Consider the following 72,089-nt stretch of genomic DNA (forward strand, 5'->3'; position numbering starts at 1 on the left):
TGACATGACACTTTTTATCTGATAGAGATATTCATCAGGGAAATCATCTCGTATACCGATAGTTTCACCTGCAGGACCGTTTTCATCTTCGAGTCTTGATAGATGATCGGCGACAAGGTTTCTACTCCCTTTTTGTCTTTAATTATATATCAAATTCTTGTAATAACAAAACTCATCTAATCAGACGCGGTTTTGCATATTTCTTAGCAAATAGATACCTTAAAGCTGTGTGATCGGTATATATAATAACTTTAGATCCTAGCAGATACGATCTAAACTTATCACGTGCAAAAACTACCAATAGCATTTCTTTTTCGGTTGTGGTGTAATTCAATTGAGCACCGGACAATGTGTGACTGACATAATAAATAACATAAAGCTTCTTATCCTTCCTTTGACCTAAAACACATCCTACGGCTAAGTCACTTGAATCATACATGATTTCAAAAGGTAAATCCCAATCGGGTTTAGCAATTATGTGTGGACTGACTAAAGCTGCTTTCAATGTTTCGAAAGCTTTAACACAATCTTCATTAAAATCAAAGGTTGAATCTTTCATAAGTAAATTAGTAAGTGGTTTGGAGATTACAAAAAAGTTTTTTATAAATCGTCTGTAAAAACCTGCATGTCCTAAAAATGACCGTACTCCCTTAACAGTAGTTGGAGGGGGTAATTTTTCTATCACTGAAGTTTTTGCTCTATCCACTTCTAATCCTTTTTTAGATATTTTATGACCTAAAACAATTCCTTCGTCAACCATAAAATGATATTTTTCCCAATTTAAAACTAAATTCGTTTCCTCACACCTAGACAAAACTTTATCTAAATTTCCCAAACATGCATCAAAAGAATCTCCATAAACTGAAAAATCATCCATAAAAACTTCCACGATATCTTCAATGAAATCGTTAAACATTGCAGTCATACAACGTTGAAATGTTGTTGGTGCATTACATAGACCAAAAAGCATTCTCTTATATGCAAAGGTTCCATAAGGACATGTGAAGGTTGTTTTATCTTGGTCATCCGGGTAAATATAAATTTGAAAGAATCCAGAATAACCATCTAGAAATCAATAAAAAGCATGACTGGCTATCCTTTCGATCATTTGATCAATGAAAGGTAGATGAAAATGATCTTTCCTGGTTGCTTTGTTTAGGTTCCTATAATCTATACAAACCCTCCAACCGGTGGTGGTTCGCGTAGGTATTAGTTCACCTTCGTCATTCCTTACAACAGTTATGCCTCCCTTTTTAGGTACACAATGGATTGGACTAACCCATTCACAATCCGAGATAGGATAAATGATTCCATTGTCTAAAAGTTTAGTAATCTCATTTTTTACTACTTCTTTCATATTCGGATTTAAGTGTCTTTGCCTATCCGCTTTAGGTGGCTTATCTTCTTCTAAGTGAATTATGTGCATACAATACTAGGATTGATTCCTTTTAAGTCTGAAATTTGCCATCCCATACTTCCTATCCTATTTCTAACAACTTCTTTCAATTTTTCTTCTTGAACTCTTGTTAACTTGTTAGAGATAATTATAGGTAGAGAATCGCCTTCGCCTAAGAAAGCGTACCTCAAATGGTTTGGTAACTCTTTAAGTTCTAATTTAGGGGGTACTACAATTGAAGGCGGAACTGGTCCATCTTCTCGAATCAAAGGCTTTGGGTCCTTATCTTCTAATTCTTCTCCCATTATAGGTTCTATTATTTCTTCTTTTTGAACAATGTCATTGACACATTCTTCAACTAAGTCAAGTTTCATACAAGCGAATTCCTCCATAGGATATTTCATCGCTTTGTTCATATTAAACTCGATCTTATCTTCTCCTATCCTTAAAACTACTTTTCCTTCCGACACATCAACTAAAGCACGTCCCGTGTTCATAAACGGTCTACCAAAAATTAGTGGACAATTAACGTCATATGCAAAATCTAATATAACGAAATCGGTAGAAAAAATAAATTTGTCAACTTTAACTAAAACGTCCTCAATTATACCATATGGTCTTTTAGTGGTTTGATCCACTAATTGCAAAACCATAGTGGTACGTTTGATATCTTCTTCTAAACCTAACTTATTAAAAATAGACAACGACATTAAGTTTATACTTGCTTCTAAATCACAAAGACAACTTGGGAATTCAATATCTCCCAATTTACACGGAATGGTAAAACATCCGGGATCTTTGAGTTTAGTAGGCAAATTGCTTGACACTATTGAACTATAGTCCTCAATTAGTGAAATTGATGAAATTCCTTCCCAACTAATTTTCTTTGAAATTAAATCCTTTAAGAACTTACCATAATTAGGAATTTGCGTAATCGCATCCATAAACGTCAAATTAATGTGCAAATTTTTAAGTTTGTCTAAAAATGTTAAAAGTTGTTTGTCATAGTCCTTATTTCTGACTTTATGTGGAAAAGGTGGTTTGGGTACAAATGTTTTTGTACTTGAGTCAATTGATGAATTTTTTTGTATTTAATGTATCTTCTTTGGATTTTGGTAAATCAGTTCCTGGTAAAGTTGAATCTCCAGGCATTTCCGGACCAAAGTAATTTTGCCCTGAATGAAGAGTGATAGCCTTTACATGCTCTTTCGGATTTTCTTCCGTATGGCTGGGAAGACTTCCCTCTTTTCGGGATGGAATTGATTTAGCAATTTGGCCAATTTGAACCTCCAAATTATGGATGCTAGATGAGTGGTTTTTAATAAGCTGGTCGAATTTATTCTCGATCCGTTTAAAACCATCGTCGTGATTACTTATTTTTCCACCGATAACATCTATGAATTTGTTGATTTTAGAAGATAAAGTGCTAATCGTATCTCTTGATTGATTTTGATAATTATTGGTACGATTTTAATTAGCAATTGCATTATTATTATTATCTTTCCAGTTAAAGTTAGGATGATTCCTCCATCCAGGATTATAAGTATTAGAATAAGGATTATTAGTTTGGTTTTGCCCTTGGACAAAATTTACCTGTTCAATCTCGCTCATACCTTTATAATCCACATCCGTTTGGATTGGATTACCATTAGCATCGCACGGTGCCATAAACCTATCAATTTTGTGCGATAAGGCAGAAAATTGGGCTTGTAACATCGTGATTGGATCAAGATTCACTATACCTTTAACGGATGATGTGGTCGAGGATGATGGTTTCGCCACTGGTATATGTCCACGTTCTGCGGGCCACATACTGCTGTTGATTGCCATTTCCTCCAAAAGTTCTCTTGCTTGGGCTGATGTCTTCTTCATAAATAACCCTCCCGACATAGCATCTACTGAACCTCTAGTTGTAGGGTTTAATCCATTATAAAATGTTTGCATTAAAAGTGCATCGGGCAATTGGTGGTGTGGACATAAACGTTGAAGTTCTTTAAAACGTTCCCAAGCCTCATAAAGAGTTTCATTATCATTTTGAGAAAAAGATGTTAACTCTTTTATGACTCTTGCGGTTTTTGCTAAAGGAAAATATTTTGATAAAAATGCTTGGGCAAGTTGGTCCCAAGTTTCAAATGTTGCGCTTGGCATAGAAGTTAACCACTCTTTGGCTCTATCCTTCAAAGTGAAAGGAAAAAGGCGAAGTTTGATTGCTTCGGCAGTCACATCTGTTATTTTAAAAGTATCGCAAATTTCTAAGAAATTTGTCAAATGGGAATTAGGATTTTCGTTAGGCAACCCATAAAATGTTACATTATTTTGCAACATATTAAGCAAAGCGGGCTTAATTTCAAATTGGTGTGCGTTTATTTGGGGTCTAACTATGCTATTTGTTACACCGGCTACTCCTGGCCTAGCGTAATCCATAAGTGTTGCCATATTTTCTGGCTGTGGTTCTTAATTTTGTTTTTCTTATCTTTCTTTTTCTTTTTAATTGTCTTTTCAATTTCTGGGTCTAAGGGGTTTGGTGGAATGCTTGAACTTCGAGAACTGCGCATGAACTTGAAATCTTACATGAACCGAAACTACCTTCAAAACAGAATTTGAAAAATAAATATGTTAGTAAATTAAAATTAATAAATCACAAAAGTTGAAATAAATATGTATAAACCTAGATTCGAAATAAAACACAAAAAATCTAAATTTTTGTTAAAAATTTTGGCGTTCCCCGACAACGGCGCCAAAAACTTGTTGAGCGATTTCCGCAAGTGCACGGTTTCGCTTATAGTAATAAAAAGATATCGATCTCATAGGGAACATTTTTCAACAAAAACTTATTTATGTGTAGATTAAATACGACTTAAGGTTTATATAAATAGATAATCGTTATTTGAAATTGGTTTTGAGATCGATAGAATAAGAATTAGGTTAGAATATGTAGAATGTTAGAAATCAATTTTGTTTTGAGTATGAATTACAAAACAGAAACGTTTAGTGTTTAAAATAAGAGAATAATTGTGTTTGTTTGCACTAAGCAAAGAAAACAACTTTAAACTTTGTATAAATTATAAAAATGTAATAACGTAAACTCCTTCAATTAAAGGGCTTTGAACCGTAGACAATCCTCCTACGGTCGGGTTAGATTGCTACCTTAACCAAATTGATACTTATTTCCGATAAGCCAACTTAACGATCATATCGTCCTTAAGAATGAATTTGCTTAAGTGTTCAACAAAGTTTCCTTGTAAAGATATTGAATTTAACTACGTTTTAATGAAAACACCAGAACTCACTTCCGATTATTTACAGAAGTGCTACATAAAAATTTATTGAATTGCATGAACTTTATTAGATGAAGTATGAATTTGATACAAGTTTATAGAGAATAAAAAGCATGGAAGCATTCGAACGACATTAGAGTTCGGGGTCGTCAATCCTTTCCTCAAACCTCGTCAAAGAGTTTGTCAGGCTCTAGGGTCGAATCCGCTACTTAATCTTCTCGCTGAATATTTGGAATAGAGATGGTTCGTCAACTACCAGAATGTAAACTAATATAAAAAGATCTTAATCTAAATCTAAATGCTACTGTGTATGTAAGTAATCTAAGAACAATTTGTGTACATCAGATTGCTTTTACAAAATTTGAAATCTAAACTCTGAATCGTTTGACTCAGAATTTCTGCATTAATTATGTACTAAATCTTAACTCTAAAAAATCATATCTCAACTCTGAAATCAACTCTCTATTTATAGATGTTGAAGAGTCGAGTTTAAGGAACGTGTCTGCTGCGAAAATATGTTCTTATCCAATCGAACGGACGCGCTTCTTTGAAAACGAACATGTGTAAGTTGTGCTGCCAGAATTTCTGAACTTACCGAGAATGGAAATTCTCGGCCGAGAATGGGGAAACAGTTTTAAGTGCTCAGAACGCAAAGGAGGAAGAGGTGGCCGACGCATGTCACGACCGAGAATGGGGAATCTCGGTTGCGACACGGGTAATTTTTTCCCGGATCAGACTTCGTTCCTCGTCTTCGTTTCAGTGCGTTAGATTTTCGTCGTCTTTGACTCCTTTTGTAGGGGTTTTCCTTCGTTTTTGACCTCTTTTCGTTCCTATTTGGATTTTACCAAATATTTAGGTACCTTGCATGAAAGAAACATATTCAGACGTAAAAGTACGCTAAATAGATATAAACAGCACAATTTCGTTGTAAAACTGATGTAAATATTGATGATATTTTAGGTATATTTTGGGCTTAACAATGCACATGAAATGGACCACCTTGTTGACCAAGAAAAAGGATAGTTATAAGGGGTTCAAGATGAAGTGGTTCCTAGTTGGCCCTAACAAAGGTGATCTAGATAACGCTTATTCTGGTGGCTTTCCTTTTTGCGCGGATTGGAACCTAGTTCTTACAGATCATTGCGGGTGGAGAGAGGAGAGGGCATTGAATGTAACCGAGAAAAAGGCTATGGATCAACTCATAGAGTTTGATCATGCATGAGATTATATGGATATGATCCAGATGATGAGAAATTATATGTCATGTGGTATAAGGGGCTCGAATAGGGCGTTTTACACCACATGCATGAATGATTATGCTAAGCTTCTCCGAGGTGAATTTTATGTGTTTTGTTTTGATTTTCTTGTTTTGTATCATAGGAATTTTGTTGGAAATTGGTGCATGTATGTTTTTATGTGCATAATAAATGAAGCATTTAATATCAAGAAGATGGAGGATTATGCTTTGAACCTAGTCAAGAAGTTAAAAGGTTACTTTGATCTCTACAACACATTAATTGAAGATGGAGATTACGAAGCATCACATTCTATTTATAGGGTTCTTTGTTTCCTATAAATAAAGGCTCCATATTTCTGGAGAATTAAGAGAGAAGAGTTGTAAAAGGCTGAGAGTGTTTGCTTAGAAGTATTGTAGGAATTCTCACTCTACACATTTGTGTAAATTGTGTGTGTGATCAAAACTGAGTAGGGTGTACTTGGATTTTGGGTAGTGAGTGAGTGATTGAGTGTTGTAATACTTGTACTCCATTCTCCTATAGTGCAAAGAGCTTCTTACAGTAGCTCCAAGGATTAGCCACTGTTTTGTGGCGAACCTTGTAAAAATTCTTGTGTTCTTTCTTGTTTGTTCATTTTTATATTCCGTATTTTATTTCCGCGTTTTGTCGTTGTGTCCTGGAAGAGGAATTTGGTATTATGATCGTTTATTTTATAAATTTCTAACAACTTTATTATGTCCAACTCGAATATTCGTGCTCGTATGTTAGCAGGGAGAGATAGAGAGGTTACTACTAAGGCTGTTGTTGCGCCTGAGGGCATTCCTGGTCCGAGGGAAAGTGAGGCATTAGAGGATGCATCGACTCCTATTAGGACGGAACTAGGGGTCTCCCTAGGATCGATCCTCTTTTCTATAATACTGCTCAGACTAGTATGTTGTTGTGGGCATGTGTGTCAAGGTAAGGTTTAGACTTGACGTAACCTTATCCATTCGTGAGGTGACTTCTCTAGCTGTTGAGCCTTTAGCCTCCGAACCTTATCTCCCAGAGTTGGAGGGGGTTCCTGTTGAGCTTGAGATTGTTTGTTATGAACTTAAGGAGGATTGTGTATTTAGAGCAAACACTCATGCTAGTCGACATGTAGTGGGGCCAAGTATTGAGGCTTTGGCTGAAGATGGTGGGGCAAACACTGATGAAGTTCCTATCGCTATGTTATCTGATTTAGATACGACTCTGTAGGATGTTGCTGTAGAAGTTCTGTTGGAAATAAAATCTAATCCTCAAGCTTCTTCGAGGGAGGATAAGCTACTTACTCTTAGAAAGGTTTATACGGAGAGTGGGTCCAAAGCTCAAATTCTTCTAGAGGGGGGAGAGGGAGGTTTCTAAGGGGAACACTTCTGAAGATATTGAGGTTCATGTTTAGGCTCGAGCTCGTGAGTTTAAGGTTCATATGCGTAGGAAGAAGTCGTTAGCTCTGGATGATGTTTCTTTCAGCCTCTCAAGGAAGAATGATCGATTAGGTAAGGTGCCTCATAAAGAGGGAGCAAGAGGCTCTAGGCCAGATGATGTGTCTTTTATAACTAAAGAGGAGGCTCAGTTTGCACAACTGGATATTTCTCGAATGAGTTATTTTTCCTTTGCTTTCTTTTTATATACTTTTGATGCTTCCTTCATATTTCTATCTTTTTCCATTTAGCTTTAGGCCTAACGTCAAAGGTGGGGGATAATGTTTCGCAGAGTGATCCCAAGGTCTCACATGCTCTTGGTCGTCTTGTCCTCATCCCTGTTGAGCGTAAGGAGTTCCATAAGATGGCAGTTTGCTTGCTGACTGATGTACATGCCACCTAAATGGAGAAGGTGAGATTTTAACCTACATATTATATCCTAGTATGTTATGCAACCATATCTAATGGATGTTCGTACGGGCATTGGCTTTGGTGGAGGAAGTTAACTAGTAGTACAACTTCCTTGCCGAGAAGTATGCGCAACTTGAGGTAGTGCGAAATGGTGAAGATCTATTACTGCTTTAATCGTATTTAGACTCTGGTCCTGCGGGCTCTTTGCCAAAGGTACCCTGATCCCGATTTCCAGTTTTGGGTGAACCTTTATCCCCCTTCTCGATAAGGAGCTTGTTGATGAGTTTCCTAACTTGGTTGAATTCCCTTCTCCGGATCGTGAGCCTTTGCACAATGATGAGTCGGGCAATGATGGTCCTTCCATAGAGTAACTTTTGACATGTTGTCTTTATTTTTATAAAGAAATATTATATTTTGAATAGAGGAATTTTCTTTTTTATTAGGTTATTTCTCTTGTCACTTTTTTACTGAATCGTTTTTTAGTTTTTACTTCGACATGTCTGCTATGATTTTGTTTTAATCGAATAGGCGTAGATGTGAACCTCAGAGAGTTTGAAGTCGTTCTAGTTCAAGAGGGTATTGTTAAAGTTATTCCGACTAGAGGTTGTGCTCCAAATCCTTGTAGCATGCATATGATTGACCTTTAATATAATCTAAAGGAAATTTAACAAACACACTATAAAGTCAAAGCGAAGATAAAGAAATGGTGTAATTTTATTATTTGTTTTGTCGACTATCCGTATAAATAAGGAATGGGCATATTAATTACAATCGTGGTGCCCGCTATGGTTACTTTGTTTTTTACAAAGTACCGTTACTTGGTGTGTTTTCACCATTGGATGATGGAGCATAAAATTAATCCAATGGTGAATATGAGCATAAAGTAACGGTACTTTGTAAAAAACAAAGTAACTATAGCGGACACCTTACAATCGAAAGTCTTTATTTGAGAAATGTGTCGATTATGATTATGGGTCTCTAAAATCATTTTTAGGGTTACTGTAGTGCCACGTGGCGAATATGGGTCTCTAAGATCATTTTTTAGCTTAACGTCTCTGATTACTCCTATAGGTAATGACATTGATAGGAGTATCGCTTTTCCACGGAGAAAGAATATTTTGAAACCAACAAGATATAAGTGTTTTATAGCGGATCAAACCCGATTTCAGAGGCACTAGAATGTCTTATATATATCCAAGTTAAAATTCATTCATTCATGCATTTTTATTTACAGACTAATTCGTTTGCCTCGTATATTCCCCTATGAGTTCTATACCCCATTATCCCAGGACTCAGATGACTGTAATAGCTTAAGTAATTACTTTTCAGTATTGTTTTAAACTCTGCGAGCATTATCGCTAATAAAAGAACTAAAAAATGGACAAAGGACTGAACAACGTTTTAAAAGATTAATATGTCGAGACTAATAAGTTGTATCCATAATTTCTGTTTTAACGGTCAACCCTGGTTGGCCTATTCTCCCGATTAGTCAAGTGACGACTCTATGAAATCCAAATCTACCAATTGAAAAGAGTCCACTTTTGAGCATTTTCTATAAAAGCAAGTCCAACATTCGTGTTTATCTGCCCGTGTTTTCCAACAATAGATCTGTACATATAAGGACACCTCTCCCTAAAAATCATAAATCTCTATTTAGTGAAGAGTTGGGAAATTATGAGTGTGAAATCTAACAACAAATAACAACCAATAAACAAATACAGTTGAATCAAACAGAATATAATAATACGCGTGAAACTAAACAATATTACAATTTATCTATCCATATAAGGACATCTCTCCCTATTACTAAGGTCTTGAAATCTTCTTAACAACATACCATAAAATTACATATAAATTCATACAAAAGAGACTTAATATATAATTACAAATTGTCCGTCACTTTTTTCCGTTTAGCACTTTGAACTCATACTTAGAATTGGATCTACGATACACCTAAACTTGTCAATGTTGAACCTCTGACACCTAAAGTCCGCCAAGAGTCCCGCATGTCCAAATTTGACAAGTTTAAGCGTGTTGTAGATATACGTATAAGTTCAGAGTACTAAACGATAAAAAATGATAAGTTCAGATATGTAATTATATATTAAACCGAAAAAATAACTAAAAAAATGACTAGTAATTAATGAGAAAGAAATTAAGACTAGGTTTTTGGAGGAGGAGGAGGACTAAGGATAGTGCAAAAGAAGTAATGAGGGTAATGGTGTAACTAAAGAGACCAATGAAGCCAACAATCAAAGCTGCTCTAACTTGGTTGCAATATCTAGGGACCATCCCACAAATTGGTCTCCATCCAGCAAGTGGATTTCCTTTCTTCCCTACTTCTGAAACTGCCAAAGCTGCTGATATGCTTGAACTAAGCAACATTATGAATACCTATACAAGTGGAAAATTTGTTATCAAATGTGTTTTATTCCGTTAGCAAAATTAAAGGGTAATTACATGGAACGGTTACTAAAGTTTGGATTATGTTTCAGAAAGTTTATAATGATTTCACTTTCTTTTTATAAGGTCTCGTTTGTTTGCGGAAAAATATTGGGTAATGAAAATATTTTTGTTGAAAAGTAAATTATTTTTCGGTGTTTGGCTACGTACAATTCTGGAAAACATAAAAAATTTGTGAGTGGCTGTTGTTTTTAAAAGGTTAAGAAGGAATATAGCAGGGTTCTAAATGGTCTAGGAAAATGTTTTACTATTTTCAAGAGGGTAAAACATTTTCCTCACTTTTTTCATTGGTAAATTACATACGTGGTTTACAACCTTTGTCATCTTTCAAACTTTGGTGTATAGCTTTCAATTTTGCACACAAAAGTGTATAACTTTTTGGTGACCTCCCACTAAAATGTACAGCCGGTAATTTTGACCGATCAAACGTGAGGTCAACGCGGCACGTTAGCAAATTGACCTCCTTAAAAGTCAAAAGTCGACCGGTCAATGCAAAATCAACGTGCCACATCATCACGTTTGACTTTTATGGAGGTTAAATTGCTGAAGTGACACGTTGATTTCGCGTTGACCGGTCATAATTACCGGCTATACACTTTAGTGGGAGGTCACCAAAAGGTTGTACAGTTTTGTATGCACAATTGAAGATTGTACACCAAAGTGTGAAAAAAAGACTATGGTTGTACACCACATATGTAAGTTACCCATTTCTTCATATATTTGTCTGCTGACTAGTTTAAAATTCTCCATTGAAAAACACCGGAAAATCAAAAAAATATTTTTATGCACAATATTTTTCGGTAAACAAAAACGGACTTAAATGATTGAACAAGTTCGGAAAACTAACGAGATTCTCCATAAATTTAAAATTGCAAAATGGTTAAATCATTATCTTATTATTGTTTAAAATTGCAAAAGTGGTTAGGTAGTCTTATTCATTACTGAGATTTTCCTAAGTTGATACATGCTTATATAATATAGTTTTAATAATCCGTGAAAAATGCATACAAAAAAAATTGTGTTGCGTGTTGTTCAATTAATTAATTAAATTTTTGGTTTGCTGTAATTTTATTATTCATAATTATAGTTTAATTTATTTTTTAATATGTTTTTTAAATATAAATATATTAGCTGAAATAGCAGGTTGGGAATAAGTTTAGAAATTAACTGTTTTTTTTAACTTGATTCCGCTCAACCCGAGCCTAATATGTATAAAATACGGATTGGATTAAACTTAATTAAAATAATTAAGCGTTAAGTTCGATTAAGATCGGTTCGATATCTTTGAATCTATTAGTTACTAGAAAAATTGCTTCTTATTAGTAACATGAAGACATTGTAATACTTAATTTGTTCTTTTATTCACTAATATAACTTGTAAAATACATGAATTAATGGCAAGAATTATGCATTAGAAATCAAGAAAAAAGGGTAAATTACACTCATGGTTCTTGAACTTTATTACTCTTATTTTTTTTTTTTTTATGGCTCATGAATTTCAAAATCGGATATTATAGCCCTTGAACTTTACACTTTACTAACATAATGACCATTTATAACGTTGACCATACCAAAAAGAGTAATAGTAATCTTAAAATGAAAACAATATATATATATATATATATATATATATATAAAAGAATTAAAGTTATTTAGAATCATATTTCCTATAAAACCACCATTTTTTATTTTCCAAATCACAATTTTTGAATATTTCTCTCTAAAAAACCATTTTGTTTCTATTAACCAAAAAATACTCAAATGACCTCAAAAGCAAAAAAAAAAAAAAAAAATCGAAAAATTAAGGTTGCTCAGGATATCATTTCTACCAGTTCTACAATGAAGGGTTATCTGTTATTGGAGTGATCATATTGATCAATGTTAAAAGGAAATACTATGTTAGTAAAGTGTAAAGTTTTGGGACCATAATGTTTGGTTTTCAAATTCGGGGACCATGGATGTAATGAGGCCAGCTCTGGGCGCATAGTCCAAGAATACAGCCGCCCAGGGCCCAAAAGAAAATTTTATAGTAATTTTTTTTATTATAATTGTAATTATATTACCCATTCATGCCTAAAAGGAGAACAAAATAATATGATATTTTAAACCTAAAATGGACTCAAATTTCTATTTTAAAATTTTAAATACAATTTTTTTTTATTAAAAACCTCTTCTTTTAGGGCCCATAAAATGTCGGGATCGGCCTGTAGAAAAAGAGAGTTGAGGAATTACCATATCAGAGGCCAAAACGGACCGGCGTAGCAAACCCTCGAAAGGTACAAAAAGAACCAGAAAGCCATAAAGACTCACAATTGAGTTTGCAATCACAAAATACCTACATTAAACATAACTATATTAATTATTTTATTTTTACTAAAAAAAACAGCAAAAACATAAATAAAAATAAGGAAGAACACATTATTTGCCCTTTTATCAACTGCATTGACATTATAAAAAAACTTTAAGATTACCTTTTACGTATTATAATAAACAAAGAACAAAAAGAATCATTACCGACGAATATTTTAGTTGTTAATGTATAGTTTTCGTCGGTAATTTCAATCTATTCAAAATCTATAACAAATTTGAAATTACTAACGGAATCCACAGAGGAAATTAGTTGTTATGTTAACTTTTGATCATTTTTCATCTATTAACCCTCTCAATTATTTTATCTCCGACAACTGTAAAAAAAAGTACAAGTTCTGGGCCAAATACGAGGGGTAAATTACTTACGTAGTGTACAATCTTTGTCATTTTTCACTCTTTGATGTATAACATTTAATTTTGCACATAAAAATATACAATATTTTAGTAACCTCTCACTAAAGTGTATAGCCGGTAATTATAACTGGTCAAAGTCAATGTGTCACATCAGCAATTTGACCTTTATAAAAGTCAAAATTGTTGATGTGGATAGTTAATTTTGCGTTGACCGGTCAACTTTGACTTTTAACGAGGTCAATTTGCTGATGTGGCGTCTTGACTTCACGTTGAATAATCATAATTACCGGCGGTATACTTTAGTGAGAGGTCACCAAAATGTTATATCATTTTGTGTGCAAAATTGAAGGTTGTACACCAAAATGTCAAATACGACAAAGATTGTACACCAAAGTCTGAAATAAAACAAAGATTGTACACCAAAGTATGAAATAAGACAAAGGTTATACACCACGTATGTAATTTACCCCAAATATGAGAACCAAATAATTTTTTTTCCCAAAAAATAACCGAAAGAAATTACTTGAACTATAATTAATGACAGCAATTATCGCCGTTAAAGGTAAAACATCTATCACTAATTTCAATCTATTCAGCGACTGCAACAGATTTTAAATTAGCGACGAAATCTGCAGATGGAAATAGTTCTTAATTAAATCTATAACTTGTTAAACAAATTTCGGTCCATTAATCCGCAAATATTTTCTTATAGCTCGGCTTCTGAGCCAAATACGAGAACCAAATAACGTGTTAGAGTAGAACTTACTTGAGTGCAGGTGCATCACTGAACTTAACTTGAACAGAGATACCAGGAGCCACTGCAACAGTTTGATTGCTAGTAGCCATTACAACTGCAGCTGCTACCGTTGAACCAAAGGCAATCATTCTCAACAAAATTCCAATTATTTTCTTGGCTTTGCACTTTGAAATTAATTCCATCTTAATCCCAATTTTAATTCAAATTAGATAATAAAAAGGGTAGATGAAATTATTAATTAGAGAAGTTCAAAAATGGTGGAAGTTGAAGTTGTGATGCAGAATTTAATTTATGAGCATATATATATATATATATATATAGAGAGAGAGAGAGAGGGAGAAGATGCAAAGGGTTGATGAAAAATGGTTGTATATTTGTTGTTATTTGTTGAATTATTCAACTGCCTATCACAACCGTCAAATAACAACTTTTTCTACTAGTTTAAGATTTCATATGTGTATCATTATGATAAAAGAAAGGGTTAAGGTGCAAAAATATAATTTTACCCCTAACGTCTAAAATGGTGTAATTTTACCCTCTAATGTTGGAAGCCAAGAACAATTTTACCCCTAACGTTAATAAATTGGGTCAATTTAAGAAATAATTCATCAAACTGTCTTCTCGGTCATGAATCTTGTCATCTACACTTCATACGTGTGTCATTTTATCAGTAACAAATCATAAACATAAGTTGGGATGTGAAAAATAAATAAAAAAATATATTGTCTTTTTCGTACGAATTAGACCAAATAAATTCAAAAAATTCACTAAATTTATAAATATTAATCTCAAATTCTATCATTAAATTATAAAAAAACATGAAATCTTTTTTTTAGAACTAATTGTTATGCAATTGGTGCAGAATAAGCAACAAAAATATCTGTATTTTATAATAGTGTCTGAAATTAACCCAATTTATTAACATTAGGGGTAAAATTGCTCTTGACTTCCAACGTTAGGGGCAAAATTGCACCATTTTAGACGTTAGGGGTAAAATTACTCCTGACCCGAAATATTAGGGGTATTTTTGCACCTTAACCCTAAAAGTAATTATTGGGTCTTTTTAAGTTTTTGATTTAATTGATTTATTTACATGGAATCCGAGCTTGATAATCTCATTTATTGGTGGAATATTCGACACGTGGTAGTATGAGTTTGTGTTGTACAAGCTTCAGCTTACTAGATAGTGTATCAGATATTATAAGACAAGCTATTATTATGCTTTAACTATCGGTTTAAACTTTTGGGTCAATTGGTTTATTGACATGGTAACATAGGTTTGGTAGACCAAGTGGTTGAAAGTTCGAATCATAGAATTTCAACACACATGGTAGGATGAACTTTTGTTGTGCATGCTTCCATTCGGAAAGTCATTCGTGTGCGGATATTATAATAAAAACTATTATTGAATCTTAACTATCAGCTTAATTTCTTGGTTGAATTTGTCTTTGCACATTATCAAAACTATAAAATGTTTGTGTAGTTTTTTTATAGTTTAATTTTTCGATTTTTTTATTAAGTTGTTGATCTTCTAGTTTGATATATTGAGTTTTCGATCAATTATAATTGGCAGAAGCCAACTACTCGTTATATTAAGTATAACGTTGATGCGACTGTATTTCAATCAGAGAATAGTTTCGGTATGCGAGCAATTCTTCGGGGTCGTACCGATAATTTTATTGCATGTTGTAGCTCTTTCACTACAAGTAGTATTCATGTTTCGCTAGACGAGGTGTTGGCTCTCCGTAACACGATACTCTGGGTAGTTTCACTTTACTTTCAGAATGTTCAGTTCGAAACTAATGCCAATGGGGGTGATGAATCACATTTCAATAAAGGTCCATGATATTACTGAGTTTGGGATTGTTATAGAAGAAATTTGAGATTTTTTACTTATCCGCCCAGATTGTTCTGTGACATTTGTCCCTAGATTAGTGAACGGTATGGTCCTGATAACATTGTGATATTATCCCAATGCTCAAAAAGGATGTTCACCTATGACGCCACGTGTTGATCACCTGATACCGGAGTATCACGGCGTATTGAGCAAAGAGATCCGGCAGGCAGATCACCAACACCTCACCACAAGAGATCTGCGGGCGAACCTGTGAGACGAATCTCCATAACCATTCAATCCGCTATTGAAACAGCTGAGCTAATCCCGCAATAAAGACCCTTAATAAGCTATCAATAAGCTAACTGGCATACTTAAAGGAAACCAGTAACCGCCATTAATGGAGCATTAATGGAGACTTTCTAGTTACTAATGGTTACAACTTCACTACTATATATAGCTTGCATCTTAAGCTATCAAGGTACACATTCACTTACCATTTGTCAATTCAGTTTGCTCTCTTGTTCTTCTATACTGACTTTGGCATCGGAGCTTCCCCCCGTCGAACCCAACGACGCCCCCACAGAGACGGAAACCTACCGGAAATTCTCCACTAGTCATCAATTGGTGCGGTGATCGTGGACCTCGATGAAATGCTCCGCTTATGCTGGTTGTTCTCAATCCACATTAGCACTTCGCTTTTAGAGGCATTGAGTGGTGTAAAGGACGACACAAATGCCGATTTGTTCTTAGAGCCCCTTCGCCGATTTCTAGTGGACGAATCCTGGTGCTTGTACTTCTCTCTATCTCGATGGCGAGATTCGCCTTTGTCTTTCCTAGGCGGAGACAGTGACTCTCGGCGAATGTCATCTACCTCCATAAAGTCCTTGCATCTTTCGATTAATTCTGCCATATCTCGGGGCTTCTTTCGAATTAAATCTTCTTGCAAGCTTTTACACGTGGTGTTTTTCACGAGAGCTTCTACTGCCATGGAGACATCCACATCGACAATTCGTATACACAATTTGTTGAAATTGTCTACATATTCTCGGAGGGTTTCATTCGTCTTTTGTTTCAACTCAAAAAGCTTTCGTGATTTGACCATTGGAGGAATACATCCGGGAAAAATCCCAAAAATTATTGCAAATACCACCAACACCGGGAAAAATCCCAAAAATTATTGCAAATACCACAGGAAAAATGGCCATGACACAGACGCATGCTGGGAGTTAGCCAGAGAGATAGAAAGGCTTGTCGAGAGAGGAAAATTGGACCGGTTCGTCCAAAATGATGGCAAGAAGGGAGATGGTGATAGATCCAGAGATGATCAGAAGAAGAAGGCAAAAGGGACCATCAATGTCATAGCAGGCGGACCTGGATATCAACCTGTGTTGAAAAAGGCAAAAACCACTGCTTTAGACAGGGCATCACTTAATTGCCCTTTTTGCAGATGTCGGTCCGGAGATCTCTCCTCATGCGGACACCCTGGTCATTACTATGATGGTGGAAGGTTGGGAGATGAAAAGAGTGATGATTGACACTGGGAGTTCATGCAATGTCATCACAAGAGGAGCATTTGCCAAACTCATGGTCGATCCAATCCAAGTGGAAACCACCATAGTGGACATTCTGGGAGTAACAGGACACACCATCCAAACAAAGGGCCAGGTAACATTAGATTGTGAGTTAGCGGATGAAGATCAAATTTGGAAAGGCGATCTGGAATTCTCTATCCTGGATGACCAGTTAGCCTACAATATCATCCTTGGGCGACCCTTTATCTCCGAAGCTGCAGCCCTTATCTCCATACGCCACTTAACTCTTTACATCCCCACGGCCAAGGGAGGTGTAATGATCAGAGGAAGCCAAAAAGTGGCTCAGGTGACGTATTCAGCATTGTTAATGATTCGCCCACAGTCTAAAAATGAGGACGAAGAAGAGCTTGTCACAATGGCCATGGGTGAAACAGAGATGTACCTCATGGCGGATGAAAAGCAGGTACGGATGGCTAAAGGGCTAAAGGGAGAAATCAAGGAAGCTATCACTAAGGTTCTCCATGAGTCAGAAGATGTCTTTGCATGGAAAGATGAGATTCTCCCTGGGATTAGTCCAGATGTGATCACTCACAAACTCAACATCGACAAAGACGCGGTACCGGTGGCCCAAACACGAAGAAACCATGGCCCTGAGAGGCAGAAGGTGATAGAAGAAGAGATCACCAAGCTCAAACGGGCGGATGCCATCGAAGAGGTACTTTACACACAATGGCTGGCGAATGTGGTTCTAGTCAAGAAAGCAGGCGGGTCATATCGCATGTGTATTGACTTTACAGATCTCAACAAAGCTTGTCCCAAAGACAATTACCCCTTGCCATGTATTGATATCCTAGTAGATGGAACCGCGGGACACGCTATGTACTCTATCACTGATGTGAAGTCGAGTTATCACTAGATACCAATGGAGCCTTCTGATAGAATCAAAACTTCATTCGTGACTCACCAAGCCACCTATTGCTTCAAAGTCATGCCCTTTGGACTCAAGAACGCGGGTGCAACATATCAACGGATGATGAATAAAATATTTGGGGAAAGCAAAGGTCATAACTTCTCCGTCTATGTAGATGATATGATCATCAAGAGTACCACTGTGGAAAAACATGCAGATGATATAAGGGAGGTACTGGGCGTACTCCGGCGTTACAACATCAAACTGAACCCGGAAAAATGTACCTTTAGTGCAACGTATGGAAAGTTCTTGGGATTCATGATTAGCCAGAAGGGAGTGAGCCCAAACCCTGACAAGATCAAGGCAGTCCTGGAGATGAAAGCGCCACAGAATATTAGGGAAGTGCAACGTCTTAACGGGCAGATCGTGGCCTTGGGCAGGTTTATCTCTTGTACAGCCCATAGATGTCAACCCTTTTATGAAGTGATCAAGAAGCAAAAGGCGTTTGAATGGAACGAGGATTGCGAAAAGGCCTTCGAGGGAATCAAATGGTTTCTCACAGAACCACCCCTTATGAGTCGTCCCTTGAAAGGTGAGAATCTCTACATGTATGTTTCAATTACAGATAAGGCTGTTTGCATGGTCATGATAAGGGAAGAGGATGGCCAGCAATATCCAATTTATTACGTGAGCAAAGTATTAAAAGATGCTGAAACCAGATATTCCAAACTTGATAAAATGGCGTTGGCCGTTGTCACCACAGCAATCCGCCTTAGGCCCTACTTTCAGGCTCATACTGTAATAGTTCGAACAAGTATACGCATGAGGAAAGTATTGCAAAAACCAGAAACTTCAGGGAGATTAATGGAGTGGGCAATCCGCCTTGGAGAATTTGATGTGCGATATGAGAGCAGACCAGCCTTGAAGAGTCAAGTCTTGGCAAACTTTGTGAATGAATTCACTGAAGAGGGAATGAATCTCCCCAAATCTAAAGTCGAGGAATGGACGATGCACACGGATGGAGCCTCCTCGGCAGAAGGCACAGGTATAAGTATCGTGATCAAAAGGTCCCCAATATATAAAGCTACGGTACGCAGCAAAATTAGATTTCCTTGCAACCAACAATGCAGCTGAATATGAGGCCTTAATATTGGGGTTGCGCCTGCTAAAGGAAATCACTCCCGGGCGGATTTTGATCTATAGTGATTCAAAGTTAATGGTCAACCAGGTGATCAAAAATTTCGAGGTAAAAGATGATGTTCTGGCCAAATACGTTGCTGAGGTCAAAAAATTGCTGGACCACCTTGAAGCCAAAGAAACTAAGTGGGAACTGATCCATGTACCTCGAGGATCAAACACAGAGGCAGATCACCTAGCTAAAATGGCTTCCAGCAAGGAGAACTGGGTGGATCCACAGTGTCCATTTGAAGTCAAGCAGCCCCGGCATTCGCCTTGGAGGAGGTATCGATACTCACGACGGTAGAAAGTGATTGGAGATCATCAATCCGCCAGTATCTGATAAATGGAACTCTACCTATGGACAAGGAAGAAGCTCGACGGATAGTCAGGAAGGCGGCCTATTTCTCTATGATAAATGGTTGCCTCTACAGAAAGTCTTTTAGCCACCCCTGGTTAAAATGTATTTTGCCAGAAGAGGGACAACAGGTCCTCAGGGAGCTGCACGAAGGAACATGTGGAGCCCATGAGGCATCTACCTCCATCTTGAAGAAATCCAGGTTAGCAGGATTTTATTGGCCCACAGCGGAACTTGATGCACAAAAATTAGTGGAATCTTGCCATAATTGTCAGATTCATGCAAATGAATCACATACCACCAAACATCTCCAGAGGCCTATCCTCGAAGGACGACCCTTTGCTATCTGGGGAATTGACATTGTTGGACCATTTCCTCCTACTCGTAAACAAAGGAAGTACGTGATAGTGGGAGTAGATCATTTCACCAAATGGGTAGAGGCTGAAGCTGTCTCCTCCATCAATGTTGAACGAATGGTGGAGTTTGTCAAAGATAATATCGTGGGAAGATATGGAGTTCCTCACACGATTATCACTGACAATGGAACGCAATTCAACTGTGGAGAGTTCAAAACTTTCTGTGAACAATTGGGCATTTAGAACAGATTCGCCTCCGTTTACTATCCTCAATCCAACGGTATGACCGAAGTCACAAATCGGACGATCGTAAAAGGAATAAAGAAAAGATTAGGGGAGCATGACAAGAAATGGGCAGATCAATTAATGAGCGTCGTATGGGCGTATCACACTACTCCTAGAACGGCCACAGGCGAAACACCGTTCGCCCTCTCATATGGCGTGGAAGCTGTAATCCCAGTCGAAATACAGGTCCCGAGTGACAGAGTTGCATTCTATTGCGAAGATGAAAACGGTCAAAGACTGAAAGAAAGTCTTGATCAAGTGGAAGAAAGGAGAGAAAGGGCATATGTACGCATGGCGGCATACAAGCAGCGGATCGCAGCTTATCACGACAAAAATGCCAAGCTTATAGACTTGCATGTGGGAGACCTCGTGCTCCGCAAGGCAGACAAAATCCAATCTAAAGAAGGGAAGGGAAAGCTAGGGCTCACCTGGACAGGTCCGTATCGAATTATGGACAAGATTGGGTTCGCCACATTTAAAATTCAAGACATGGAGGGAAATACACTGCCGCGTACATGGAATCTCCAAAATCTCCGCAAATATTTCACTAGAAAATAGAATGTAAACAAGGTCTTGAGTACTCTTTTCCCTTTAGTAAGCTTTTTTCCCATGAGGTTTTTCTTATTAAAGGTTTTAATGAGGCTCACATATAAGACCCGTTGGCTGTAATAAAGCGTATCTCCAACCAATAAAAAGCAATTGTTCAATTGTCCATAGTCTTTTTAAGTATTTTCTTGCAGCAATATAAATATTCCAGTCTAAAAAAGAAGGGGGGAACCCAACGCACGCTCCCCACACCAAAAAAGTACTGCTATCACATAGTGCTATCACATAGCTACTTTTTCTCCTCAAAGATAGGAGATCAATCTCACGGGCGGATCAATCCTTAATTGATCACCATTAGGGATAGAGTTAAAACATTTCTCGGACGCGAGATCTTTACACTCTCTTACATCCTTCCCAAAGAAGGGTTCACAAGTCCTGAAGGCGGATCGATTCACCTCAAAGATAGGTAGCAAGACGATCCCTAAGGCAGCTTAACTTCCTCTAAAGGAATAAAACAGCTTCAAACCTTCACAAAGGTTCGCACAATGGAGTATGGCTGGCCACCTACTTCAAAACCTATCCTGAAAGCCTATAAATTTACTTACGCAAACGTAAAAGTAAAATAAATAATAGCAAGGATTAAACAACTGTACTTAAGTTTTACAAACAAAACTACACATTAATAGGAGCATCCTCCTTAACATTTGTTTTCCCCCATGCGCCCTCTAAAGGGGCTTCCTTCTCTCCAACACCAGATACGCCCTCCAGTGGGGCTTCCTGCTCAACAGAGATAATTCCTCCTGGAGGAATAGCGCTATTGGTTACTAGCTCTTCACTCTGGTCACCTGTCTTTGAGGGCATTTCATCGAGGTCCACGGATTTAAGGTTAGCGAGAGGTTTGCTTTCTTCGGCGGATCCCTTCATCCATTTCCGAACTTGATCACGGATGTAATCCTTAACGTCCGGGATTTTGCGATATTTAAGGACAACATCCGGGTCAGGAACGGCGAACTCCGGATCATTAAAATCAATCTCGGGATACGCCAGTTGGACATACGCCATGATCCATTCGCCGTAAAAGAAAGCTTGCTCCCCTGCCATAAATTCAGCGTCTGCTAAGGCATCCTCATGCTCCTTAGCATCTTCTTCGATCTTTTCCTCCAGCTTCTGGATCTCGGCATCCTTGAGGGCAATGGCGGACCCGGCATTCGCGTTAGCATCAGCAACTTCTTTTTCCAACTTTTCTATAGTGGCCTTATCCGCCACACCTTGAAGGAGCTCCGCCTCTATGGCACGCAAACGAGTATACATCTGTCAATGCAAACAATCCATTCAAACGAAAGAACAATAATAAAACTCTCCCCAAAGGAGATCACTTATTCATCCAAACAATAGCAAAAGGACAGGGAACTTACCGTTAGAAGCTCCGTCTTTCCCATTTGGACATGGGCTGATCCTGGGATCTAGTTCTGGCTCTTCTGTACCTCACCCAACTGACCAAGAGCCTCGTCCAGGTCATTGATGACAGACTCATTTTCCAAAGACCCTTTGATACCATGTTTGGCGGACCAGTAACCGCCCAGGTCAGGCTTCGCCATCTGCACAAAGATGAGAAGATCAGAACTTAGATTCAAAATATGGCAAAAGGAAAAGGTAAAAACAGTTTACTTGTTCCTTCTCCACCAAGGGCACTGCGGATTTCATAGCATCCGCCATAAACTTTTGACCGCCGGAAGCTGCAGGCTTCCTCTTCTTCAGAGGCGGGTCGGCCATTATATCCGCAGGACGTTTCCCTGCACCCTTTTGGGGATCCGTTGCCTGCCCTTTCTTTCGAGCCTCATCCTCCTTCATTCTCTTGCGCATCTCTACAAGAGCGTGATTGGCCTTAGATAAACCCCTGACAAAAAGAACAATAAAGTAATCAAGGTTCAAAGAAAAAACAAAGTTACCTTGATCAAATTGTGCAAACTTTGAGTAAATGAACTTGTCCCCTTCTCGGCGAATCAAAGGAATGTCATTCATCATGAAGTCCAAGGCGTCAGCGTATGTCCAAGCATCCGCTTTGACATTCTTCATGAGTTCCGCCACTACCTCATCGCTATCTGTCAATATGCGCATGTCTCCCGCCATATGCAGAGGTTTGGCATTCCAGACCGATGGAAAGCCTAAGGACTCGCCTCTTTTATCTTTACATAGAAGAATTTTTCGTCCCAAAGATGGACGTTGGACATCTTGCAGTTAAACGACGAATATACTCCAAACTTCGCAAAAGTAAGGAAAGACTCAGACTTTCGCTTTGACGGTTTATGAAACGATCAAAAGACACGAGGGGTGCACACTACCCCTAAGTTTGAAGCTAAGTAACAATCTAAAGCCAGATCTAACCAGCCATTTGGATGTAATTGGCTGGCAGTGATGTCAAAGTAAGCAAGGATGTCCGCCATCATCTTTGGAAGAGGAAGCCGGAACCCTCTTTCTACATGACTACAATATACGGACAAATATCCGCTTGGCGGACAGGCGGGTCGTTGATGAGGGGCCGCCAACTGAGTCTCATAGTCATTTATCCACGGAAAGTGATTCGCCAGATCCGTTAAATCCGCGGCGCTCATGCGAGATGGAGTAGACTCCGCACGAGGCGCCTTTTTCCTAGACGGGGCAGAAGAAGAAGCCACCATCCCGGAAAATCGCCTAAAATCTATTACCGGAGCAGTACCAGTAATGGAGACGGAAAGGTTTTGAATTCTACTTGAACGAGTTCGACCACTATTTTGCACCGAGTTACGCGACTCAGCTAAATTAGAGCTAACTGTATCTTCGGGGGAATAAGAATTTTCCGATGAAGAAGTAGTCCAGCTAACTACGACTTCAGAGGAAGAGGTCAAATTAAAAAGTTCGAAGGTCGATTCGGAGGAAGAAGAAGAACTCCTAAACATTCAGAAAAAATAGAATGAGGAAGATGAACTTACATGAAAGTAAAAGCTTGGAGGAATCTGAAACTCCGGGAAAAAGCTCTGGGCAAAGAAAGCGTAAAGAAAATGGAAGAGAAGAACAAATGAGGAAGAAAGAGAATGAGGGGAAGGAAGAAGGCGTTTTCTCTTTCCTCGAGCGACGCGCCCACAACACGTGTCACCCATCGATTGGCATCGAACAGAGTGACCATTAATGCAGGTAATCACAACGGCGCGCGAAGAAGCTCAAAAGCCCTAAAGGACTTTAAAGGAACTTTAGGGGGGCTTCTGATAACATTGTGATATTATCCCAAGGATCAAAAAGGATATTCACCTATGACGCCACGTGTTGATCACCTGATACCGGAGTATCACGGCGGATCACCAACACCTCACCACAAGAGATCCGCGGGCGAACCTGTGAGGCGAATCTCCATAACCATTCAATCCGCTATTGAAACAACTGAGCTAATCCCGCAATAAAGACCCTTAATAAGCTATCAATAAGCTAACCGGCATACTTAAAAGAAACCAGTAACCGCCATTAATGGAGCATTAATGGAGACTTTCTAGTTACTAATGGTTACAACTTCACTACTATATATAGCTTGCATCTCAAGCTATCAAGGTACACATTCACTTACCATTTGTCAATTCAGTTTGCTCTCTTGTTCTTCTATACTGACTTTGGCATCGGAGCTTCCCCCCGTCGAACCCAACGACGCCCCCACAGAGACGGAAACCTACCGGAAATTCTCCACTAGTCATCAGGTCCATTTAATGACTCATCAAACCCGTTCTAATGCTAATTTCTTTAATGATGTTGCTCCTAGTTATTTAGATAATGCTTTTTGTATTGACAATGTTTCCATTTCTTAATAATAGTCGGTTTTTTCTATAAAAAAAGGGTGTAACAGTCTGGTCCAATGTGATGTAGATATTATTCGCTTTGACTCAAACTTCATCTCTTGGTGTTACGATTTTCAAATGCATTTGCATGTATCGAAGTACAGTACATATTGTTAATATAGTTCAATCACTCTCTATCTTCATTTCTCATCATCCTTCTGGGCTACTCCTAACCTCAATGCGATCATCTTAAAAGGGAATCATTTCATTAAACTCCCACTTATGAAGTTGATTAATTTTAAACAACAAATTCAATTAACAGAATATTACTTGTTTTATTTTATATCCGCATCCGAAATGTTGACTTTTACAATTCGAAAAGAGGTTTATAATTTTTTTTATAGTAACGTTACATATATAAAATGTTTTGTTTTAATTGTTAGAAATGCAAATTGTATATATTGACAATGATTTGAATTCAAGAAAGAGTATTATAAGGTAAAACAAAATCCAAGTCTTCACTAAATAATGCATCTTTAGGTGACCTATCATTGCTTGATTTATGCATATATAGACCAAGTCTTCTTTCAAAACATTATCAAAATTTAGAAGAATATATATGTATATAGCCCTTGTAATTGACCAATAATGTCAATTGTTTGAAGAATTAATTATATGTCAAGGTTTCATTAACTAATAGTGTTTGTATTCACACCTCCACCTTTTGCTCTAAGAATCTAATACTATATGTAAAAAGGACTATTCACTTCAAAATTTTAATTTGACAAATAAGATTCAGAAATAATATTTATTATCTCTAACTATATATATTATATGTTCAATTAAAATATTAGGTAATTTCCAAAAAAAAAAATTGAATGTAAAATGTATGTCGCTATTAACTTCATCTGTATTCAAAATTTATGTATTTAAGAGTTTGAAATAAGTTTTTTTTTTTTTTTGTAAGTATTTGATGTAAGAGATCATGTAAAAACCTTATTTTAAATCGTAAAATATACAATTTTAGATAGATAAAATAAGTAATGCTTGTTTAATTGAATTATATGTTTATAAATAAGTAGAAATTTAATATGCCTGTGTATTTATAATTGATTGAAGGTCAATATGTTAAATTAAAAAAATTAAGGACTCAATTGACAAGCTTCCAAAAGTTTAGAAACTTAAAAAATGCTCTGTTTTCAAAAAATAAAAAATAAAAAACTACAAGGACATACTTGTTGTACTTGCTACTAATGTCAAACAAAAAAAAATACATGAATAGTAATAATTTGACTATATTTCTAATTGATCATATTCAATGAATTTCTAATTTTTCTATGCAGTGAAACATGGATAAGTTATAGCAATACTCTAATATTTGACAGTCAAAAACAATTTTATCTTTAACGTTGGTTGTTAAGAGCAATTTATATCTTGAAAAGTTTGATCAGTTTCAGATATTATTATAAAACACAGATATTGTTTTCTTTATTCTGCATCTGTTGCATATCATTTGGTTTGAAATTTTTTTATATATTTTTTATGATTTAATAATAGAATTAGAAATTAATATTTTTTAATTTGGACAAATATTTTGATTTTTTTCCAACTCATACAAAATAATGATAATTTTAAATTTTTTTTTCACGTTTATTTATATATTTTGAATCTGTTGCTAATAATTGATAAAACGATAAACGTTTAAAGTGTAAATGATAAGATTCATGAATAAGAAGACAGTTTGACGAATTATTTTTTAAATTACCTTACTTGTTAATATTATGGGTAAAATTATACAATTTTAAATATTAAAGATAAAATTTCTCATGACGGCGAATATTGAAAGTTTTTTTTACACCTTATGTGTTCAAATAATTATATTTAAATGTTTGTATATAAAGAATTATATTTATTTGTTTGGTCGTACATTAAATCAAGGCTTTTTGCGTGTATGTATTGGGAAAAGATATGCAAGTTATATATACAATTAAGTAAAACTTGTAATAAGAAATTAAAAATATTTCCTAAAGAAATTGAAATTAAATTAAGGTATGTGAATAGACGCCGTCGTGAAACCAACTTTTTCTTTAGACGTCGGTGAAACCAACTTGATTAATGGAAATTGACTTCTATCTATTGTATCTTTCGGGTAATCATTTAAATTATTAAAACGAAATTGCTGCGGTGATTATTTCTGGGTGTAAATGAGGCGGAGATTCCTCGTCTCCTCATAGTAGAGAAAAAGAGCTATTCAAAATCGAATGAATATTAAATTTTTAAATAAAAAATAGAAATAAAGGGTCAGGAAGTCCAACCAAACTACGGCTACGGCTTCAAGTGAGGAGGGCATCTTTTTCTTCTGATTAGCAGTTATCTGATGGAGATAGAGAATCCCCGATAAGAATTTCTATGGGACAGAGATGGGAATAGTGTTGTCCCCGTGATGGAGATGGGGCGGGGATGGGAAAGGTCGCCCCGTCCCGTGGGGATCCCTGTCCCCACCCCTTTAATCCTCGATCAGGGATTTCCAACTATTTCCCATGATAATTGATTTTTTGGATGATTTAAGTATATTTTAATTAGGTGATTTATTGTTTTCAATTTTTAGTCTTTTATGGTTTAGAAAATTTGAGAATGATTGCTGATATTTGGTATTATTAACTACTAATTTCAACAAGTTTTAGGTATTACTATCTTTTTAAACATAAATGGTCATTCCCCGTAGGGAATGGAGAATTTTTTTTTTGAAACATATATAAACGGGGAATGTGGATCTCCGTGGGGATAGAGATTCCCCGCGGGACAAGGATGGGGAATCCCGACTAGTTGGGGAACGGGGGTAGGAAATGATGTGGATTAAGTTGATATGAACGGTTTTAATCTTAATCCGACAAAGAATGCAATCTTCTCAAGCTAAACTTGAAGGTTGAATAAACCCAAGAGGATAAAATCCAAGCTCCAATGTAGGCTAAAGTTTGATATTCATAAAAAGTTGTGTGTTCATCCAAAAAGAGAGGTTTTTATACCTATCTCTAATTTGGAACAAAAAACCTAAAAGGTAGACTAGGGTTATAAATAATAATAGTAGTCTAAGAGATAATTAGGGAACAAAAACAAGTTAAGACAGTAGTGTAATTAGTGGGCAGTGGCAATACACTAATTAGGTGAAGATTAGCCTTTGTTTCCTTCATCAGATACTTGCGGAAGAAATTGATTTGCAACATCCACGCTCCGCGTTCCCTGAGGCACGCTCCGCGTGGATGACCTCCTGAGATTGGCCCTCTTTGAACAGGTCTCCTTCTCTCCCTCGAACTAGGCAGTCACGCTCTGCGTGTTCTAATCCACGCTCTGTGTGGATGAGGTCCTGGACTTGGCCCTCCCTAGTTGGGTCTCTTCTCCCTTCACGTACATTGAACCCACGCTCCGCGTGACTTGGCTCCTGGCCACTCGAGCTAGAGATGCCCTCATCAGGAATCTCATCTTGCCCTGTCTCGTTTACATCCCTACTCTGACGTCAGGTTTCCTCCAGAGCAGATCAATTGTTGGTACTGGTTTAAACCATACATCGTAGTCCATTATAAATTAGGAGAGCCGGTATTCGGCCTTCGTGATGAATGGAGGCATATATATTGATAGGGTGGTATCCTATTGACATTTTACTCCGAAGATAAATTTATATTTAAAAATAAATATTAATATAAATATTAATATACGGGCCGGACCAGACTAGGCCCGTGCTATTTTTATAAATCTCAAGTCCGTCCAAAAAAGAGCCAGACTTTAGCGGGCCTGGGTCTAAAGATAAATTTTCACGTCCAAACCTGGCCAAAGAGATACGGGTCTGGGCGGGTCGAGACGGTACCTGGACCCGTAAACAGGTCTAAATAAAATACGAGATATATTAAAAATTTCATGTTAAAAAAATAAAACTTACTTAATCATTTTAAAATGTAAAATTTAAGCTAATAAATAATTTATGAGTTTTTATTTATTAAAGTACTCAATTATTTTATTTCCAACAACGTATTATAGAGTTGATAAAATTTAGGGTAAAGTTCAAATAAAACCCCTGTGGTTTCACTAATTTTCAGATAAAGGACTGTGGTTTACTTTTTGTCAAAACGATGACTGAGGTTTTCAAATTTAGCAAAATAAAGATTTTTTCGATTGATACTATTAAAATCACCATTGACGACTTCAAAAATGACATATTTTAAAAACTACTAATATTTTAAGCAACTTTAATTCTTCAACTTTTTATTTTGAGATTATTTAGATGATATTTGGTAAAGAGAGAGAAAGTTAATGTTTAGAAAGAGAAAGTTCCAAAAAAGATGATTTTCTAAAATCAAAAATGTAGTTCCATAGAAAATATGGCATTGAACAACTTTAAATCTTGAAAATTTTCATTTTCAGGTCGTTAAAGATAGTTTTAAAAGCATTATTAAAAAAGTGAAACCTCAATCCTCGTTTTAACAAAAAATAAACCATAGTCCTTTATCTGAAAATTAGTGAAACCACAGGGGTTTTATTTGAACTTTACCCTAAAATTTATTTCCATTAATTGTATAGTCATTTCATGAAAAGTCCATTCAATAATTTGCTAGTCAATCCCAACAGAACATATCATATACATATAATAAATTTTCTATCATTATCAATTATTAGCAAAATTATTTTGTTAGAGAGACAAAAATTACTAATGTATAGGAGGATTGGGAATAATATTAAAGGGTATTATTTCATTAACATAATAAGTTAAAGAATACATAATTATGTTAAAAAAAATACATAATTATTATTTACAAAAAAAACTAAATATTTGTTTTTGTTTTTGAAGCTGAAAAAAATAGAGTTTAGAACTCCCAACCAAAAAAAAAAAAAGTATTGTTTGTCAAATAGCTGTTAACTGATTATATTAGCTGTTAGCTGAATGTAAACTTATTTGGTAAAACCTAGATAATGATTAATAACTGTTTGTATAAAATGACAAATAAAGACATGATAAAATCTTTATATGGGGTTTTAAAAGAGATGGAGTAATAAGCTAATTGAAAAAACTCATAAAATCACTTTTTTCAAAATTAGCTTTTTGGACCCAATAAACTCTTTCAAACATCTCTTCACCAAACACCACTATTAGAGGTTTGACTAGTGGTTCAAACTTCTAATTTTTCTTTAAAAAAACTATTTACCAAACAGGACCTAAATAATTATTACTAAATAATTTATTAATTTTTATATTTTTGCCTAACACATTATTTAGTCCTTAACTTTTAATCCATTCAACAGTTCAGCTCTTCAAATATTTAAATTATTAAATAATTTAGTTCCTCAGAGACTAAAGTGGTGAATAAATACTAAATAATATGTTATTAAAATATAAGTTTAGTAAGTAAAAATGTAAGAAATAATAAATTATTTACCTAATAATTATTTACTCAAATCAACAGTGTAAATGAATATAAACAGTAGCCCTTTGAATTTCCGTCAGAAAAGGTTATTTATATTTAACTTGGATCCAATTAGAGTTTAGAAGTCAATCCCAATTGATCCAATTTTCAAAACGACGCCGTTAGATCAGTAGTATGTTCATAGGCAGAAGTTTAATGAAATCTAGACCTATTCTGGCTCGCCAAAGCCCATCCTTGTGGATTGGGCTTGAACAAATGAATTTGTTTATTTAAAAGGACACGTATTTATTTATTTCTGATATCTTGTCCGATTTCTCAGTTCGAGACTCGTTATACACTTTTTAAGCGATAGAAAACAAATATTTATTAGTCTTTATTAGAAAATATTTTAATGTTTTATAAAATATTAAAAAAAACACATCAAAATGGTATTTAGTTTTGAGATTGACATTAATATGGCCTAATATATGTTTTTGAATATTTCATAGCTTTTTTTTTGAAAAAAAAAAATTTGCGCACAATGCGCTTTTTTTTAAAAAAAATTTGCGCAATGCGCTTACATTAAAGAAGAAAGAAAAATCCCCACCAGACCCGGATATGATTCGAACCCATGACCTCCCAAGACATAGGTAAGCTCTCAACCACTAGGCTAAGAGCTTCACCACAAATATTCATAGCCTAACATTATGGGATTGTGTATTCCATATTTATCAATTAAGGTTGGGTTGCGTGATAAATGCTTTTAATAGCTTATATGTCATGTCAGTCCTATTACTGACGTGACATCATCTGAGTAGGGGAACCAGTAATAATTCCAAACCATAGTAAAACTTCTCCAATTTTGTAAAGTATCTACAATGATAAACCAATACTGATTTTGTTCCACTAAGATGATGTCATGTCAGCCTCATTACTAATATGACATTATCTGAGTGGGACCAGTGCTAATCCCAAATCATAGTAAAACATTTTTATTTTTGGAAAGTTTTTGCAATGGGATGAACCAATATTGGTTCTGTCTACTATGATAATAAAACTTCTCAATTTTTTTATCAATTCATCGAGTTTATAATGTGTATTTGATAATTAGGTCATAGTATTCTAAGTACAAATAGAGGGGCACTTCTCCATCCATTAATTTTACACTTCGTTTTCTTTATAAAGTGAGGCTACAAGAAATTGTTTGTGAAAATTATAGGGGTGGAAATTACCGCGGCATTTATCGAATTAGAGTTAAATAAGTTAATTTCAACCCAATTTAAATAATGTCATATTATAAGTGTCAACTTATCTAACAATCCAGACTTATACAATGTATATATTTTCTGCTTTAGTCTAAATCTAACACTTTGAAACTTATGGCTTTAAAACACATATACATATATTAAAATCCATTTTATTAATAAGCGTGATCACTCATTCACCAGTTTCAATGTGAGATTTAGTTAGCGTAATCCCTTACTGCCTTTTCTTACTCATGTCTTCTATTCGGACGCTACCCACTCTAAACCGGGTTGTAACAAACACATCTACTTTCTCCTGTTTAATCTTATTATCTTCAATGAGCAAACTCATTTTCCATATTTTACTTTTCTCATATAGTGTTTGTTGATATAAAGAGAGAAAAAAAGTTGTATAATGGGTTTATTTTCATTAGTAAAGATAATAGACTAGTTTACTTTTTCTGAATTTTCTGTTTATTTTTCTTAATGATAATTTTCTGCTTCTTTTTCTTAATGACAATTTAATAAGTATTTAAATTATTCAAGTCTTATCGTATTGACAAGTTTTGTTTATCTTATCGAATTGGCAAGTTTTGTTTGGTTTCTCTTATGAGCCTAATGGCTTGGAACTGTCGCGGGCTGCACATCCCACATGTAGTAGGAGTTGTTATTAGTCCCGTCCATCAACATAAGCCTGATATCGTTTTTCTTTCTGAAACTTGCATCTGTCTGAGTCGTTTAAATACACTTGAAAGAAGAATTAAGTTTGTTGAGTGTATGAGTATTGACTGGAGGAAGGAGTGGAGGGTTGGGTCTGTTCTGGCCTCTGCTAGGGATGGTTAAAATTTTAAAATCTGATGTACATTTTATGGACGCGAAAGTCAATTGGGAGGGTAGTATGCCCTGACAGTTTAATAGTTTTTATGGGATTCCTGAGCGTGCTCGTAGGTCTGCTTCTTAGGATCTACGACGTAGTCTTTTAAGTGACATGCTTAAACTGAAGTTGAATGTGGATACTTCGGTGTTTGCGGGTTTTGGTATCCTAGGGATTGGTGGTATTGTGCGAAATGACAAGGGTGAGTTTTTTGTGGCGTTTTCTCATCACCTTTCTAGGGAGTTTCAACCTCGTGATGGGAAAGTCATATGTATTCAAGAGACCTTGAGATGATAAAAGGCTAAAAATTTGGATGGGATTGTGGTTGAGTAAGATGTTGCGACAGTTGTTGCTCATTTAGTTGAGCCAAGTTTCCGATCCTCCTATGATGTTTTGATTATTGATTGTTTTTTATAGAAACCCAAAGAGATCTAAAAGGCAGAAGTTGAGTAATTATTTGGTTAAAGATAGAGAGGCTACGAGGATTATGGAGACTATTAGTTGGCTTAAAAAATATGGTTTCAATAATTGTTTGATAAGTTTGATACATCAATAGTGGTTGAGCATCTTAAATAGTATCATTTTCAGTCACATATGACCTTATTTTAAAAGACTATAATTCTTTACTTTCTTCTTTTAATGATGTTAGTGTCAAGTTCGTTAATCGTTCTACAAAAAGTGTGGCTCACGAACTAACTAGTGCTGCCTATTGTATATCACCAGTGGCGAATATATGATTAGTTGGGGGGGAGCGATTTTACACATGTATACACAAAAAAAATTTGCTTTCAATTTTTTCCGTATATATACGTGTTATAATCTGAATGGTTAAGATCCAATTTTTAAGTACCAATATAAAACTTCTCAAAATTAAGCTAGATTGTGTTTAAGATTCTTAACAAGTAAAAAAAAGTTTGTCTAATAAAAAAATTGAATTTAGAGGAGGGTCTAATAGGCGAAAAAAATTAGAAATTTGGATTTAAGAAAGACCTAACATGCCAAAAAATTTAGAAATTTGGATTTAAGAAGGACCTAACAGAACAAAAAAATTAGAAATTTGGATTTACGGAGAACCTAATAGGAAGTGCCTAACTTTTGACACTTCTTGGATCAATTTTGGGGTTATTAATTCATCATCCCATCAAAATTCTTTGGAAACAATGGGTCTGAGTAATTAAATACAATCTGAATGAGTTAATTTTGTATTAATTATATAACAATCTCCAATTTATCAAATAATCAATCAAAGTTTTAGATCAAATGTCCAATTTATCAAATACAGAGTTAAACTTTAATCAAATCACCAATTTACCACCCTATAAAATCAAATTTTGTGGAGACACAGAGTCAGAACTACCCCTATCATAGTGGTTCCAGTGACTGGAGGGACTCTGGCTCCCGGACCTCTCTCTACATCCATCCCAGTATATCATGACTTATAGAATGATCGGATAGCTACCGTATTTTATTTTTCCAATTTTATAGTTTGAGTTGCATTAGTATATCTTCTTTCTTTAAAAAAAACATTGGAAATGAAGAAACTCAAAATAAAATATAGTTTGACCTATGAAGTATAGAGGTGGCCAAAGTCATTCCTTATCGAGTGAATGTCGGTTAGGGATAGTATTGAAGTTAGCAACAACATATGCTTTTTAATGTATTCTTCCCCAATAATTAGTCCATATCCCTAAGTACAACAAAACCATTTCCTTGTACGTTTACACAATGGTCAATTCATTTTTTAATGAATAATTTTTTATATATTATTCTATAGAATTAAAGTTGAATGAGGATAGGAACAGTAAATCAAAATCAATTTAGAAATCCATGTAAATTACCAAATTCTGCTGCCACTATAAATTAGCTTGGCTTTACAGTCATTTTGTGTGTGACCAGTTGCAATTCATTACTAGGAATGCAAAATCTCATTCCAAAACGATGCCGTGTTTTATGTTCTAAATGGTAATTACATACTTTTCATTTTTCAATAGGGTAAATCCACTAAACTGTATTCATTTAACATTGTGGTCATTGGATTTCAATTCTTAACAGTAAAGTCATCGAACACTACACTTTTTAATACCAGTGGCCACTTAATGTCTCAAAACAACCGTTGACAGCCTCAAAATAAAAAAATTCGAAGAGTTAATGATATTTTAAAGAACTTTAGTTTTTAAAAATTTTCGTTTTGAGATCATTTATGTGTTTTTTGGTTAGGAAATAGAGTGAATTTGTAGAGAGAAAAAACTCCAAAAAATGTGATTTTGAAAAATAAAAAATATATTATCATGATAAATGTGGTTCTGAACAACTTTAATTCTTGAATATTTTCATTTTGAGGAATTAGTTAAAATTCAATTGTCACCGGTGTTAAAAAGAATAAAGTTTAGTGGTCATACCGTTAAGAAGTCATAATGTTAAAATGAATAAAGTTCAGTGACCATGGATGTAATTTACCCCTTTTCAATACCCATCTCTCTTCCATGCTCCATCTTCTCTCTGGGCAATGTTTTCACTTTCCTTATTCTCTGAAAAGGTAGATTTTCTTTTTTTCCTTTTTTTCTTCTTCATGGTTTATAATGGCTGTCTTGCATCGGTAGGGCTTTTGCGTGATTTCTACTCAAAAGAGAAGATGAAAATAGTTCTAATTTTGATTGCATTTCAAGTATAGAATAGTAACAATTCATATTATTCTTTTTTTTTTCTTTTGCTCATACCAAGGACTTCAGCTGCAATAATAGTGAAGAAGCTCAGTGTTTTTACATATTAGTGTTACTACTTCAGCCTTATATTTCTTTCTATTTATTTAAGAGTAAATGTTACCATATTATTTCTCCATTGGGATAGGATGCTACAACTTATAAATGGTCATAACTTTTTTTTTTTTTTTTTAAAGTAGCAATTTGCATGTTTGGGATTAAAATTGGTTTAAATTTTATTTTTATTTACTATTTTAAAACCAAATTTCGTTTTTTTTTTTTTGTTTGGGATTAAAAATCATGTGTGCGATTAGAACTTTCAGACTGGATTGCTTGAAAATACATGGTTGATAATTCAGTTGTGCTATTAGTTGTGTTGGAAGAGCTAAAAACGAGAATTTGTTGTTCATAATAGTTTCAAGCTGTGTTGTTTGCATCAAATTTGTCTGGAAAATCTTTGATTTCTTTTGATAAATTGCAAACGATTGTTTTTTTTTTTTGTGTTGTCATTTGGGTGATAGTACTTTGCAAAACAAACGAAACTTTTTTTAATTATATTATTTTCTATTCAAAAAAACCTCTTCCAAACATTTTGGTTATAGGAATTAGGAGTTATGAGGGGCATTTTACATTATGGGAATTGGGTTCAACGTTTATATTTTTTTGTTTTATAGTTGTGGCTTTTTGTTGATTTTATTACAACTAATTAGTTTCAGTTGCTGCTATTAGGAGGAATCATAGTTCATCTGCAAAGGTTGGTGTTAAAAAATGAATGAGCATAATGATCCAACAACAGATTTAATCACAGATGATATTGACAAGAGTTTTAGTCTAATTGATTTATTTGTCATATTTGTTCTGATTGGATCAATTGGGTTAAAATAAGTTTACAATGAGTTAAAGATGAGATGAAAATATGGAAGATTAGTTTATCACTGATTGTTATTCAAATTTGAAGTTTACCTACTCTATGGCCATATTACGAATTTAATTTTCTTCTCTATTAAATTATGTTTGTAGTTTAAAAGAGATTTCTAAAGCATCACTCATATTGTGCAAAGATGCATGGACTACTACTAACTTCTTTTAATTCATTTTATCTATGGATTTCTAAGGACTTAGGAGGAGAGTTAATTGAAGCAATTTTAATGTTAAACTTTCCATATACTTCAAAACCATTTTATTAGATAATTAATTCTTTCCTTACACCAACTATACTAACTCATTAATATGCAAGACACAACTATACTAATCTACCACATACACTTCAATTTTTTTTAATTGTGTGCAAGGAGCTTAGGAACAATTACAAAACTAGCCCTATTTTAAAATTCATTTACGTTTTTAGCATAGTTCTCCAACTTTTTACAAATCTACGCAGTTTCATTGTATTTGGACAAAAATACCCTTGTCTTCCTTATTCCCCATTTGCCTGTCGTACCTGTCGTATTTTTTAAAATACGACAAGCAACAGATTATATATTGTGTCGTACCTGTCGTATTTTCATGTACTAAATCTACTACCCATGTCGCACTTGTCGTATTTTAAATATCAATGTACTAAACTACATACTAGTTTTAACATCAATGTACCAAATAACATATTACATATCTGTACAACAAATGTACTAAATTACAATGTCTAACTATCAGACAAAAGCAAACTTGTTTCTAGATTATCTACTAATAACTTCTGATGATACAACTCGGCTGCAAAACGCAATCTAAAATGGACGTCATACGATCCGTCAAAGTTGCACACAAACTGATCATGTCGGGTTTCACACCTTTTAGTTATAACTTGGGCAAAAGCACAAGTGAATACGCCATAGTCATTTGAACCACTTAGTTGTTGTGGACAACCAGGAACTCTGCTCCAGGTTATGTCTTGTTTCACTTGTGCCTCCGACCAATGACCATTCTTATCCATGACTCTTCTAATGATATCCAGACATAAACTTAAAAAAATTTCTAGTGATTCCTCGCAGCAATTTGACACCAGACTGTCATATATGTATAAATGCATTTCCTGCAGCATAAGAACCCCTAGGAACCAGTGCTCGTTTTTATAGTTTATCGGAATAAGTACCATCTGAACTTCACTCCACATCCGGATGAACTGCGTTGGCATCCCATTCACTCGGTCAAGAAATAATGATCCATCCCAGCCTTCCTCCTTGTAGCCCTTCACAAAACAGTCTTGAGACATGCAACCAATGAAATCCGAGTCGACGGTAGTCCATATATTAGTCTATGTGTAAGAACGACGTCGGAGTAAAGTAAACCACCCACTGACATGTTGTTTCAATATTTAGAATAGAAGTATGTAAAAACATGAAGCCATATATATAAGAATAAATACAATGCGACATCAATACACTTACATCATTGTCGACGATTTCACCAGATGTTTGTAACTGTTCAAACCAAGCTTTACTTGGCAAGTGATATTGCACCCCAATGATACGCCTCTGTTCTTTTGACGATTTCACCATGAATAAGACATATAGATCAAGTTTGCGAAGTAAACAGCGAAAATGTAGGTCAAAAGTATCATATTTTAATTCATTCTCGATTGAAAGTAGGCGAGTACAGTACATAATTGGAGGTATATAAAATGTAAAACCATATGCAATCAACCAAAGTAGTAGATGAGACTGCAGTAACTTACATGCCTTAGACATTAAATTTATTAAAACATCAGTATAACCACATCAACACCCGTTCCAAGGGAAATTTTGAAAACAATATCAAATTCTAAGGTCAAATTGCGACCAAGTCAAAGCTTCAGAGGCCCTCAAGGAAGACTATTGAAAGGTGTTAGCACAGTTGCCCATCGCAAAAGGTTTGGTATTTGATTTAGGGAAATAACTAACGTACCTTTCGTTTGCTCCGAGATTCGTTCTTACCCTTACCCATGGTGGAACGAGATTGCCGAAACGAGGTTCGTCGTTCTCCATTCGTCGTTCGCCGTCTCTGTTCGCAGTCGCCGTCTCTGTTCACAGTCGACGTCTTCCTTCCTTCCTATCGCAATCGAACCGTTTGATAGTTTAGGGTGAAAAACAGGGTTGGGAAAGAAAGGGTAAATTTGTCCAAATTCCCTAAAATTGCCTATATTTGTAAAAAGTTGGAGAACTACACTAAAAACGTAAATGGGTTTTAAAATAGGGCCAGTTTTGTAATTATCCCGGAGCGCTTAGGTAGAAGTTCTCAAAATTAAAAGGACCCTAAAATTTAAGATGTGCTTAGTCAAATATAGATATTAGCTTAAATAAAAAAAATAATATAATGTAATAAGTTTTATTTATATTTTTTCATTATATTGAGTGCGTATGTGATTTAGATATTCAACCGTTCAAAATTTACAACCTTAATACAAAATTCTATTAATTATTAAGGGTTTAAGAAAAACTTAGCACAGGGCCCCAAAAAGTTTTAAACGGTCATAGGTTAAACATATAATAATGGGACTGGAATCTGGCTAACTCTCTATGATGCCTAGTCAGTTTTGAGAGAAAACTTGAGGATAGTAAAAAATGTGATGTAAGCTTAATAGTGTACATTGAGTTTTGCTTACTCTAATTATACTGTGATTTAGCTGTAGAAGATGATTATAAGCTTAGAAACGGGACGTGTTACGTGTCACTTGTAAGCACACTAGGTCTGTGATTTATAAGATCAAACGTGATTGTTGTAATGGGTGGATCCTTGATGGTTTTTGGAGACTTTCCGAATCCAAAGCGTTTAAGACGATGTCATATTGTGCGAGTATATATTTGTGTGATATCACGTTGTTAAGTAATTCCTTTATTATTATTAATTTTTAGTTATATTTTATTTATTTTTTATCATTTTACCGTTTAGTATTAACGTTGACATCGTAGCGTTTTTTCCAAAAATTCTTCTTCTTTCTATTTTTCCATTATATAATGGAAATTCGAGAATTCTTAGAATTTGTAGATTTTTAGAATTTCAACATCGGTGGCCACTGTGACCATTAACTAGCAGTTCTGACTTTTGACTCTCCTTTTTTTACCGGTTCTTTCTCATTCTAAAACATATAATACTCATTTTACCATTCTCTTCCATCTTCATGTATCAATTCCTCTCTCTAAAACCAGTCTCTCTAACTCTCTATTAGAGAGAGTTATGTACCTTTATGGAGGATGAGGAAGAGGATGACTCGTTATGCTCCTCTATTAGAGAGAGTGGTTTTATAGAGAGGAATTGATCTATATGGAGATGGAGGAGCAGGGTAAAATGGATATTGTAGGTTTTAGAAGGAGATAGAGAACCGGTGAAAAGAGAGGGTCAAAAGTAAGAAACGCTGGTTAACGGTCACAGTAGCTATCGATGTTAAAAAGTTTAAAATTCAGTGCGCATAACATTAAGAATTGAAGTTCAGTGGCGATAATGTTAAAAAAATGTAAAGTTTGGTGGCCATGTGTATAATTTACCCTTTGTTTCTTAAAAAAAAAAATTTAAATAATTTGTTTCTTGAAAAAATCTTATCATTTAAATATCTTTTCTAAAGATTGGAATGAAAAGCATTTGTTCCAAAAATAACAATAATTTGGATTCACACTCAATTCTATTATTTAAAAGTTCAATTTTATATTATAGAAAATGTTAATTGAGGGTTCAATGTTTGAAAAAATAAAACACCAAGACAAGCTAATTTGAGATTAGTTTAGGAAAGCTAACCTCCACATTATCTTCAGACAGCAAGGACATAAGGAACTCAGGTGGGATTTGAACCCTAGCCACTTCACACATACTCAATGCTACTTACCACTAAGCTAATTGTTTCCCTTGTTTATTATGGAGCGCGCTGATTAATATACCATTATCCATGTAGCTTCTATTGTTTAATATTTGACATATGCACTTATTAATATCGATTAAATGTGCATAATAATAAATTATGAATAGAAAAAAAAAATGTGTATAATAATGAATTATTAATAGAACAAAAAATCCAAAAACATGCTCCAATTTTTTATTTATTTAATTCCTCTATATTTTTTGTAATTTATGTTTTTAAATGTTAAGGACGATGTTCTAAATATTGTTACATACGTTCTAACCTTTATAATTTGTGTTCTAAAAATTAAGTATAATGTTTTAAAAAAATCAGTAAATATATGGACCATTTTTACATTTGTTCTATAATATAATTTATAACTCATATTCTAAATAACATAACGTATGTTCTAAAGTTTATAGTTTGTGTTCTAAAAATTAAGTATAATGTTCTAAAAAAATTAGTAGATATCTGGATCATTTTTGCATTTGTTCTATAATATAATTTATAACTAATGTTCGAAAACACATGACGCATGTTCTAAAAAATATAACGTATGTTCTAAAAAATATGTCGTATGTTCTAAACTTCATAGTTCGTGTTTTAAAAGTTAAAATATATGTTCTAACGTATGTTTAAAAAAATATATTTTCTTATATAAATAAAATATTAACATGAAATTTTATTAAAATATATAATATATTTTTACTTAAAAAATATTATATGGACCATTTTTGCATTTGTTCTATAATATAATTTATAACTCATATTCTAAATAACATAGCGTATGTTCTAAAGTTTATAGTTTGTGTTCTAAAAATTAAGTATAATGTTCTAAAAAAAATTAGTAGATAGCTGGATCATTTTTGCATTTGTTCTATAATATAATTTATAACTCATGTTCGAAAAAACATAACGCATGTTCTAAAAAACATAACGTATGTTCTAAAAAATATGTCGTATGTTCTAAACTTCATAGTTCGTGTATTAAAAGTTAAAATATATGTTCTAACGTATGTTTAAAAAAATATATTTTCTTATATAAATAAAATATTAATATTAAATTTTATTAAAATATATAATATATTTTTATTTAAAAAATATAGTATTGGATTTTTTTTAGCATCAGATGCACTTAATAATATATAAATAAAAATTGTATAACGAACAAACTAAAGCAAACGTATTTTTATTTAAAAATTATAGTATTAGATTTTTTTTAGCATCAAAAGCATTTAATAATATATAAATAAAAGAATTGTATAATGAACAAACTAAAGCAAGTGTATTTTTATTTAAAAAATATAGTATTGGATTTTTTTTAGTATCAGAGCCACTTAATAATATAAATAAAGGAATTATACAATGAACAAACTAAATAAGTGGCCCAGCGGTAGATGGTGTGCATGTGTCTCTCTTTTTATGCCCTAGTCCCAGGTTCGAATCCCTCCACCCTCATTTTCTTATCTAATCTTTAATTAAAAGCACCAAAACTACGTCGTTTCATCTAGTTCTCACCTATCAAAGTGTCCTCATCTAAGGGAGGGTTCTCACTTGATCCTATATATATATATATATATATATATATATATATATATGCCTTCTATGCTTACTTTGTTTTTTTTATCTTATTCCAACTAAGACGTTTTTTTTTAAAACCAATTATGACGTTGTTTGATAATCCACTTAATCATTTAAATTAAAATATTAAGTATTTATTTAATTTTTTTTTTGGGTAGGAAAGTATTTATTTAATTTAAATATATTTGATAACACTTTTTTCTCGAGCACTTAAATTAGTCAATTAAGTTAAAAATGACTTTGTTCAAAAAAAAAAAGTTAAAAATGACTTATTGATAAGTTAAAATATCTAAGTTAACATTTTAAGTTAAACATTATCAACTAATATTTAAATAACAGTTATATCATTTAATACTTTCAACATTTATAATATTCAACACTTAAAATTTAATATTTATTTTTTCAGCACTTAATTTTCAAATTTACTAAACAGTACCTAAAAGAAGGTTTGCCATGTATAACTATGATTAGAATTAGTCCTTACAGTAGTTGATGTCTTCAATACTGAATATGATCTCCGGGATGCTTCCGATGACTTGAATACACAACAAATTATCAGTGAGAGGGCGGATTCCGGCGTCCCCTCTCCGATGCTTAAGTCTGTAAAGTACTGGTAAGTATAAAGTAACTTGAAAGCAAATGATTGGTAGACAGTGAATGAAGTGACGTACCTAAGGCTCAGATTTCCAGACTATTTATAGATAATTGAGTACTCAAATAGTTTATACACTTTTACACATGTTGGCTTTGGATCCTTCTCTTTATATCATTCCACATTTCATGGTCTGATATGAGAACTAGGAGCGTGCCTTTGGGATCTGGGACAACCATTGGTCCACGTATCAGCTTCTTAAAGAGGATTCCCTGTAGACATGCTTTCTTAATCTCTTTTGATATAGGCTTTTTGGAATAGTTCCACATCCTGGATTCGGCAGGGCTTTTGCTTGAGCCCATTTATTTGGTGCTATATCATATGAACTCTAATTGGCCAACATGTGGGCTTATTACATCTAAGTCTTAGGATGATTTTAATCTTCATCTTAGGATTCTAATAAGTTTAGATCTAACAGTGAGTAACTAAATTCATTTGGTCACTTAGGATCCATGTGAACATTACTGTTAGTCTTTATCCCCCTCTATAAATAGAACATCAGTGTGACTGTAATCAATAATAATGGATGTGCGCCTCTCCCCGCTTTCTCTCTCAACGTTCGTTCTTAGTTCAAGGAATCACTGCAACTCCTCACGATTAAAATTGGCGTTGAAGATGTGTGACCAGTAATACAAGATCACGATTTGATTCTTCCACTCTAACAACTTAACAGTTTCTTAACTAAAAGACGTATTCTCATAACCTGTATTTGATATCTGAACTACAAAAATAATCATTTATATCTTTCACTAACGAATTAGAATGAGAGTTTTCGATTCACAATAGATCTCGATGTTCAAAAATCTCTTGTAACATGTTATAAATTGTGGTTGTTATGCTATTATTTTTATAAGAATGTGTTAGTGAATGTTATAATTGATTTTTTTAGAGATAAGTTGTTAAAATACTCTTAACGTTTATATCAATGAGCAATTTTACCTATAACGTTGATAAGTTGGGTCAATTTGAGAAATAATTCATCAAACTGTCTTCTCGGTCACGAATCTTTATCATTTACACTTCATATGTGCGTCATTTTATCACTCATTAGTATCAGATTACAAACATATGACTAAAAGTGAAAAAATTAAAAAAATATAATGTCTTTTATATGAATTGGACAACAAAAATTCAAATCTTTCACCGAATTTATAAATATTAATCTCCAATTCTATTATTAAGTTACAAAAAATATGAATCTTTTTTACAATCAATTGATATGTAATTGATGCAAAATAAGGAACAAAATATTTGTATTTTATAATGCAGTCTGAAACTGACTCAACTTACCAACGTTAGTGGTAAAATTGCTCTTATCTACCAACGTTAGGAGTAAAATTGATCCTGACTATAAATATTAGGGGTACTTTTATAAATTTTTTTTTTTTTTATGTTAGACCTCATCAATTAATCCATTTTGTACATTAAAAATAAAATGAAACTTTTCTGCTAAGATTAAAAATATTTTTATTACTTATCCATTTAAAGCATCTTAACGCTTAGATTTAATAAGCGCGGATATAAATTTAAATGATCAAATTCATTTGATGATAGGATCTAGGTGAATACTAGTGTCAATAATATGTTTTCATTTTTTCTTAATTTATTCGTGTCTAAATAATGATATTAATTTTCATAAATAATAATAATAGGGATAAGATGCAAAAATACCCCTAACATTTATAGTTAGGAGCAATTTTACCCCTAACATTTAAAATGGTGCAATATTACCTCTAATGTTGGCAGCCAAACGAAATTTTACCTATAAAGTTGACAATTTGGATCAATTTTAGATATTATTATAAAACACATATATTTTGTTCCTTATTTTACACTAATTGCATATCATTTTATTTAAAAAAAAATTCAAATTTTCTCTGATTTAATAATAGAATTGGAGATTCATGTTTATAAATTCGGCGAAATATTTTGATTCTTTTTTGTTCAACTCGTATAAAAGACAATATATTTTTATTTTTATTTTAAAACTTTTTTTACTTTTAATCATATGTTTATGATTTGTTATTAACGATTCATAAAGTGACTCACATATGAAGTATAGATTGTAAGATTCATGATCGAGAAGACAGTTTGATGAATTATTTCTCAAATTGATCCAACTTGACAACGTTAACGATAAAATTGCTCTTTGCTATCAACATTGGAGTAAAAGTACATCATTTTAGATGTTATGATAAAATTGCTCCTGGCTGTAAATGTTAGAGTATTTTTTTTTTACCGTATCTCAAATCTATATATAATATAAAACAGTAACGATGGAACCGAGGTGTCACTTCCTCTTTTTTTACTGATAAAAAAATATAATATAATATATAATACATTAATTTTAATTCTATTATTATATTTATCTATAAAAAGATTATTTTATCCGTACTATATCTAAGAGTTCTACAGAACTTAAATTAATCCCTAAAATCTCTCTAATTCTCTACATATCTATATCTATATATAATATAAAACAGTAACGATGGAACTGAGGTGTCACTTCCTCCTTTTTTTAGTAATAAAAAATTTAATATGTTAATTTTAATTGTATTATTATATATATTTATCTATAAAAAGATTATTTTATCCGTACTATATCTAAAAGTTTTACAGAATTTAAATTAATCCCTAAAATCTCTCTAATTCTCTACATATCTTCTATATATAATCTAAAACAGTAACGATGGAACTGAGGTGTCACTTCCTCATTTTTTACTATATAATATATTAGTTTTAATTCTATTATTATATTTATCTATAAAAAGATTATTTAAAGTAAATATGAAAATAAAATAATAATATTTAATTTATATAGCACTTTTATGTCATTAATTGTATTATTAGATTATATTTTTATTAATATTTATATATTAAGATGAATCCGTGCATCGCACGGGCCTAAAACTAGTAATAATAATAAAATGACATGTTGGGCTTTGTCACAATTTCATATATTTATAACTTTTATAAAGTAGTGCTAATGCTTTCTCTTGAGATTAAGATATGATTAGCTTTATTATACTTATCCCTCATTTTTAGTGGTTTGTATTACGTTTGACTCCAAAGAATATGCTTACTTTGTTCGAATTTTGTCAAAGTTGGAATGCTTTCGATTTTGAATTTTATATTATTTTCATCCATTTTTAAAAAAAATAATATTTAGGTGTATGCATTTGTTGAGTAGGGGTTTTGAAATAATTATATAATAATGTTTCATATAAATATAATATAAATATAATAAAATAATTATGGCATTACATCCATTTGGGTCTCCAAACTAAATCTTCAAAGTCAATTAGGACCTAAACTATTAAAATCATCAATTAGGTCTCTAAACTACGTAGAAATCATCAATTGAGTCTCTATCCTATCCTAAAATCAGAAACTATGACTATTTGATATAGACTGTAATCATTTCTGTGTTAGTTCAAAATGAGTTTGAGAAAAAGGGTCTGAAACTGTTTAACCGAATGATTTTCGATGAGGTTTAATTGATATTTTTGTTTAGAATGATGACTCGATTGATGATTTTTGCTTAGTTTAGAGATCTGATTGATTATTTTGATAGTTTGGGATCTTAATTGACTTTCAAGTCTTAGTTTAGGGAGTCAAATAGATATTATATCGATAATTATTGATGATCTTTCTTATAAACTTCAAACTTTTCTTAAAGCTTTGTGTTTCATCTTTACTACTCTTCATTTTTACTACTATGCTACTCCTATAGCTGATAGCTACTTTAAACTTCACAAAGTAGCTGATCAGCAACATATTCTTCATTGAACTGTTACATGTCACATCAACCATAAGTGGTGGATCCGGGGAGTTGCAGAGCAGTTATCCCCTTTAATCGTACTTTCTTTTGATTTGTTATTTTTTATCAACTTGAAACATAAATATATAGCAGGCAAATGAAGTTTAGAATAACTTGAAATATGTCAACATATTCTATGTCATGAGATATTTTTATCGGTATATTATAAACTCAAAACGGACAAGTGATGAATAAGAAATTGATGCACAAAGTGAACCACTTGAAATTAGAAAAAAGGAAATTAAGTATTCTCATCTCACGTTAGAAAAAAAAATGAGAATCTTAACTAGTTTATAAGTAAATGCATTTCCAAGCATTTAACCAATTACTAGAGAAAATACCCTCTCACGTGTAGGGAGGTGTAGTCGAAGTACTAGCGGGTTAGGGGTGCACTCGCACGACGCAAATACCATCCCAAAATGAGGTCACTTAGATTGGCCTGCTTTTACTAAAATTATTTTATATAAATGAAGGTTTTAATTGAAAATCATTTAAACATATTATTTTCATTTTAGACGGATTTAATTATCAATTTTTTTTAAAATAAATTGGAAATTGGCAAAAAAAGAAAAAACCGGGATTGCACGGTTTGTTCAAGGTTCAACAAACCGGCGCAGGTCAGACAAGACACCTCATCGGTTCCTAGTTTAACCGGTCGGACCAATCCAAGTCTTATAACAGTGTTTAAAAGCATTAGGTTTGTCATTAAGTGTAAATAAAACATGCGAGTTAATTTGATTAAAAGCCTACACAATAAAGCGAAATATTTGGTAATTATAACAGAAAGTCATATTCTCACTCTAATGGATTATATTATAAACAATATCTTATTTATCTTAAGCTTAGTACATCATTTGCTCTCTGAACTTGTCTAAAAAGCTTGATTGATCCATGAACTTTCAAAGTGTTTCAATAGATCCCTGAACTTGCATAAAATATTCAGTTAGGCCACTGAACTTGCATAAAATGTAACCAATTGATCACTCGGTCGTAAAAAAGTAAGTTAAATACGAAAGATGTATTCCACACATCTTAGAATGTTATTACATAATTCAAAAATAGATTAAAAAAGAAGTTATTACTTGCTCAACTATAAAACTTGTCTTCTCTAATATTAGAACCGTACACCTCGATTTTGGTCGTTTTACTTTTTTTAAGACTCGTGCAATACATCTTCCGCATTTAAGTTACTCTTTTGCAATCGAATGATCAATTGATTACATTTTGCACAAGTTCAGGGGGCTAAGTGAACTGTTGGAACTTGAATATAAAAAACATCAGGATACCGAACAAAAAATAAATGGGCAGAGTCGCGGACAATGTCGCTTTCTTTAAGACGTTCGCGGAACTGCCGAAAAATTGCAAGCAGTATGAACTTCGATCGCCTCCAGGATAAAACAGCCCTCTGTAATACGATTTTGTATTGCAACCGTACAAAATCGTTTCTGTCTACACTCTCAATATGCTCAGTTTCGAAATACAGAAAGAATGAAATTAATTGTGTCTGATGGCAGTCTCACACCACCTATTTATACAGAAAAATAGAGTTGTTGAGCTCTGATTTACAGGAGAAGAATGTGGGAGGAAAATCAGGAAGGTGGAGAAGACTGGGTTTGTGAGAGAGACACGTTCAGTAAAATAAACGTTATGAATAACGTTCACAAAGACTAAATCAGAGACAACTAAATTAAATAAAATATAAAAAACGAATTTAATAAAATAATAATAAAAATATTATTAATTTTTTAATAAAAAATTATATTATTTACACCACACCAACCCGGCCAGGACGGACGGCGGTGGCGCGCGTGTGGTGGTCAACCAAGGAGGTAGGTCCTCACCCTTTCATAAAAGTGGGTACCCTTTGGGGCACACCCCAAGCATGTGAGGGCCTGCTTAATAAGTATCTCCACCAAGTGCTTTGAAAGCAATGTGGGATACTTTCCATCTTAAAAAATCAAAGAGATGGGCTTTTTTTCATAAATTTTATTTGGGCTAAGCCCAACAATCCCCCACTACAATTTTTGAAAAACATTTTACTGAGCAATTACATAAGGTCAGATATAAACAAAGGTATCTTTCGATTTGAACCTTTGCATAGTGAGTATAGTTCAGATTTTACTAGAGTGACTCGTAGTCTTGAACTCTATCTCTGACATTATATCATGCCATGACCTTTTCAGAGTGTAGTTCTAGTAGCCCGTGCGTTTATAGCCATGCACGTCTATCCCGGTTTAATGAATGCTTTAGAGTTTTGCCCTAAACTCATAGGAAGCGGCCTCACTTCCACATTCATATAGGTGAGTCTATCAAAAGTACTCCTGTAGCTATGTACTTCACTCCAAATGGAGTATAGACTTCATTAAGAGTTTCTATTATCTCAACCTCACATCGCTTCAGGATATTCATGCTTCAAATTGCATGATCTGACACATATTACATCACAACTTGTTATTACTCATTGAACCTATTTCTTGGGATCTCCAGTCTATAGGTTGGGTTACCATTGTGTGTAATTCATCACTGTAGGGGCATAAGTCCCATACTCTTTGCCGTATTTTGGACTTTCTCTCTAGCTAATCCTTTCGTCAAAGGATCAACTAAATTCTCTTCTGAGCGTATATGATCCACTCTAACAGCTACTTTAGTGAGTAGCTCTCTCATAGTGTTGTCCTTACGACGTATCTGTCATTTCTTATCGTTGCAATAACAATTCTGAATCTTAGCAATAGCCGCGGTACTATCGTAGTGGATCAATACAGCTGGAATCGGTTTTTCCCATAGGGGAATCTCAGCTAACAAACTTCTCAACCAACCTGCTTCTTCACTAGCCACAGCTAGTGCAATCAGTTCTGATTCCATGGTTGATTGAGCTAGGATAGTCTATTTCTTAGACTTCCATGAAACAGCACCACCAGCTATATTGAAAATATAGCCACTAGTAGCCTTGGAATCATCTGATAAGGTATTCCAGTCAGCATCACTATATCCTTCAAGGACTGTTGGAAACCTTTGATAATGTAATCCAAGTTTCATGGTTCTTTTAAGGTATCTCATGACCCTTTCTATAGCATTCCAATGCTCCACACTAGGTCTACTAGTAAATCTGCATAGCAATCCTACGACATACGCGATGTCGGGTCTAGTACAATCAGTGGCATAACGAAGGCTGCCAATTATGCTAGCATACTCTGATTGTCTTACACTGTCTTCAGTGTTCTCAAAAAGTTTTATACTAGGATCATAAGGTGTATATGCAGGTTTACAATCAAAGTAGTTATATTTCTTTAGAATCTTCTCAATGTAGTGAGATTGATCTAAAGAAATTCCAGTTTCAGACCTAGTTACCTTTATGCCAAGAATGACGTTCGCTTCTCCTAGATCTTTCATGTCAAAGTTTTCACATAGCATTGACTTAACAGAATTCACAACATGAATATTAGATCCAAAAATAAGCAAGTCATCAACATATAAGCATATAATGGTGCAAAGACCATTTTCATATTTGTAGTAGATACATTTATCACTTTCATTCACCCTAGAGCCATTTGAAATAATCAGGTTATCAAATTTTGCATGCCATTACTTAGGTGCTTGTTTTAGCCCATATAAAGACCTATCTAACTTACATACCTTATGGGCTTGATCAAAAACTACAAAGCCTCAGGTTGATCCATATAAACCTCTTCTTTTAATTCACCATTCAAAAAAGCAGTTTTAACATCCATTTGGTGCACCACTAGATTGTGCACAGAAGCAATAGCAATCAAAACACGTATTGCCGTAATCCTAGTAACAGGTGAATAAGTATAAAAGAAATCAACATTTTCTCTTTGTCTAAAGCCTTTAGCTACAAGGTGAGCCTTATACTTATCTACTGAACCATCAGGTTTCAGTTTCTTTTTAAGGATCCATTTACAACCTATTGGTTTACAACCTGGTGGTAAGTCTACTAAGTGCCAAGTTTGGTTTGACTCAAGTGAGTCCATTTCATCATTAATGGCTTCTTGCCATAGATCAGCGTCTAAGGAGGTTAAGGCTTCATGTATAGTAAGTGGATCCTCTTCTACTGTGAAAGCATAAAAGTCAGAACCAAAGTCTTTGGATACTCTAGGTCTCTTACTTCTCATAGGTTCAGATTCCTCACTCTCATTTTGCACTATAAGTCTAATAGCAAGTATGCTACTAGATGATGCACCCCCACTATTTCTCAATTTAAAAGGAAATCTATCTTCATAAAAGTCAGCATCATTTGACTCCAAGATGACTTTTGCATTCAAATCATAGAACCTATATGCTTTGCTATTCACAGCATATCCAATAAACACACATTCATAAGCCCTGTTGGTCCCTTGTAAGGTTGCAAATATAGTTCCAAGGGGGGGTTAGGAACTATTTTACCTTTTTTGATATAATTTGGGCAGATTTCTTTTCTTTAAGAAAAGTTTATAAAACAGCGGCACTTAACACTCAGCAAGACACTGGCTTAGTCAACTAGTGACTAGGACAGCTTCGTTGCTTAGGTCAGGAAATAGCACTTAGAGTCTATTCCTGAACCTGCTCGTTTGTAGCGCACAACTCAGCTTGACCTCTTTTACTTGGTCAGTTTTAGTTTGTTTTAAGCAAGCAATATAAATAAGGAGTTAAGGTTTAAGAAAACTTCACTCAGCAGATTTATCCAGGTTCGGCTTCTTCTAAGCCTACGTCCTGTCCCCGGAACACCTCCGAGATTTCAAATCCTCTACTGAGCTCTTTAAAGGTAGAGCCTCAAACCTTTTACAATATCAGCAATTGAGTATGACAAGAGTACCTTCCTCTATACTTCTACTCAATCCTAATCTCTCCTTTTACAATATCAGCAATTGAGTATGACAAGAGTACCTTCCTCTATACTTCTACTCAATCCTAATCTCTCCGCTGAGTACTTAAAACCGAGTACTCAGCCTCTCCTTTCTACTTCTAGAAATGATAAAGATTTTGTCCTAAACAACAATTGATAGAACACCTTAGATGATTGAAAGCAATCACTCTAGACTTTTACACAGATATGAAAATGTAGTGTAAGAATTTTGCTTTGCTTCTTGCTTGCAGAACTTGTAGAGATTTGGACAGCGTAATGGCTTGATCAAGTTCTGTCGATGTGAAGCTTGTGATGGCACTATTTATAGAGACGTTTGGTCGTTCGGTCATTTCGAATTTCGAAATAACCGTTGGAGGGAAACGGCTATGTGTCGTTGTCATCCTGACTTGCACAGAGCTCTTGGCCAATCACAATCGTGTATCTTCTGTCCTCGGTCAGCACAGCAGATGGTCTCTCCTTTTATGGTAAAGTCAACTGGACAGCATACTGTGTCGTCTGAACTTTGCTAGAAGAAGAAACACTTTGTCTGGAAGTTTTCCTCTGCCGGTCTGCTGTCTTGTATGCTTTGTTGAGACTACTCAGCAGCTTCATTGTGAAGTTGTTCCTGAAGGTCTTCTAGATCCTTCCGTTTGCTGAGTTGCGTTTTTGTCCAAAACGACAACGTCTTGACATACGCGGGCCGAGTTGTACTGAGTTGTTTGACTTGGGCCTTGTCTTCCGTATTGGGCTTGGGCCTTTTGATTCTTATGTCTTATAACAGTTTTAACTCAACATTGAACAAACACATTAGTAGAATAAATCAAAGCATTTAAACTTAGTGTGTTTAGAATATGTATTTTAAATTATACTTAAACAATTTTGTCAAATCAAAATTATGTGGAAAGGTGTTTCAACAAACTCCCTCATTTTGATGTTGGCAAAACTATTCAGCGAGGAACTCAGTATGAGCTCCCCCATGATAGTTGACCTAGTATAATTTAGCAAACTCCCCCGTAAGGGTTGAGCTACTGACTTAGTTTTACTCAAAACATTTAAAGGTTTAAGTGAGTAAGTCTAAGGTCAGTTTTCAGATATAGGTCAGCTATATCAACATATTCTATTTACTCAGTATTAAGCGGAAGGTTTAGTCATATAGAGCGCGCTGAGTAATTTGTTGTTCAATGAGTTCTTATCAGAATGTTTTATAAACACATAGGTCAATGTCAAACATGTTATCAGCATATCATTTAGTCAATAAATGTTACAAGTATTAAACATAGCTGATTTAATTGAAGATACATAATGAATCAGTACGTAATAACATATGATATATAGATAGAAGTCAGTAATTACATAGCAAAATTTTTATAGATAAGGCAAATAGAATTAGATTACAAGTGACTCAGTCTAAAACTGGGCTAGCCTATCTATTTCTTTTTCTTGTGTTGCGATGACTGACTTCGCTCATGCTGAGCTCTAGCTGCATGTTCTTTCTCCCCCGTTTTGTCAACTTCAGGGAGTCTGAAAGCATCAGTTAATACAGCGCGAGTCAGTTCTTGGGATAGCTCCTTAAGCTTCTCAGCGCTTTCATTTACGCCATCAAAAATGGCAACTCCATCAACTGATACCTCATCGGGTACTTTGAGATCAGCAGCACTGAGCATATTTACACTGAATGCTTGAGCTTTGCCTTGCCAGATAAGAGCTTCAGTAAGGCCAGCAAAGATTTGGTGGAAGGTTTTTAAGAGAGCTGTGTCGTAATACTGACGTTGAATGTTGTTATGACGAATGTGGTTGAAAGTTTGTTGTGCGAGAGTCATTATCTCGTTTTGCTTCATTGCGTCAGTATCCATCTCTTGCTTATTCAGATTAAGCAACCTTATAGCCTCACCGATTTGCTCTACTGAGCACTGACTGTAAGACACCATTTGCTCGTTGGTCTTAAGTTGCTCAGTATGAAGCTGAGCAAAGAGCATTTTGATTTCAGATGAAGTGGCATAGTCAGTGTTCACAGCTGACAATTTTTGAACTTGTTGATGGAGAGAGTTCAGGTGTTGCACGATTGTCAGCTGGATCTCAGCCAACTGGGCAATTGAATCCTGCTTAGCTTGCTGTGCTTGGAAAGATATGACGACATTCAGCAGATCCTTGAGTCCCTTAACTTCAGTGAGAAGCTGAGTGACTTGGGAAAGCTGGGTGGTCTCAAGAATTGAAGATCCAGCAGCAGGAGTAGTGGAATGTTGAAGGTCTCTGATTAATGCTTGCACTGAGTCAATGATCTTTTTACCGGACTCAGTGGCATTCAGATGGCTTTGTGAACCTTCAGGGATATCAGTATGACCGGAAGGAGGAGGAGTGAAAGGAGTAACCTGGTCAGTGACTGGAAAAGTATGCTTAATCTGCACTTGAGTTGTAGGAATAGTTGATTGATCGGTAGAGAGTTGAGTTGGAGAAGTTGTAATGCAAATACTGTCTGTGCTGACGGCGGAGGTGTGTGGAGTCAGCACCATGCTTGAGGAAATAGCATGAACAGTAGATGGCTCAACCTGACTGGTTGATGTTGCAGAAGCATTAGGTTCGGCATGTTCCTGTTGAGAAGAAACAGAGGCTTGTTTTTCTAATGGCGCCGATGTAGTGGAAGTGGATTGGCGTTTGAAAAACTTAAGTTTGACGGTAGAAGGGTCCTTAGTTGCCTTTGAGACGACAAAGTCAGGAAGAGTTGGTAGGTGCACAGGAGGTTCACTGACTAGATTCTCACTGGTCTTGACCAACTTTCGCCTTCTACGAGGTGGAGTGACAGTATGATCAGGTTCTCCTGAGTGAGAAGGGGAAGATTCTTGTTGCTCAATATGAGGCTAGTCAGCTTGCTCTTCAGCTGGATCAACAGTGTGTTGCACGGTTACTTGCTCAACTCCAGCGGCCAACTCAGTATCGGCATGCTCAACCTCAATCTCACTGGTCGTTTCCTCAGAGTCCTCAGCGTCATCCTGACCGCTGGCTTCTTCTTCTTCTTCTTCTTCGGTACTGTCACCGTCAAGTTCTTCCTCAACTTGAGAGATGTAGTGATCATCTAGTTGTACCTCATGTTCATCATGCTCAGCTTCTGTACTTTGACACTGGGTGAAGTGAGAGTCACCTGGTACAACGAAGTCTGTAGGTATGGCGTTCAGTGGAGTCAGTGTTGAAGACTTCTGCTTCTTCTGAGGTTGCTCCATAGCTTCCTCGGTTCCAGGCTCACCTTGCCTGCTTCTTTTCTTAGCTGACTTACCAGCTGACTTCTGCCTCTTTGCTGGAGACTCAACGTTTTTGGAAGGAGTCTCATCAGTTTTCCTTTTGCGGGAAGCTGGGGCCTTAGTCCTTCGCCCTTTCTTTGGCTCAGCAGTTTCCTCAGCTTGGCCAGCAGCAGCAGCTTTACCTTTCTTCAAGGGCTGTCCAAACTTTAAGGCTCTCAGCGAGGAAGCTGTGATCTCAGTTCCTCGAGTCTTCTCCTCACCTTCGAGATCAACCTTATGGTCAATGAGGATTCTAGTGATGAGTGATCCAAGCCGCATCGTGCCAGTGCTTCGAAGGAAACCAGCAACAAGAAAGACTGGCATGTTGATGGGGGTGTATGTCAGCATATGCCAGATAAAGCATTGCTCGAAATTGGTTGCTGATGTAGTGCAGTTGATCTTTGGGTAGATGAAATAGGTCAGCAAGTAATGAGCCATCTTCTGGTGCTGTCCCATTGAAGATGTTGAGATCTCGCCTGAGTGACCCTCAGGTTTGCAGAAAGTATAGACGTAGTCGGTCTTGTCCTGATCTCCAGACTTCCTCAGCCTCACTCCCTCAGTTTTAAGTTGGAGGAGATTTCCCAAGTACAGAGGGTTGATGAAGATCGTCTTTCCTTTTACTTTAGTGCTTAGATAGTCAGGGGAGTCATTGGCAACCATGAGATTGTGGTAAAACTCCCTTACCAGGTCAGGATACGTTTCATCTCTGACGGAGAACAGCCCAATCCATTCGGCAAACGGTTGTTCATGTTGGACGAAATGCTCAGAAACCCATCTGGAGGGCTCAACTTTCCATTCGCGGACATTGTCAAAAACCTTGGAGTAGGTCCTGACCTTTACGGGTTTTCCCTGACTAGAGGTTTGGCCAGCTTGTCCTTTGCTCGGCGTAGGAGGATTTCCAGTGGGTTCATCGGAGCTAGTCTTTTGGTGTCCGGCACCGGAGACATTGTAGGAAATCTTAGTCATTTTCAAGGATGAGGAAGGTTTAGAAGGATTTTGAGAGAGAAAGAGTTTCTTTGCCTTAGAATTTGATTAAGCGTAATGAATAAAAAATGGGGAATTACCCATTATTTATAGAAGAAATGAGCGGTGTGGATTTAATCAAATCCATGTGTCAGTTTTGTCTCGGGATTATGTACAGACAAAGATCCTGGCATTTATGACACATACGGCGAATACGTCATCCTAGGGCTATACGCGTGCTATTGCATTCATTCTAACGGATCTAACACTCAGCGTGTAGAATACTAAGCGTTTGATATTCTGAGTGGTCAGCATTGCATAAAGGGATGATTTTTAAGTTTAAGTTTAAACTAATTTACTCACTATGCAAGTTTACTCAGTATTTGATGTTCAGTCAGTTTCGATGAGTTACTCAGCAAACAATCAATCAATCATTCAGCATAGTAATTCACTCAGCATTCATATTCATTTAGCACAGGAATTTACTGAAGAGGATTAAACATGCCAATTGCTTCTCTCGGTATGCTGAACTGCTCACGAGCCAGTGGCTTCGTGAGGATATCCGCCAGCTTCTTGCTGACTGTAGCCCTGAGCTACAAGCCTTGCTTTGTTCCTGACTACGTTTCCTTGTTCGTCCATCTTGTTCCTGAAGACCCATCTTGTTCCGATGGTCTTTTGACTCTTTGGATGAGGCACTAACTCTCATACATCATTTCTTCGAAATTGATCGAGCTCCTCTTGCATTGCGTTCATCCAGAATTCATCGTACTCAGCTTCAGCGAAATTCTTCGGTTCTTGTACTGAGACGAAAGCAACATTGCTGAGGTATTTCCTGAGTTGATTCCTCGTCATCTGGGTATTCCCAATAGAATCAAGGATTGCACTTTCGGAGTGTCCTTTAGGAATCCTTATTTCTTTGGGTAGATTCATGTCTTGTGTTGTTCCTGTTTCAACAATCTCTGCAGAAGTAGATGGGTCAGTAAAAGTAATCTTAGGTTCACTCTTACTCTTGGTCAGCCTTTTCGTGAATGACTCAGTAGCTGGTTCTGAGTCAGCGATGGTTACTGAGTTTGGATCATCTTCGGTCAGCGGCTGGTATCTACCTGCAGGGTCAGTTTCATCGAACTCTACATGTATTGACTCTTCTAAAGCTTGAGTTCGCTTATTAAAAACTCTGTATGCTTTGCTTTTTGTTGAGTAGCCCAGAAATATCTTTGGTATTTAAAATAAAACATCTACAGCCAAAGGCACGAAAGTATCCAATATTGGGCTTTCGTCCTTTCCAAAGTTCATGGGGGGTTTTCTTGAGTATAGGTCTAACTAGAGCCCTATTAAGAATGTAGCATGCTGTGTTAACAGCCTCACCCCAAAAACACTTTGGAAGCCTATGCTCCTCCAGCATTGTCCTGGCTATTTCAACCAGAGTTCTGTTCTTCCTTTCAACAACCCCATTTTGCTGAGGTGTTCTAGGAGCAGAAAAATTGTGGTCAATGTCGCTGGCTTCACAGAATTCAACAAACTTTTGGTTTTTGAATTCTCCACCGTTATCACTACGGATATGAGCTAATTTTAGGTCTTTTCCATTTCCAATTTTTCTAACCAAATTTGAAAATGTCTCAAAGGTCTCATCTTTGCTGGTCAACAAGATAACCCACGTATACCGAGAGAAATCATCTACAATGACCAAGAAAAATCTTCTTCCACCCAGACTCAGCGGCTGGACTGGACCAAAGAGATCCAAGTGTAGTAATTCTAACGGACGTTTAGTTGAGACAATGTTTTTACTGTGAAAAGATTGTTTAGTTTGTTTTCCAGCTTGGCAAGCGTGGCATAATTGATCTTTTTGGAATTTAAGTTCAGGCAGTCCCTCAACCAATTGCTTTCTTGCTAGTTTGGCCAGGAGGTCCATGCTTACATGACCAAGTCTCCTGTGCCGTAGCCAGGAATTTTCTTCCTTCGTTACTAAGCACACAGTTTTTGAAAACTTTTTCTCTAAGTCTAGCATAAAGACATTATCTATCCGAGGGGCAGTTAAAATTAACTCATTAGTTTTACCCTCGTATATTTTACATCCAGTAGCATCAAATATAACTTTTCTCCCATTGTCACATAGGTGAGCTACGCTGAGTAAGTTATATTTGAGTCCGCTGACTAGGGAGACAAATTCAACAGTAGGATTACCTCCGATGGTTCCTGAGCTTACTATCTTACCCTTTTTGTTGTCTCCAAAACTTACGCTTCCTCCTCGTTTACGTTCGAACGTGATGAATTGAGTTTCATCACCCGTCATATGCCTTGAGCATGCGCTGTCAATATACCACATTTTTGACTTCTCGGCACATCTCAGGCTTACCTGTCTTGTAATCAGTTTCCTTTAGGTACCCAATTCTTTTTGGTTCCTGACTTGTTAGGTTCAACAGGTAAAGCATCATATTTTATTTTGTGGTGACATACATTAATAGTGTGGCCACTTTTTCCACAGAAGTCACAACTGACTTTCTGTTTAGGACTCTTTACTGACTTGTCAGCACCCCAGTGCTGAGCGTGCCAGCACACCTTAGTGGTGTGTCCTAACTTCCCACAAAAGTCACACTGAACTCTTCGCTGGGGATTTCGTCTCTGCTGAGTACCTTGGTACTGAGTTCTCAGAGGAAAATTATTTTTGTTTGGAACCTTTAGTTGGTTCTGAATGGTTGTGACATCCTTCCTCAGTTTCTTGGAAACTGACTGGACTTCAACTACAGACTCATGAATGGTTTTCATATTTTCATGCAAAACTGAGTTGTCTTGAAGAAGGTATCTGAGGTCACTCAGTTTGACCTGTTCCACCTCATCACAGCGCCGGCTGAGTGTTTTAATCTTTTTGTTACACTTTTTGACAAGTGTGTAAAGATCACTCAGGGCATTACCCATTTCATTTCTGAGTTGAGAGAGTGAGATTACCTCATTGGATTGCTCTTCATTGTCTGACTTATCAGATTGATCAGCATGCTCAGAGATGCATGGCTCAGCAAGTTCGTCAGCCAAGAAGCATATCTTCGCTGACTCGGTGGCCTCAGTTTCTGTTGATGAAGATTCATCATTGTTACTCCAGGTAGCCAACATTGCTTTCTTCCCACTTTTTTTGTCTTTCCTCAACGTGGGGCAGTTTGACTTAATATGCCCATCTTGGTGGCACTCAAAGCATGTAATGGGCTTTGAGCTGTCCTTACTGTATTTGCTGTCGCTTGAGTCAGCCTTATACTTATCAAACCTTTTGTAAGGCTTTTTGGAATATTTGTCGTTCTTCCTGAACAGCCTCTTCATCTTTCTTGTAAACATAGCCATCTCCTCATCATCAGTTGAACTCCCGTCAGTGGAGTTAGCCTTCATGACAAGTGACTTCTGCTTCTTGTCATCAGATTTTTCCTTCACCTCAAAGTTCTTCATTGATATCTCATGGGTCAGCAATGAACCGATGAGTTCGTCATATTTGTAGGTGGTTAAATCCTGAGCTTCCTCAACTGTTGTCTTCTTTGCTTGCCAGTCTTTTGGAAGACTCCTGAGTATCTTTTTGACTTGTTCTTCCTCAGTGAAGATTTTCCCAAGTCTCTTGAGCTCATTAATGATGTTGGTGAACCTTGCGTTCATGTCTGAAATGCCCTCATCATTGTTCATCTCGAACAGCTCGTACAGTCTCATCTGCTGATTCACCTTGGATTCTTTTACTTTGTTTGTTCCCTCGTAGGTGACTTCCAACTTTTTCCAGATCTCTTGTGCCGACTCACAACCTGAGATTTTGTTATATTCTGCAGCATCGAGCGCACAGTGAAGCATATTGATAGCCGAAGCATGGTTTTGAAGCTTCTTAAGATCATCCTCTGTCCATTCAACCTCAGCTTTAACAACTGACTGGCCATCAACAGCTTTCACAGGTACAAACGGGCCTTGGACTATAGATAGCCAGGCGCTCATGTTTGTAGCTTGAATGAAGTTTTTCATCCTATTCTTCCAAAAGGTATAATTTGACCCGAAGAATAGGGGAGGCCTGGTAATGGACAACCCCTCAGGTAATATCTGAGTTGTCTGGTTTCCAGGGAAAAACCGAGTGCTGTTTTCACCCATGGTATGGATCAACTCAAGGTTGTTAGACCTTTAGTAATGAGCTTTTATGCTCTGATATCACTTGTTGGTCCCTTGTAAGGTTGCAAATATAGTTCCAAGGGGGGGGTTAGGAACTATTTTACCTTTTTTGATATAATTTGGGCAGATTTCTTTTCTTTAAGAAAAGTTTATAAAACAGCGGCACTTAACACTCAGCAAGACACTGGCTTAGTCAACTAGTGACTAGGACAGCTTCGTTGCTTAGGTCAGGAAATAGCACTTAGAGTCTATTCCTGAACCTGCTCGTTTGTAGCGCACAACTCAGCTTGACCTCTTTTACTTGGTCAGTTTTAGTTTGTTTTAAGCAAGCAATATAAATAAGGAGTTAAGGTTTAAGAAAACTTCACTCAGCAGATTTATCCAGGTTCGGCTTCTTCTAAGCCTACGTTCTGTCCCCGGAACACCTCCGAGATTTCAAATCCTCTACTGAGCTCTTTAAAGGTAGAGCCTCAAACCTTTTATAATATCAGCAATTGAGTATGACAAGAGTACCTTCCTCTATACTTCTACTCAATCCTAATCTCTCCTTTTACAATATCAGCAATTGAGTATGACAAGAGTACCTTCCTCTATACTTCTACTCAATCCTAATCTCTCCGCTGAGTACTTAAAACCGAGTACTCAGCCTCTCCTTTCTACTTCTAGAAATGATAAAGATTTTGTCCTAAACAACAATTGATAGAACACCTTAGATGATTGAAAGCAATCACTCTAGACTTTTACACAGATATGAAAATGTAGTGTAAGAATTTTGCTTTGCTTCTTGCTTGCAGAACTTGTAGAGATTTGGACAGCGTAATGGCTTGATCAAGTTCTGTCGATGTGAAGCTTGTGATGGCACTATTTATAGAGACGTTTGGTCGTTCGGTCATTTCGAATTTCGAAATAACCGTTGGAGGGAAACGGCTATGTGTCGTTGTCATCCTGACTTGCACAGAGCTCTTGGCCAATCACAATCGTGTATCTTCTGTCCTCGGTCAGCACAGCAGATGGTCTCTCCTTTTATGGTAAAGTCAACTAGACAGCATACTGTGTCGTCTGAACTTTGCTAGAAGAAGAAACACTTTGTCTGGAAGTTTTCCTCTGCCGGTCTGCTATCTTGTATGCTTTGTCGAGACTACTCAGTAGCTTCATTGTGAAGTTGTTCCTGAAGGTCTTCTAGATCCTTCCGTTTGCTGAGTTGCGTTTTTGTCCAAAACGACAACATCTTGACATACGCGGGCCGAGTTGTACTGAGTTGTTTGACTTGGGCCTTGGCTTCCGTATTGGGCTTGGGCCTTTTGATTCTTATGTCTTATAACAGTTTTAACTCAACATTGAACAAACACATTAGTAGAATAAATCAAAGCATTTAAACTTAGTGTGTTTAGAATATGTATTTTAAATTATACTTAAACAATTTTGTCAAATCAAAATTATGTGGAAAGGTGTTTCAACAAGCCCTACTAGCAAGTTTGACTCTCTTTGGGTCAGGAATCCTAACATAAGCCAAACAACCCCAAGTTCTAAAATATGATAGGCTAGGTGTTTTATTTTTCAAGATCTCATAAGGAGAGATTTTGCTTCTTGATTTAAGGACCCTATTTACCACATAGCAAACAGTCAAAAAGATTTCTCCCCACCAATGTGAGGCAGTGATGGGTGCCGAATCCACCAAAAATAATCCCAACTTTCCCTAAACGAATAAATTGTAATAGAGCAAGTAGAGGTCGAACCCAAGGGAATAATGTTGATTCAAAACTTCTCACGACCTAACAAAGTAATTAAATGGGGGTTTGGAATTGTGAAGTTTATTAAATCTAAAGGTAACAGGTAAAAGATCAAACAAAACAAAGCAAGAATTTATAATGGTTTGTGAATAATATTTGGACGAGTTCGGTTAAGGGGAATCGCGGGATAATTCATACGTTAACGATCATTGACAGATAAAATTATATTCTCATTTTTTGGCTGGGTCAGTTTGAATGTTCTTCCTTAATAACGAACTAGTTAAGCACGACAAATAACTAGATCCTAATCAACAAACAATCTTATCTCAGCGCCTAAGATTTAATTTATTGACAGCTTAAGAATTAGAAGAACCTGATCTTAGTTAATCATCTCTCAGCGTCCGCGAATTTTGGACTAAATTATATGTTCATTTGACTGAGATAAACCCAACTTGAGTCGTGTTAATGTCACGCGGAATACAAACTCAGGTTTGTCAGACTTGGGTCCGTTCTTCCAAACACGAAACTAGCTTGGTTCAAATAGTCAATAGCTACCTTGTTCGGTTGTCTTAGGTGAAACTCTAATAAACCAAATCAGCCCTATGATTATTCAATTCGACAAACAACCTGCAGTAATCATTCATGGAACAAATAATCAATTGAGAATAATTCTCTGAACACGATGAACAAATAAACGACTTAATAAATGGAGAAAAGTGAAATACAACGATCTCACGATAACGGAGAAGAATCCCTTGAACTATCCCTTAACCGAAATTAAAAAGTTAGCTATCAATAGCCATGAACGTATGTGTTTTTCTGCTGGAAAAAATGTCAAAAACTGATATGTTCGACTTGGAAAGTCTGTGTTCTTAAGTCTCTCACGGCTCCTCAAAATAGGGAACTAAATCCCTTCAATTCGCTTTAGAATCTCCTTTCAAATTTGAAATTAATTGCCTCCTCATTTGTCTCCTACAAATTCGTGCTTTAGCTGAAAATCTTGTTCTCAAAATGTCCAATTCGGATCAGGAAAGCAGTCCTATTCAAAGCAGGAAATTGTCAGCCCGTAACTGCCTTAGTCTTGTGCAAGACTAACTCTGTCTCAGATCAATATTTGCCCAATCAGCTCCGGATCACGACCCGACATCAGCTCGGCCCAAATTAAGCCCAGTTTATCTCCCTTTAGTCATCATTGGCCTGTAGAGATGAAAATACCAAAAACAAGCAATAAAACCCGCAAAAATAACAAAACATGACAATTATAAAGCACAAAAGCGGGGTTATTTATTGTTGAATTATGCACTTATCAAACACCTCACACTTGCCCAATGCTTGCCCTCAAGCATACCAGATCATGGCATTAACTCTGCATATTCTTAGGTTGTCTTGTCATTCGTTCCTAATTCCCCTAAGCGTTATAAAGACATTGACTACCAATCATCCAAGTCAAGAATCTTTCAAATTTTAGAATACTTCTAACTCCCAAAAACGTCTTAACAACACTGCACGTAATGTGTAAAACAAGAAACTAGAAGCAACAACCCCCTCACGTGATCACTCTATGCACTCTTGTGTTTAGGCTTATAATTCATTTTAGAGGATTCACTCAAGTCACAATCATAGAATGTAGTTACCATAGGCTTGCCAATCAATCGAACCTCCACCACATAGTATGAATTCAAACAGAAAATCAAAGGGACTTAACAAGGGTGTAACGTAGGTTAGGCTCATGGGTTGGAAAAGAGAGAGGGAAAAAAACTTTAGGGGATCCGAGAGTAGTAAAATAGTGCAAACTACTCCAAACTAGGCCAAAACGAAAGTAAAACTGCATATTTACAAGTACGAGGTTAACACATAAGACGGCAAACTCATAATCTCACATGAATATCTAGAAAACAATCCGAGATATTCATGAAAACCAATGAGAATATAAACAAAAGAAACTAAGACAGTAAACGAACTAGGACAGGCAAATGTCTGTAACCTATTTATTCTTTTCTTTTCTTCTCTTTTTTTTTCTTTTTCTCTGTTTCTTTTTTTTTCCCCGGCAACGGTGCCAAAATTTGATGGGTGCCGAATCCACCAAAAATAATCCCAACTTTCCCTAAACGAATGAATTGTAATAGAGCAAGTAGAGGTCGAACTCAAGGGAATAATATTGATTCAAAACTTCTCACGACCTAACAAAGTAATTAAATGGGGGTTTGGAATTGTGAAGTTTATTAAATATAAAGGTAACAGGTAAAAGATCAAACAAAACAAAGCAAGAATTTATAATGGTTTGTGAATAATATTTGGACGAGTTCGGTTAAGGGGAATCGTGGGATAATTCATACGTTAATGATCATTGACAGATAAAATTATATTCTCATTTTTTGGCCGGGTCAGTTTGAATGTTCTTCCTTAATAACGAACTAGTTAAGCACGACAAATAACTAGATCCTAATCAACAAACAATCTTATCTCAGCGTCTAAGATTTAATTTATTGACAGCTTAAGAATTAGAAGAACCTGATCTTAGTTAATCGTCTCTCAGTGTCGGTGAATTTTGGACTAAATTATCTGTTCATTTGACTGAGATAAACCCAACTTGAGTCGTGTTAATGTCACGCGGAATACAAACTCAGGTTTGTCAGACTTGGGTCCGTTCTTCCAAACACGAAACTAGCTTGGTTCAAATAGTCAATAGCTACCTTGTTCGGTTGTCTTAGGTGAAACTCTAATAAACCAAATCAGCCCTATGGTTATTCAATTCGACAAACAACCTGTAGTAATCATTCATGGAACAAATAATCAATTGAGAATAATTCTCTGAACACGATGAACAAATAAACGACTTAATAAATGGAGAAAAGTGAAATACAACGATCTCACGATAACGGAGAAGAATCCCTTGAACTATCCCTTAACCGAAATTAAAAAGTTAGCTATCAATTACCATGAACGTATGTGTTTTTCTGCTGGAAAAAATGTAAAAAACTGATATGTTCGACTTGGAAAGTCTGTGTTCTTAAGTCTCTCACGGCTCCTCAAAATAGGGAACTAAATCCCTTCAATTCGCTTTAGAATCTCCTTTCAAATTTGAAATTAATTGCCTCCTCATTTGTCTCCTACAAATTCGTGCTTTAGCTGAAAATCTTGTTCTCAAAATGTCCAATTCGGATCAGGAAAGCAGTCCTATTCAAAGCAGGAAATTGTCAGCCCGTAACTGCCTTAGTCTTGTGCAAGACTAACTCTGTCTCAGATCAATATTTGCCCAATCAGCTTCGGATCACGACCCGACATCAGCTCGGCCCAAATTAAGCCCAATTTATCTCCCTTTAGTCATCATTGGCATGTAGAGATGAAAATACCAAAAACAAGCAATAAAACCCGCAAAATAACAAAACATGACAATTATAAAGCACAAAAGCGGGGTTATTTATTGTTGAATTATGCACTTATCAAACACCTCACACTTGCCTAATGCTTACCCTCAAGCATACCAGATCATGGTATTAACTCCGCATATTCTTAGGTTGTCTTGTCATTCGTTCCTAATTCCCCTAAGCGTTATAAAGACATTGACTACCAATCATCCAAGTCAAGAATCTTTCGAATTTTAGAATACTTCTAACTCCCAAAAACATCTCAACAACACTGCACGTAATGTGTAAAACAAGAAACTAGAAGCAACAACCCCCTCACGTGATCACTCTATGCACTCTTGCGTTTAGGCTTATAATTCATTTTAGAGGATTCACTCAAGTCACAATCATAGAATGTAGTTACCATAGGCTTGCCAATCAATCGAACCTCCACCACATAGTATGAATTCAAACAGAAAATCAAAGGGACTTAACAAGGGTGTAACGTAGGTTAGGCTCATGGGTTGGAAAAGAGAGAGGGAAAAAAAACTTTAGGGGATCCGAGAGTAGTAAAATAGTGCAAACTACTCCAAACTAGGCCAAAACGAAAGTAAAACTACATATTTACAAGTACGAGGTTAACACATAAGACGACAAACTCATAATCTCACATGAATATCTAGAAAACAATCCGAGATATTCATGAAAACCAATGAGAACATAAACAAAAGAAACTAAGACAGTAAACGAACTAGGACAGGCAAATGTCTGTAACCTATTTATTCTTTTCTTTTCTTCTCTTTTTTTTTCTTTTTCTCTGTTTCTTTTTTTTCTTTGAGGCTTTTTCTTTTCTGTTTTTTTTCATTTTTTTTTCTTTTTCATAACCACAGTAAGTAATTATAGAGCACAACATTTTGTTGTCTCTTCTTTAAAGAGCTTGTGGTTCAAAATATGACACAAAACACAAAATCAAACGACCCAACATTTTGTACAAACTTCAACTGGACTCTGAAGGTTTAAAACGTATCCTTGGCCAAAGGAATAAACAAGGTGTCAAAAATGGGGAAAAAAGGCTCAAATTGGCAGTCTAAAGGCTGGTTAAATTTTGGTAAATTTTTTTCTTTTTCAGGGTTCAAAAGTGTGGAAAGGTTAACAACAAAAGAAACCTAATGCCCTTATCATTTTAACAGTTCGAATTCATCAATCGGGTCTTGAAACGTATATCATGGCAAGTTCTAGAACTAATATACTATGCGGATGCACTCAGAAAAGAAAATAGAGCAAATGCGTAATGTGTTTGCTCTTTCCATTAGGCTCAAATGCTTATCAGAAATAGGGTGTAAAGTGGTGCTGCTGCTTCTAAGTCAACTTATTAAAACGGTTTTCATGCAATGTTGGAAACAATTCAGTTTGTCAGCGTGTAAGCAAAGCATTTACTTGACTTCAACTATTCAGAAAGGTACTCGCAAGACTCGATAACACTTAGGGGACTCAGTACTAAAACAACAAGTAACTTTGTCAAGCATTTGGAAGATAATGAGCTAGCAATGGTAAAATCTCGAAGAGACAAGGCAAAGGGCAGCCACCTCACACTGTTCTAGACTTATACCAACAGTTGCACAAATTTTCAGCTTAAAGAACGTGTGTTAAACATGCATAAAACTACTAACAAAATGGAAATGGACAGCAAAACATCTACAGAAAACAACAACCATATTCACATGAAAGCACTTCTAACATCTCATCCTTCCCCCTCTTTTCTCCTCGCACTGTCCTCGGTGCGGAATTAATCAATTAGGGGCAAGGGCAGCCACCTCAACAACCAATTAAATGAAAAGATAAAATTTAAACAAGTGATTGAGAAACTTACTGCCCTTTTAAGGGGAGGGGACCCCGAGCCTCAATCCTTTTGAGGGAAAGGTGGGTCAAAATTGACCGTCTTGAAATAGGCCTCTTGGTTAGCACGCATCTCTCGGATTTCTTGTAATATGCGCTCTTGGGTGCATTGAGAGGCTTCCACGGTGGTCGTAGTATCTTGAATGAGTGCTCCCAAGGTTTGTAGTTTCCCTTGCACAACCCAAAAATCCGAAACAGGCGACTCAGTTGGGGCTTTCCTTGCCGCTGCTGCCTTGGTGAAACGAGGACGTTGGCTTGTTGTCCGGTCAGTACCATCATCTGGCAGTAGCTCCTTATCTGTTGCCAATTTCCCTGGATCCACAAACACAAAATTTTGCCCTTCTCGGCGTAACAACTGCATGTTCTATAAAACTTTCAAACTAAGAGGCGATGTAAGGCATGAAACGTGTTTATCAGTGTGTGCAACATCAAATTTACATAAGTGCACTGCTAACGATGTTATCAAGTGTCCTAGATAGATGCACTTGGGTTTTTGGACTAGCTTTTGGAATTTGTCGGCTAGCCAATAACCCAAGTTCACCTTTTGACCTGTAACCATACACCACAGGAAAAACATATCAGCTTTTGAAACTTTGGTTGAATCCCTATTCCTGGCCGAATAATTGACCGCCAAAAATCTATGCATCACTCTAACAACAGGGTTGCGAAAATAGTGGGCCGATGTTTTAGAAGGGACAAACTCTGGTGCAGACTCAATCGTGTACTCATTAAAAATATGTGCGTCATCAAAGTTCTTGGGATAGTCACATAGCAAGTCAAGGTAATCATCAGAGGCAGCATAAGTGGCATCCATAAGTCCTAATGCAACATTGAACTCAGTTATAGACAAGTGATGTTCTTTATCTAAGAGCCTAAAATGAATGCATTTAGAGTGTATATCTAACCTCCTCATATCACAATGAAATGCGTATGTGCTATAGAACTCGTGAACCAGATCAACAAACACAGGAAATGTCATGGCAAACAATTTTCTCCAACCAATCCCATCCATTAATCCATAAAAATTAGCATGCATTTTTAAATGAGTCAAAGCATCTTCATCAACACTGTAAGCATGGACAATTTGTAGGGATTTTAGAAATTTATACCTCGCAGTGTGTTCGGAGTTGGAGAACTTCAGGTCACTTACGTACGGAGTGGTGAGTGAACCGTACTTGCTCTTCCCGTGTCCGAGCCGAGCACGTTTCTTTGATGGGGCTTTTAGTTCGGGACTAGAGCTATCCGAACTGTCTAAACCGTCTGATCCGTTTAAACCGTCTGAACCGTCCGAACTAATCGAAACTTCTATGGTTTCGACGTCTGAACTCGAAGCTGGAGCTGGAGTTTTCGCCTTTGGTGGCTTTGGCTTGTTTATTGTCATCTCTTTGCCAGACTGAGATCTAGTAGACCTCCTAGTTGTTGTGGAAGGGACGGGGTTCGGCTTCTGCTTACTTGAGGTTGCCGTGGTTCGAGCAGGAGGTTTTCTTTGCGTTTTTGCCTTCTCCGTTTAAGTTGGTAGAGTGGTCGGCATCGGAGAAGGATTCGGCTTCCGCTTCTTTGAAGTTGTTGCGGCTCGAGCAGGAGGTTTTCTTTGCATTTCAGCTTTCTCCGTTTGAGTTGGTAGACATACCCCGCATGTTGTGATGTGTCTCATATATTAGTCCGGAGGAGCACCTTTAGACCTTTAGGTATTTCCTACGTCTTCGCCATGTTATACTTTGTGGGGGATACACCGCACATGTCTTTATCATCATGTTCATACCATTAGAGAGTGTACCTGGTGCATCGTGACATGTCACATGCGCCTTCACCGTGGTGTTTACATCATCCGGAGACATATCCCATATGTCGTAATGTATCCTGTATCCCTCTATCGTGGTTAGGCTTGTTTGGTGGTCATACCCCGCTTATCCTGACATTCGCATCTTGGGGCAAATCCTGTACACTGTCTGCACGGTCAACTCAAGACGTACTAGGTGTGTCGCCATGTCACCGACAACATATCGGTTGTTAAAAAAAAAGAGAAAAAAATTATCACGACGTCGGTTCCCTCGAGACTCGAATTAACCATTCATCACATGTCTCACACACGTCCTACTTACGCCTCAAGACATACCATGTATGTCGCTACGCCTTAGCCAACACATCTCAAGATTATGACTGGTACCTTGATCTCAAATAGAACCATAATCTCACAGGTCGTCGTCACCTCCCTTTCGTATCTCAAGACATACCCACGGATGTCGCCACGCTATACACCATGCCTAGGTGATTCCAAATTACGTTGTGGTATTATCCATGCCCCTCACCTCGTAGGTTGCCATCATGACCTTCGCACGCTAAGACATGCCACGTGTGTTGGCGCGCCGTGCACCTATACTCCAAAGTTACGTGGTTGTAAGATCGAAACCTTAGGTGCATATCCCATGCTAAGACATGCCACGTGTATCAGCTTTCGGTGCATATCCCGTATGTCACCGCTTGTGCCTTAGTCATACGTTGGGCCTTGTCAAAATGTGCCCCACATGTCGCCTTGTCATTGACAATATTTGTAGCCCACGAATATGTCCTTAGGCTATCCAATTCTGGACCGACCTTTGACGCGTGTTCCGTATGTCATCCCTCGCACCTTACTCACATATCAAAGACTGAGTCGTTTATACCATCCAGTCAGGGTTAAGCTTGTGGCACACACCCACATACGCGGTTCGGTACGTCCTATTCGCATGACAAATGTCGAGTCACTCATGACATTGAGTTCCAGTCGAATCCGGGGCAAGTTCATATATGTCATCACGTGCATCTTGCTTACACCCCCAACGTCGACTCATTTATATCAACAAGTTCAAGTTGGACTTTTGGCCCGTACCTGTCATATAGAGTGATTCATGTCATCGAGTCCAAGTCACACCCTTAGGCACGTACCCTATGGGGCCGTCTCGAGCATCCCGCTCATACCTCGACACACTGAGTCGTTTATGTCGTGAGGTTCCTATCAAACTCTTGACGTACGCCCTGTAAATTGTCACTCATATCTTGAGTACGCCTCAAACAGCGGTTTGTTTACGTTGTCAAATCCTCGACACGCTCCCCTTACACCCTTGGTATTATTGTCTATGCGCCCCAAACTCTGAATTGCCTTATTTACGAGTCTGAGACATATGCCCTATGTATCGCTATTTGGGTCTCGCTCGTATCAGTAGTATCGAGTTGTTCATACCGCGGCTAAATCCAACATTTGGCACTTACCTTGAAGGTCTTGGTGTGCGTCCCCGTTGCTCCTCGAGTTGTTCATAGTAATAGGTCCTAGTCATCTCAAATATCGGTGATGAACCCTATACGTCGTAAATATCCACATAAGATCTTTAGGGATTCTCATAAAACATGTCATCATCAGGTTTGCGCTATAAAACAAATTGACCTTCGACACGTACCGGGTAAGTCGTCGTTTCCGCCTCGTTGATACCTCGATCGAATTAGGACACTTCTCATTCTACCAGACGCACCGATGTCCGTAAATTCATCAAGGTATTTGGGGTCTCTAGCTTAAGTTAATCCTTAGACTGCACCATGCGTGTCGGTATCGTGTGTAGCTGACACTTCCAATGTTGTTAGAAGGTACCTCTCGAGTCATCTCTGTGCTTCATCTATACCCAGAGTTGGTCAGATAATACGTGTGTCGTATGCATACCCTATTCATGTCTCGTACCTAGCATGTTGGATTTCCCCCACGATGGTTGAAATCCCAAAATCAAGCCATCACATCGTTCGTCAGTTGCGTATAAGTCAATCGTGGGGGCACATTAAGTGGGACTCCCATCCTGCCGTTTGGCTACCTCTAAGGCATACAACGTACGTCACCGCATTTCCTAAATGCACCATGTTTCGAACCACTCTGCCCAAGCACTAGTGAGTCGAGTAGGAATTAATAATTGGCACATGCCTCGATGTTGACATATGCATCCTATTCGAACCTCGAGTATCAGGTATTCTGTGTGCATTATCCCGTCAAATAATACCCGTCATTGCAATAGTGGCTTTCCAAAAGAAGCTGACAATTGGCACACATCACGTATGTCACTCGCGTCCTCCTTATGCCTTAACCTGTTTGAGGCACGCCCCGTGTGTTACCACTTTCTGCATAGCCCGCCAAGGTTCCGTTGGTACGTCTACGCATTTGTGTCTTGGGTTTAAACTAACCATCGACCCACACCCCATATGTGGTGGCCTCGTCTCGCTTGCTTCTAGTTTAGGACACACCCTCTATGCCGGCCTGTTTCAGGAAACTTGTGATCAGTATCAATACCAAGTAAACTATGGACAAGTGCCCCGCATGTCTCCGTCACGATCTGTTGGAGTCTCGGACATACCATGAGCGTCACATCAGTCCATGTAACACCGCGTATCTTCGAAGTACGTCATTACTACCAGGGAGGGCAATCCCTCACCTACACCTCATGCATGATCGCTTAGGTTGTTCTTTTTAGATCGTGAGTCATATCAATGTACCAAGTATGTCATTCCCACCGCTCATGTCGCTACCCCTCCAATGTATCTACACGTCACGAATATCATCGGGGTACACTCTCATTTACCTAGCGCCCTAGGGAATTTTACTTATCATGAGGGTCGTCTCAATCTCACAAGTGTCAGTCGTGTCAAGCGTCATTCAACATTGTACATCTTATAAAGCATTGCAAGGTAAACTTGTAGGGTTCGTACTAATGTGTGTATAACAGTTGAAATGGTTTCAAGCATCGGCACTTCCAAACAGGTAAGTTAGCACAAACGATCGAAGTACTGCCAACGGCTCTGGTAAATAAAAAGAAAAAAGAAAAAAGGGGTTTAGCTCCAGTCAAGTCGTGTTTATGTTGTGAGAAATAAAGCGCAGATCACGAATCATGCATACATCCATCTATAGGAGGCACAAATAGATAGCTTTAGCATTCGCATCGCACGTGCATTGCATCATCAAAATTGCATCTCATGAGAAGCGATTCCCTGACTCTACAATGATAAGTCGGACGTAGATCCATAAAACGAAGGGTTCTCACCGGCTTTTGCCAAGAAGAAGATTGAGCGACAATCAACAAAGTCCAAAAGAGAGAAAAAGAAAAGAAAATATGGAGCAAGCAACAAGCCCTCAGAGCCATACTTACACTGAGGCACCGACAAAGATTTCTCCCCCCAAAGGGGGACACAAGTACAGGAGTGCGCCATTTAGAACGAGGCGGGGGCAACTAACCTATCAGCGATAAAGTATTTTGTTCCAGGATCAACGAAAGGGTTAGACCTATGATGACTCAAAGTTAAACAAAGGAAGAAGAAAAAAAATGATGCTAAAAAGGTCCTGGGGCAAAGTCAAGTCAATCGGAAGTAAAAGAAAATAAATCAAAAGTTGACGTGATCAGCCAAGAGGCGTCAAGGTGGCAAGAGCGGTTGACATTGTCCAACAAATGTGTAATCAAATGTACGAGAAAAGCTCACTGTAACGAAGAAAGATCAAATGCATAGTCAAGGGAAGCCGAAGGCGGCAACAAAGTTCAGAACTTTAATCAATCTCGAGGGAACCGAGGAATCCTTCTCATGAAAATTAAAAAAAAAAGAAAGAAAGAAAATCCCGATAGGTTGAAAATCCGCAAAGGACGGCCTATGCAACAATAAAGGACACCCCAATAAGTGAAAACCCCACGGGGCGCTTATTTGAAAATTCTGGGGTAAAAGGAGAGAGTTAAAATAACTGAAGTGTGAAAACCCGAAAGGGCATGCTTTGGTGACAGCGGTTAATAAACTGAGCAGTAAATGATTCAATGTATCTTTGCCAGGTGCTTTATTTAAGCTAGATGGTTGCATTTCTAATGACAACACCCGCATCAATAGACACCCCATCTCAACTGAAATCACCCCAACACCCATAAACCGATCCAAAATCTATAAAAAACGAAAAACTAAAAAAAAAAAAGACTATTCCTCTCTCTCATGCTCCATGAAGTCTGGTTCCTCTGCTCCTATGTGGTCCTCTCAAGGGTCAAATTTCGACCAAAGCGGCTCTCCTCCATAGCTACTCCCAACGGCAGTATCCCTAGTTTGGCGCACATGAAATCTCACCTCGAGTTGGCAGGGGCATACGCCCGCATCAACTTCTAACCTACACCAAAACGGTAACTTTAATCGGGGGGCACGGCCCTACAATCAAATCAACGTCCATCTCACTCCGGAAGCTTCTCCATTAACGAAGGCGTCGGGCATGAACTTATCGTCAAATGATTAGCATAGAAATGGCCCGTGGATATAAACCCCCTGTGCTATCCGGTATCATTCACAATCAAGAAAGAAAGAAAAGGAG

The 72,089-nt window shown here is 36.3% G+C and overlaps 1 protein-coding gene and 1 non-coding gene across 2 annotated transcripts; one reads left to right on the top strand and one right to left on the bottom strand.

The window, feature by feature from the left end:
* Nucleotides 1-3,356: 3,356 nt before the first annotated feature.
* On the top strand, nt 3,357-3,463 carry LOC136231472 (small nucleolar RNA R71). The gene has a single exon (XR_010689852.1). It is a non-coding gene; the product is annotated as a small nucleolar RNA R71 (small nucleolar RNA).
* Nucleotides 3,464-9,412: 5,949 nt separating this feature from the next.
* Nucleotides 9,413-13,984, bottom strand: LOC136230592 (CASP-like protein 1C1). The gene is made up of 3 exons (XM_066019716.1): nt 13,716-13,984; nt 12,458-12,560; nt 9,413-10,156 (listed from the first exon to the last, which is right to left on the bottom strand). The coding sequence occupies exons 1-3, from the start codon at nt 13,886-13,888 to the stop codon at nt 9,896-9,898; spliced, it is 537 nt and encodes a 178-aa protein (XP_065875788.1). The 5' UTR covers nt 13,889-13,984; the 3' UTR covers nt 9,413-9,895.
* Between the last annotated feature and the right edge of the window lie 58,105 nt (nt 13,985-72,089).

The sequence above is a fragment of the Euphorbia lathyris genome, chromosome 5 (assembly GCF_963576675.1).
Source record: "Euphorbia lathyris chromosome 5, ddEupLath1.1, whole genome shotgun sequence".
NCBI lineage: Eukaryota > Viridiplantae > Streptophyta > Magnoliopsida > Malpighiales > Euphorbiaceae > Euphorbia > Euphorbia lathyris.

What these genes read in the sequence shown, in the direction of transcription:
- LOC136230592 (XM_066019716.1), bottom strand. Translation starts at nt 13,888, where the DNA reads ATGGAATTAATTTCAAAGTGCAAAGCCAAGAAAATAATTGGAATTTTG. An exon ending in AGTGATGCACCTGCACTCAA is followed by an intron (nt 12,561 to 13,715) that starts GTAAGTTCTACT and finishes TGTTTAATGTAG; the next exon opens with GTATTTTGTGATTGCAAACT. An exon ending in CCGTTTTGGCCTCTGATATG is followed by an intron (nt 10,157 to 12,457) that starts GTAATTCCTCAA and finishes CCACTTGTATAG; the next exon opens with GTATTCATAATGTTGCTTAG.